This window comes from Aythya marila (genome assembly GCF_965140915.1).
Source record: "Aythya marila genome assembly, chromosome: 11".
In the NCBI taxonomy this organism is placed as follows: Eukaryota; Metazoa; Chordata; class Aves; order Anseriformes; family Anatidae; genus Aythya; species Aythya marila.
The window spans coordinates 16,429,378-16,501,466 of record NC_139052.1 but is presented as its reverse complement, the minus strand read 5'-3'; positions in this window follow the sequence as shown (position 1 = coordinate 16,501,466).

Here is a 72,089-nt window from a genome sequence, read left to right as displayed (position 1 = left end):
TAGTTCTGGAGACTGTGCGGCTTTGCAGAATACAGATAACTTGGAGGTGATGCCATTTGCTGTCTCCATTTAAATTCCTACCAATTACAGATAATTTCTATGAGGAAATAATTGTCTTTTGGGAAATGGTGTGAGTCCCCTAGATTATCTTCCTGGGCCTACAAAAAAGCCAGCAAGGAGTAAAGGAGTAAGCCCCTGCGTCCATTCCCCCCCCCCCCCTTTTTTTTTTTTTTTTCCTAAAAACAAACAAACAAAAACCAACAACAACAACAAAGAAAAAAAAAAGAAAAAAAAAAAACATATTGACTGATGTGGGAGCATACTTGAAGAAAACCATGACCACAGCTTAATAGACCGCTCAACAATTCCTGTTATTGTTGTGGTGGTGGTGGGTTTTAATTATTATTCAGATTCCTCCTATATCCATCCTATCATTCCATCTCTTTTAACTCCTCTTGTCATTCCACTGAGCTGTTCATTCCAAAGGTAAGCCACAAAAAAAAAAAAAAAAAAAAAAAAAAAAAAAGTAAACTCAGTTGGACAATTGTGTCACATTTGTGTCTCAGTGTCACATTTATCTCTAACTTGTCTTTCTTGGTCTTGTTCAAGTGGAAGTTGCTTTGGCAGAGTCTGTGTTGTGTATAGGTTTTACACACCTGGCTTTCTCAGTTTTCGTGTAGACACTACAAGGATAAATATGGCAAATAAATATTAGGTGACTGGATCACAAAACACTGCATAATACCTGACTTGGTTTACTTCCCTGCAATAAATTCTCAGGGTGTTTTTCCAGGGACACATGCTGAAAGAAGAGAAAACAAACAAACAAACAAACAAACAAAAAAACAACACACACAAAAAACATTTAATGAGCAGGTCATTGTGTTTTAATGGGCAAAGAACAAGTTCTTGGGACTTCATTCCTTCCGCAGCTGTTACTAACTCACTGTGTAACCTTCAGCAAATCCCTTTATTGCATCTCTGTAAAATATTGGTAATGAATTTACGTTTTGTAAAGTGCTGGGGGATCCACAGATGAAAAGCACTATATAAGCTAAGTGTTATTAATGTGATTCACTCAGTGAAATGAAATCTCTGTTGAGCAAAATACTGTTCTGTAAAATTTATATTTAAAGTTACATGTTTTACAGCACCAAGAGAATGAAGGTTGTGTCACTGTTTCCAACATATAAACTATATTTAGCAATTTATTCCTTGGCTTCTCTCTAAGTAAAAGAAAACAGCTTGATGTTTAAAAATAACATTTTGTAGGCTTGACGTCCATAATTTGGACTGGAATATTTTTTAAACAATTATTTAAAAAGAATGAAAAATCTCTTTCTGCTCATATAGAATAAATTTTAATTCTAGCAAGAGCCATATATATGAAGATTAGCCATTTATCTTGAATAGTTATTTCAATTTCATATGAACATTGCTATAGAAAAATGTTTCTGATGTCAACTATTTCTGTATTTTCTTTTAATGTATAGCTTGCCCTTTCTGTTGCATCCTGTGAAATAGTGGAGTAGAGTTTGAATACTGAGTAGTAATTCAGTTTTGTAGTAAACCTCTCTGCTGCTGAGATGAGCTAAGTTGCAAGAGGTTATACAAACTGCATAAATGTAGGGAAGTATATTCGACTGTTAATAATCTTTTGATTTTATTAATTAACAATACCTGTAACATCTTCAAGAAAATTGGTTCAACCATCTGAGTTTAAACTAAATTTTTTTATTATTTTTATTTATTTATTTATTAAAGAAAGAGAGCACTATCATCCCTGATGTTCTGTCATTTGCAAACATCTTTTTATATAGAAAGCTCCTGGTTCACAGTGGTTTCTGCCATGACTACAGCCCAGCTTTTTTTTTTTTTTTTTTGGTCTTGTCTTGAATCAATTAATCAATTATCACTATTACTTGAGTCTAGGGAAGGAAGAAAAAGCTTTTAGAGAACTTTACCAGCGGTTATAACTAGTCAATAAGAGAAGAATCTGGATTCTGTCTTAGGACAAATGTAGTTTTGTGATGATAACTGAAATGCTTGTCTAAGGACTAGATTTGTCTCTTTGTCTCCTACTTGATAACACCATTACCAAGAGACCCTAGAGTAACCTTAGCCATATAAGCCTAATGTGAGCCATTGCCTCATATAAGGAGGTCAGATTAAATCAACACTTTTTTTTTTTTTTTTTTTTTTTTCTAGTTTTGGCATCTGAATTGCAACTCTAAGCACCTACCACATGAGCTTTTTGTTTGTTTGTTTGTTTTTGTTTAAAGTTAAATATGAATTATTTAGATATTAGATATGAATTATTTTCTATAGAGATCTGTTTGACCCACTACAATATTCAAAACTCCTTTGAGGAACTTGAAGAAACACTGAAGCACTTACCCAGTTATTTTCCTTACTTATTATACAAGACCCAGGTCCTGATGGATGTGATGCCCTAACTTATTGTGAATGTCTGGCCACTAGACATTAGCTTCACAAAAAGTCTGGAGGCTATAGTTAACCTGGAAAAGCATAGCTCTGAACTGTAAATAGAGAGAACCTACAGCAGAATGTAAATGTGAACCCATCTGACTGAAGAGGTGAAGCAATGTTTTGTAAAGAAAAGCACACAACAGCCCCTGGAGGCATGGCCCCGTTTATTAAGGTACTAGCATGAACTTTTTTTGTGGAAAGGTCTGTAGCTGCTTTTGATTTCAATATAATATAATAAATATAACATCATATAATATAAGTAAATTAAGCAAGTATCAAGACTATTACTAATCTCCAACAACCACAAGAAAAGGCAAGCCATTTTGTTTGTACATTTCCTTGGAACTCTACATGGAGATATTAAGTAAATCTTGTGACCGATTTTCATATATAATATATATATATGTATATATATATATTGAATAGGCCCTTATTTTCCAGATTTTAGACTCAAAGAGATATTCTTTGTCCATTCTTCTAGATCAAGGCTAGGCTTCTTCCTACAGCAAGCAGTCATTCTTTGAAATTGTTTTCAAAGCCAAACGTTGGCTGAAACTATTTTAGGCCTTGCCTTTGCTACCTTGGCCCTATCTGAAAGGAAGAAGTTTGCCCTTGAAAGAGAGTTAAACTGCTATGATTCACTGACTTGGAAGAATTGCAGGATGCTGACTGCCTGAAGTGGTGCCTCCCACTGGACCAGTGCAAGTTTCCTTCCTTCTTGTCTGACCAGGCCATTCAGAAGTTAGTCAATTCCCTGGTGGTTATTTCCAAGGAATCTCCAAAAAGGAAATACCCAGCCCTGGAAAGGTAATTTACCTAGACAGGATTTAAAATGCAAGGTTCTCAGCTGAGAGAGAAAGCCCTATATCCCATCTGGCTGTGGGAATACATCTTTGCAAGCTTTTTATCCCTTGAGCTAACAACTGCAGACATTCTACTGGGAGGTGTCCTATAAAATCTGAAGTACTTGTAGATCCATATATTATTGCATCCGGCCTGTTCAAGCCAGAACTGTGGCATATCAGTGTTCTCGGAGAAACAGTCTTGGGCAGAGCAGCATCCTCAGTTTGAGAATGGTTTAAATCCTCATCTGTGTGCAAAGTCTCCTGAACAGAAGCTATTTTTGACTTGGTGGAAGCACAAGTGGGAGGAAATGCCAGCTATCTGCCTTTAGGGACTAGCTGTAATTTGTTTCCTTTGTTCTTAAGGAGCAGATCCCCAGCTGGTGTGAAATGGCATTTCAGAAGAGCTACTCTTGTGAGAAACCAGTCCTAAAGCCTGTTGCACTGGTGGAGCCTATTGCTCAGAAACCAGTCTCCAGGCCAAAGTATGTTTTACTTTACCCAGAAACAGTGATGCTGTTTGAAATCTAAGAGACTTTTAGGCTGACGAATCCCTTTGCACAATATGTAATTTTGGGAGTCTGAAATACACTTCTCAGGACCTCCAGCTAGATAAAATTACCACAGAATTTCATTTTCCTTCGTTCTACTTTTTAAAGCCCTGTTTACTCCTGAAGAAAATTCAGTGGAAAGAAACTTATAAGGGACTGGAGTGACTGCACACAAACTGTAAATTCTTACATCAACAGGTAGCAGTCTGTGTCAAGCTCTGGAAAAGCTCATGGTAAATGGGAAAATCCTCACCCTTGTGCTGGGCTGTCTGGGCATTTATTTTTTTTTATTTTTTTTTAAATATTGGCTACATTTTTGGCTGTGATTCTGTATTTTTCCTCCATTTTTCTATGAGGAAGATATCACACCTGGAGAAACAGACTGGTCTGAAAGTGCCGACCCTTTATATAAATTAAAAAAGCTTTTGGTAAATAACAAATGAACACAGTTTTCATCCTCCATCAAGCTGGCTTTGACCCATTTTAAACTGCAGTTTAAAATATGCCTCTTCCCACCACTTCTTTCTTCTTTCCCCCTTCAGCAACAAAGCAACACAGTGCAACAGCACAGGCAAAATGCTTAAGATATCTTCATAAAAGCTAACAAAATGAAACAGCTAAAATAAAAAAAAAAAAAAAAAAAAAATAATAAAAAAAAAAACACAGGAAAAGATGCCCCACTCCAAAAAGTGTCTCCAAAGTATCAGTATATTGAAAAACCGTGACAACTGTGTGAACATATTTTCAACACCTGTGCAATACTTAACCAGCTGCCTCTTCATTTCAGGGTTTGTGAATATTTACCTGCTCGTTCGATACACTGGGCTTAAAAATGATGCAACAGGAGGAGTTTGTGACACTTCCTTATCACAATTCCTATTGTGAATTCAGAAAGTGAAACTTTGTGGATCAGGTGGACAAATTGCTTTCCTTTTCTTTCTTGTGCATCTCTCTCCATCTCTGTGCCTTAGTTTTCCCTTCTATAGGTAGTGCTTGAGCTTCACTGTGATCTACTGATGAAATCTGGTTCTACAAATGATGGGTTTTCTCACTATGAGAAATAATATCCCTCTTTTTAATTTTTATTTTCATTTTATTTATTTATTTATTTATTCATAAATTACTCATAGTGCTGCATCAAGGGAACTCAAGGTCTTCATGTAAGCATCTGTGTTTTGGGAGATTTCTGGAAACTTCCAGACACTATAATGGATTCATTTATTACTTCTGGGGAAACATAAGATACAACACATATCGCGTGTTCTGAAAGGCAAAACCTGGAATATGTTTTTGTTCCAGCTCCAAGTAGAGAACTGCCCTTCTCCGTGATGGTCAAATTGGATGATAACTGTGGTGTAGATTTGACTGCTCAGCTGGGGAGAAAGGACAACTTCCTTGGTCTGGTCGTTGAGATATCCTTTGCACCATTGTTCCATTGTTATAGTTCAGGGCTATTTGCCACATAAGGGTTTAAAAGGGCTGTTCCTTCCTTGGATGCAACTCTGATATGGATACATAAATGCATCAGAATATTTTTTTATGCCAGAAACACACTTTTCTCACAACTTTAATTTTTGATGTTAAAGATAGAGCTGTCTCTCGCAACACAACAGGCCTCAGACTTTCACAGCTCCAAGACATAGATGTCTGATTACTTAAGCTCTATTTGAAATTAAATTCCAGCCTCAGGGGCATTTTGATAATAAATTCATTTAGGGAAGAAGTTTCTTTCATAGACACAAACGTACTCTGCAGCTATGCTCTGTGCCAGTATATCTGCACAGAAAATTTTAGGGTACTTTCCCCACATTTCTCCTTCCTGTATTCTTTTCTATGGTTTGCCTACCTGATTCATCGCTTCTTTTGGCAGGTGGTACCCTCCTGCACTTGACTTAGCTTTATTGCGCTTCCAAGTTTTCCTCAAGCTAAACATGTCTACATCATTACTTAGATTTCCCTTGGAGGATGCCGCCAGCCTGCCAATACATCTGAACTCCCTTTCCACCTCTTAATCCTGCCTTGTATTCATAGCGGAGTTGAGTGCTACCCATAAAATCACCTTCATGGCTATCTGTTTCTTCTCCCAGCATCCTTTTAATCTGGGGGATGTATATAGAAGAATTTGAAAGCAGGCTGGAAGTGAGGCACACAGACTTGTCTCTGGCTGAACCCAGGTGCTCAGAAGCCATCAGACAAGAGAGCACTGGGTATGCTGAGCACCCATGGATGGGGAACTGGTAGGGTGCAGGAGACTTCATGGGTGGGTGGTGAGTTTGGGCTGAACCCTGATCCCGAGCTGATACTGGCTATGTGTGCAAGGAGAGGGAATTACAAAAGAAATAGTGTTTTTGCCTTCTTCGCAGGGAAAGAGGAGAGGTAAATAGAATTTTAAAAATGAGGCTGAGAGAAGTGAATAGCTTTCTGCTGGCTTTTGTGTCCCCCAGGAATCATTTCTGATTCTGTATTTTTGTTTCTAACAAATTTAGACCATATTTTCCCATTGCTGTATTTCAGCCTTCTTTTGATACCAGACTACAGTGGCTTATAACAGTGATCAAAATGAATGTTGAATTCCCAAGGACTTTACTGAGGTTGCTGTATCCAACACTTAGAAAAGCATTTTGAAAGGGACTAAGGATTATTATTCCCATTTTATGGATACAGTGTCATATTATTGCAGACATCAAGAGGAAGGATTGCCTAGCATGTATTTCTTGTCCATAGGAAACCAAGCAGAGAAGTGGAAATCTCAAGATAAAGAATATTCCAGCAAATTTGTAGACCGCTTCCAGCAAAAAGATAAATGCTCCATCTTCTGTAGTTTGCCTCAACTTGATTTCTACTATTTTTTTTTTTTTTTTTTTTTTTCATACTTTAACCTCAGACAGGAAGAGGAGAAAGGGAGAGAACATTGATGAAGGACTTGCAGGAGTTTTCCTTGTAGCTAAATTCTGCTATCAACCACTTCTCGGGAAATCTTGCTTACAGGGACTGGAGTTTAGCACTGCATTTGCATTCAATGATAATGATTTTCTTTTAGTCCAGCTGGGATAACTGCAAAGATAGTGCCCAACTGCAACTCTGTTGAAGGGAGAGTGCAAAATAGATTACACTTCTATGACGACTGGAGCAGTGGGAAGGCAAAATGATCAAGAAAAATCCTCACTGTTAGAGCCATAACAAGGACTCTTGATTATGCAGGTTAAAATAACTTTGTGGCTGTGCCTTGTATCCATTTTTATTATCACTTCCAACTGAGGCACTTTTTTTTTTTTTTTTTTTTTTTTTTTTTTTTTTTTAAACAGGTAAAGCTTTAAAAAAATACCGTGGATCTTTAGATAGAATTGAATGTTCTGTGACTTTAAATGAAAGCTCCAGTGTTGTTGGGCAAATAAATTTAAACCACTTAACATGGCAGAGAAGGTCAGGCAAGCTTATTATAGTGATCATAGCGTTACAGCTATTGCGATTGACCGCTGCTCTTTGGAATCACCAATAATCAGAGGCCGCAAGCTGTGTTTGCAGAGAAAGGTCATCATTCATTTTTTTCGAAGCATTAATATCTTTTGTTTGTTTGGCTCAACATGAAACAGGAATCGATAGAGGTAATTCACAGAGCAATTAGCCCCTCATCTGTCAAACGGTGTCTGGGTGTATTTAACAAAAAGACCTTTGGAAAGGTTTAAAAAGGAGGAAAGTGCCTGTACAATCAACAATTTATATTTTCTACATGACACATTGTGTATGTATCTGTGAAGAGAAGGGACCTTGGGACTAAAAAAATATACATAAAACATGCTGTAAATCTGTACTTAGACTTTGAAAACCCACAGTGAGACAAACTGTTAACTGACTTGGAAAAGTTTTCCATGCTGTTCTTAGTAAAGATAAAAAATTTCTACCCGAGGCTCGGGGAACAAGTTAGACAGTTGTTCAAAAACTTGTTGGATTAACTACATGAAAGGGAATGAAGCTGCATATAAAACATAGGAAGGCAGAGACAGAGGCAATAGGTCCCTTGCAGCCTCAATCCTACAGTTTAAGTTTTTTGAGCCTCCCCCCCCCCCCCCCCCCCCCCCCCGTTTTTTTTTTTAGAAGAGTTTTTTTATTTTATTTCCCAGAGGTTTTTCTTTACCGGGACACTTAGGAGAATTAAGGAAAACTGAGAAAAAGTGCAGAAATCAGAACATAAGTTATTGCTCTGTTACACTTATGCAACTTTTATATAAGCACTGTTGAACTCTCAAATTTGAGACAGTAAACTGGCCTGGGAAGATAAAGCTACAGTAGATCAAGGGCACTTTATTTCTGAATATGAGTGTCTACCAGGGGATTTCATATACTTAAAGAACTGGCTGCATTGTATCTGTGTTTGGAGGACTGGCAAAGAGCATACAGACTGTTAAAAAGAACGGTGTATTTTAGAGGTATCATAAAAATTTTGGAGGTTGTCCCAGAAGTTCAGATGCTTACTCCAGATAGAATTTGACTATCTCAGCCTCTAAAGAATAAGTCTCTGGACTTTATTAGTTGAGTAATTGTAGGGAAAGCTTTCCTTATTTTTTGTCTAAATGCTGAAATTCTATACAGCATCAGAACATTTGGAGTTGTTGAAAACTAAAACCTATTCTAAAGTCCAGGACTTTGAGTGAAATTTTAAAGTCCCACCAGAATGTTTAGAATTTTTCCCCATTAGTATGTTCATGTTCTCACTGATTTGATGGATTTCCTGCATCACTAATGTTTTATTATTTATTTATTTATTTATTTATTTATTTATTTATTTTCTTCAAGATACAGAAGGTGCTGGGGAGTACACCCATTGATAATAGGGGAAATTTTGGTTAATCGAAGCCTTAAGTTGCCTTGGTGCTATAGACTTATGTCAATGCTCGTTGTAGTCAGTCAATATATTTAAATATGTTTCTAGCACTGGGGTCCACATCAAGGTCTTCAGATATGGAAAGAAGGTGTGTTAAGCCATACTTCCTTCTATGACATGCTCTCAGCATGTTCTTTAGGGCATTAACCCTGTCTCATTGTCAAAGGTACCAATGGCAAGTGATGGAAAGGCAAAAAAAATAAAAATAAAAAAAAATGCTACAGCATTGTCGATACTTTAAAGTAGATTTTAGATTCTAGATATTTTCCTAGATCTTCTTCCAACTCATTTTTAACCACAATTTCTGTGAGTTTGTTTTGGGCCTTTTTTAAATGGAAATGCTTACTGAAATTATTCAATACTTACTTTATAGGTGTTCATTTTAAATTCTAATAAAATAGGGAGATCTTTCTCATGACTAAAGTCCATCAGTGATTGGTGAAACTTCTGTCATGCATTGTGATAATAACACAAAAAAAAAAATAAAATGTTAATAATCTAGGAAAAAACAAAAAAAGTGCTATTTCATTCTGAAGAAAATATAGAGTAAAATATTCCAGCCATCTTTCCATTTGCAAGATCATAATTTCTTTATCTTCAAAATAAGTTTTTATAATGAATCATAAGTGAATTGAATTATCCTATCTCAATCAGATTCCTCATAGCCTGATCACCATATCACATCTCTATTATTGGAGCATCAGCTCCAGCAACTAACTGTTTCATTAGTTTCTCTGTTTCTTTGTTTTCTTTTCCTTTTATATACTGCCATAAGCTCCCAACACCACTTTTTGGATTCCACGAAGATCAAATGTAGGAAAAACTTTATCTTAGTCCATACATGCTTTTAAATTGAAGGCATCCAAAACATTACAAGCTAAATAGTTCATAAATTTTCAGTAATAGTTCACTAATTCTTTTTTTTTTTTTTTTTTAATTATTACTGTTATTATTATTTGCAGAGCTGCTCAGATAGTTTTAGAAACTTCAGAAAAAACATTTTCAAATTCTCATTTGCGGAAAATCAGTGGTCTGAGCAGGTGGCCTTCAAAGTCCTGTAATCTTTGTGGTTGAAGTTCTATTATTATTATTTTTTTTTTTTTCCCAATTAAAAGTTTGATTAAGTATGCTTGGTGGTTCTTGATGAATTTGGAGTGCTGACAATGCACTGCTTGCCCCCAAAGTGTGAGAACCCATGCTCTAGAAGAGGGTTATATTGCTTTCTCTTTTAATAATGGTGAGTTAAATTCCTGCAGGCTCTTCTGTGATTTTTCTCTGATTTTATGAATCTATTCTTAGATTTAGTAAGATGGATAGGCTGCTGGGGACTGTGCTACTCTGTTATTGTCACTGAGGTAGGATAGTCCATCAGCAAAACACCTCTTAAATATCAGTGCTGGCTACCATCCAGAGAAAACCAAGACATGCTATTGAACAACACTTAGGACCAAATCTTTCTTCCTCCTCTGCCACCACTAAGCAAATTCGTTAAAGGTCTTGGCCTGTATTTAAAATAACATGAGCTTAAAGAACTTGCTAGTGTTTCATCTTAGAAGACATTAAGTGTTAGAGGAAAGGCCAAAAAATTGTTGGCAGACTCTTCATCCAAGAAGTTCAAAGATGGTGTTGATACCTAAATGTCCAATCCATCCTTGCACATCTGTTTGCCAGGCAACTTGTCTAAAGAGTTGGGCAGGATTTTCAAAGAAGCAAATGACAGTGAGATGCCTGACTACCATTTATGCCTTTGAAAAATCTACCTTCTTGTCTACAGTGACTTTTCCCCCAAAATTTACCATCAGTGGTAAGAATAAATGGTTTTGACAGTCACTCAACAACTGCAAGCAATTAGAACCATCTAGATCTGCAACGACTCTACATGCCACAGCATTTAAAATACCAGCAGTCAGTTTGTTAGCACTCCAACTGGTGAGCACAATCTCTGTCTCTATCTGTGAAATGTTTCCAGGTAAGGCAGTTATGAATAATTGCCGTGGCAAACAAAGTTAAAAAAAGAGGTGGAGACCTTTGTGCCTCAGAAGATAAAGGGAAAACAGAGCGTTTAAAGTCAGTGAAAGCCAAAGAACTTCAAGAGAGAAAGACAAAGCTTATTTGGTGGATTTGCAGTAGTATTTTTACACATTGCAGCAAGTCAGAACTGGAAATGAATGAATTTAAGAAATGCTGTCATTCAAAAAAGAAACAAAGCACTAATTGCTATTTGGCATCACATATTTGTTTATATTTATGACTGGCTTTCTTAAAAGCCTGACTTCCTATTCATGTGCAGGTTTCCTTAAACAGTTTTAAACTAAACAATTAAACTTTCATTCATGGATATAATCTAATAGGAAGGAATTCTTCTGTCACATTGTTTAATGCTCTTGATGAAGAAAATATTTCAAATTAGCTTCATAAATGTTTTAGGAAAATAAAACCCTGTAGGACAGCAGCTCTCAAAAATAACTCACAATATATTCCTGCATGGTAGAAGATAGCAAATCCTTTTTTTTTTTTTTTTTTTTTTTTTTCTTGTGTCTGCATGTGTGGCAACTTCAGCAGCTGGATTTTCTTAGGTGAGAGCAACATTTTTTGTGAATTAGAGAGGGGATATTTATCTCTGTTTCACAAAGGCCCAGAGTACACCTGCTCTTTATCTCAAGGACCTGTCCAAGGGTAATTTCAAGACCAGCCTAGTTTTCTAGACTGTTGGCAAATCTTCAAGTTTACCCTCAGGAAGAGTCAAGGGTGTCCTCCAGAGGGTCTGTGCCCTGTTGTACTGAACAAGCACAGCAGCTGGAAGTGAGTTTTCAGCCATGTGCTGGACCATGGAGCATCCTGAGCTTACAAGTGCTTTCTTCAGTGACTCATAAAATAAAAGAAGCTTAAGAAATTTGAATGGTTCATCGCTGAGGACAGTAAATTTTAAAGGAAAGAGCAGACAAAGTGTAGAGACAGTAAAGAAGTTTGGCACAGATGACAGAGAAAACATATAGTCAGAAAGTGAACCAAATTCCAAGGCAAGGACAGTTGTTGAGTTGTTGTGGTCCACTTAGGGGTCCTGTAAACAAAGTCTTCATTGAAGCAACAGTATTTTCACAAATCATTTTGGCTTTAAAGTGTATTTTACTGTGAAGTTTTCAGTTAGTTTTGTTGTTAACATCAGGCCAAGTCCTGAAATCCTGTATTCAAGTAAAAATTGTGACAAAAGTATCAAATAGCTTCTATGGTGAATTCAATAGGTATGAGATGGAGAAATGCACCCAGAAGAAAGCTCAGGCCTAGATTAGGACAAAGCCACACTTGCTTTCTACTGGAGCCTTATCACATCCTTCTGTACAGCTGTAACTGTGGAAATACTTATGCAGATTGCTTTCAGAGCCTCCATAAAGCTTTATAGAGGTTAGGTCTGTTATTTATCAAGATCCCAGCAACTAGGGGTTTCATATTTCTAATTTTTTTAGGGCCTTTATGTAATGAGTTTTGGGCCACAGTCACATCTGTGCAATAGAAAGGGCACTTTTAGAAGGAGTTTGGTCTTTGGACTGGATTTTCAAAAGCACCTAAGTGGGCTATACTTTTTCAGAGACTTGCAAGTTCCTTTAAAAATTGCATCCCATGAAATCTGGATTTCAGAAAACATTCAGGCTGACATGAAGGATAAAGTGCTTCTAATAGTAATTGCAGCATGAAGGCTCTGCCCAGGCTTCTTTCCCTTTTACTGAATTGCCAGAATGTTCCCTCAAACCAGCATAGCACCCAGTGGGCCTGGCTTTTACTTTAACCATCTCTAGCTGACTGTAAGGATAACATGTTTTGTTTTGTTTTGATTTGGGTTTTGCTTTTGCTTTTTTAAATTTTATTTTTAAAATAAAGATCTATTAGGAGAAAACTGTTAATTCACCTACAGTTAGCAGTCTTGTGCTTGAGAATCTGTCACTCTGCTGTCGTGTCTCATCTATATTGTTAACCACTCGTAGCTGACATATAGTCCCTGTTAATGTTGTTTCAGTTCATAAGTCTTCTCATGTATCGGAGTGCTAGAATCGGAGTTCTAGCATTCTGATTTACTGAAGAATGGCCTGAATCTCCAATATGTAAGCAGAACTGGATTTTCAGTTCCTTTCTTCCAAAACTGTAATGAAATGTTTTTCTTTTGTGTTGGCTCCATCTCAATCTCTGTCAGACTACTGTTTTTTTATGTGGACTTGTTTACGACTGTTATGAAACCTTAATAGAGATGTCTTCTGACACCTATGTACAAGGTCTCGATACCTTCCTGAAGCCCCTTCCCTCTCCTGCAGATGTATCATAGCTAACTTAGATATTTGATCCCTGTGCTCCCAGTCAGAATTGTGTGACAAATTGCTCTTTTGCATCATTGCCAAACATACTGAAGTGAAAACATGCCTTGGGTAGGAAAGGAAACCTAGTTATATGTTAAACGAAAGCAAAATTAGGGACCTGCTAATAAAATTAGATTTTCCTGACACTTTTAGTCAATGCAAAAATAATTGTGGGAATATAAAAGGTTTTTTATGGTCAATTATTCTTGTCTTAGTAAGTATCTATAATCATAACCGCCTCTGAATAGGTAATAATCCTCAGTAGGGAGAAGAGAAACTTCCCTGCAGGACCATAAGGAAGGTAAAACGTTATCACATGCATGCATAAAATATATTAGTATTGAGATGGTGCCAGTGCTAAGGTCAGATGGTTAGACATCTTTTCTTCCCCAGAAAATATACTATTCCACCTTATTGGACTGCTGACATCCAATTGATCTGCATTATTGCTCTTTGGCAAGTATATGTGCACCTAAATGTTTCAGATAATAGGTATTACAGTATTAGGTAAAAGCTTCCTTGAAGTCTCAAGCAATATCAAAAAAAGTATAAATTGTAGAATAGGAAAGGTGAAGATGACACTGGAAAGCTTTGAATAAGATGTCATTTTGCATTTAGAAAGATAACTAGAAAAGTTAAGACAAAAAGAGGGGAAAAATGCTATCCCCTTATGTTTTCAGCAGATGCTCTTAAAGGCTTACAAATGACCTCTTAGCAGAAATGAGTTCCTCTTGGGTTTCAGGCACTGTTTATTATCTCAGAAAGAAACTAAGAGGAAAAACTGACATAAAAGTCTGACAAATTATGCTTATTTGAAGGTAAAATGCTTCCCATCAGCAGGGCAGTGAGAATGTACTGTACATGTCAGCTGGACGTTGAAATGTTAGTGTTCTTCACAAGGTCCTTCACCAACCGGGAAGTATAAGGAAACTTTCTGGGGAAAATCCTCCTGGAATCTGAATCAAGTGACATCATTATCCCACACATCATGACTGGGAAATCTGGATTACTCCTGGTAATGAAAGGGGAAAGGGAAGCATGTTCTGTAAATAGGGAGCTTGAACCCAGATTCTTTGGCTGCCACCCAGATGTCTCTCAGTACAAATGGGCTCATCTGATCTCTACAGTCAATTTTATTCTGGAAAGTAGCCAGTGGGCCTAGTTCATGACCCAGTGATGTCATAATAATTCATTTTCGCTCACCACCAAGCCTTCTGAACTTTCCATTTTACAATGGGTCTTTTTAATAAAGACGGCAGTCGTGAATAGAATTCATAAGCACTCCTAATGATTTATATTTTTTTTTTTATTATTATTATTTTTTTTATCTTTAAAATGGACAGTCCTGCCTTCACTATCAAAACTGCTTAGGGAGTTTTATTCCTTCTGTCATAAAACACAATATAGATTTTAGAGGTAAGACGAATGCCATCACCACCTATGTAAAAAGGGGAGCCCTTGTGCATGTAAAAAGCCCTCTTCTGGCTCAACAGGATAAATTTACTAAAGGAAAGAGAGGGTTACTCTATCAGTGGTCAAAGGTGTGGAGGCTTTTATTGGAATGACTGGAGCACTTTCCCGTCACTTCTGGTGAGGTACTGCAGCTCGCATGGGATGGTACAAGCATGCCAGAGGAGACTTGAACAGCTGTGGCATGTATAACCTGCAGCCTGTACCTGCACAAACACGACATTGCTGAACTTGGCTCCAGCGCCCTCCTGAAGCCTTGCCTCACTGAACTTGTTTAACCCCTCCCAGCTAAAATAAACTTTCCTGAGATTACTTCACTTATCCTCGGCATGGATCTTTTCACCCCTGGGTTGTAGGAGCTGAGTGGATGATCAATGCATTTGCAGCCTGCACTGTAATTTAACTTGCTGTGTCTGACAGGAGATGTGGAATTGCTAAAGAGAGGCTTTACTTGTAATCTTCTTATCATCTTATCCTGGAGTGTTTGTGAAGGGGGAGGCCTTTCCAGCAGGGACTCAGAGTTGAGGGTTAATGCTGAGAAAGAGAAATTGCCCTATAGTGCGCCTGACTCGGTGACCTGATAAAACATGCTCTGGACAGCTCATGAACTCTAGCCCCTAACTACACGCTGCGCTCAGGCTTCCTGCACTAACATCACTTGCCTTCCTTTCAGAAGCTCATTAAGAAAAGTCGCTGGCTGTAAATATGATGGGGGGAAAAAAGCAAATCTTTTCTCCCTTCCTCTTTTTTTTTTTTTTTTTTTTTTTTTTTTTTTTTTTTTCTTCCTCTCTTTCATTTCTGATGCTATTTCAGATCTTCCCGGCTGAACAATAATTAGCACAAGTCTTGTGTGATTAATGAACATGAGATGAATGGCCCAGTGGTACTAAAAGCTGGAAGGAGATGAGGGGGAAAAGGTGCAGGAAGTCAGGAACTAAAGGATTCTGTAAAGAGGACTTAAGTAATTGAAGGAATGGAAATAGGGACTGAAGAGAGTACAAGGACTGAAAAGAGAGGCTGGAACTGAGAGTTGTTGGGAGGTGAAGAAAGTGAAGAAATATCCATTGGAAACTGTAAAATGGGAGGAAACTCAAACCTCTGTGTTAGAACAAAGAATTTCTGGCTGCTAACTGGAGCTGTGCAAGAGGTTTGTTGTACAGCCTTAGCTAAATGGCTTCTCTGAGGAGTAAGCAGGAAGAAGAGCATGATCCTGCCAAGCTCCCAGAGCCATCTGTGGAAATCCTTCTACTTCCTTCACTAAGATCTGGAAAAAGCTCTAGGAGAAAAGGAAGAAGGGCCAATAGGAGAAACTTCGGAGACAGCTAGTTGAAGTGGAAAGGGAAGGAGAAGTGGGATTTTAGGATTAATCAAGAAGCTAATGGGGAGCGGTGACAAGCCATGAAAACCAGTTTTTGTAACAACATCCTGCAGACATAAGTGAAATGTCTTAAAGCTTTCACATGCAGTCGTACTGTAAAGTTGATAATCCTACAGAAGCACATGGAATTAATTAAAACTCCTTTAAAGGGCTATTAAGGGGAATTCCAACTTCTTTACTGTCTGAGTGCTGTTTCACACAGTTGTTATTGATTAGACTTGAGTTGTAAAGTGGTTTGTAAGAATTAGGGAAGGGCAAATGGTTTAGAAATAGACACGGTGGGTGTTCAGACTGGAGCAGACCAAACTCAAATAGTTATGGCTACTGTATTATTAAATATTCCTCTCATTTGAGAGGGGAAGAGGAAAAACAACTCCATTGGGTGAACCTCAGAGAAGTTTTCCAATAAGTCTTTTCCCACATCTGAGGTCATTATTTTTTTATTTTTTATTTTTTTTTTTTGTAGGAAGGGTAGTCAGATCTGAAGTCTGCTGAGCTTTGCTGGCTGTGAGCTACATGCAATGCATGTGGCCCATCAAACCATAGGTGCCTGTGATAGGAAATGTACTCCTAGGTGAGTCTGCTTCTGATCCTAGACTTAGTCCAGTTTTATTAATACCAGATTTGGTGCAGAATTCACTCACAGTCCTCAATGTGATGAGCTCTTCAAGAAGGCAGTGGAGAGGGAAGGATCCAAGACCAAGGCAAATTTTTAGCTGCTTTTACTTGCATGTTTATATATATATATATATATATATATTTAATAAAATGCTAGTAAGCATAAGACTTTTGAAGTATACAGTCCTCAACTTGCCTTGTACAGATTTAGACATTTTCTTCCTCATGCCTGTGACTTCAAGCAGAACTGCTGAAATGCCTTCCTCAACTCCAAAGAAACTAGTTGTAACAAGTGTCATCAGTTAAATCACCTCTCCTTTGCTAACCTAAGTAAAGTAACCTTTAGTACTAGATGCTTATATTCTCTCTTTTTTACCCAAGGAATATGTGTCTGTACCAGGGGTGCTTTGGGTCAAGTACATTTCACAACCACTGGAGATAACTTTGTTGTATAATAATAAAATTCATGGATTAATTAATTAATTTAATTTTTAGCTGTTTTGGTAGTTTTCTCCTCTACTCCCTAATTAGAAATTGATTCAAGAACCTGTCTTTTCTAATGACTAGAAACTTTCTTCTAATTTTCAGCCTAAGGGCACACCAGGACAGTCAAAAAGATTTTTTTTTTTTTTTATTAAACATATTATATGTTTGGACATAAAAGCCTTTGGTTTCTTTCTGATGTATTAATAGAGTGACTATATACATTCTCAGGCAGTGTTTTGCTATATGAAGGAAGCCAACTCCCCTTTGTCATCTTGTAAGACTGTTTCTCCAGCAGGATTAGAGGTAAATAGAAAGAGATGTCCTTAAGTCCCTAAGTCCTTTATTGTGAGTATAAATATGCAGTTGTGGGGAATCAACTTTCCTTCTTTCCAATCCATGAAAATACAGAATAGATGCACAAGTGGTCTTCTGGGAATAGATTTTGTGTCCAAGCTTAGGTGCAACCCATCTTTGAACTTTGACTCTAGTACAGCAAGTTGTACACAAATGCACAATCTAAGGCAGAGGAATGGAGGAGTTGACCTGTTTATGACTTCAAGGAAAAAATAAATTGGGAATAGTGGGAAATACTGTGATCTGTCAGTCTGATTACCAGCTCACACTTCTCTATACGTTTCAGCCATCACTACTAGCAGCAATCAATCTTGTACCATGACCCTAACCCTGTTATCTTTCAAGGTCTTGAGACTTGGGGTACTCAGAGAACTTTTCTCTTTCTGTCTTCCCATGACTAGAGCTGTTCTTTTCATCCTTCTCATCCATCATATTTCACAGGAGATCCTTAAATACATCTAGAGTTTGCAAAGTTACCAGTTTTTTGCTTTACAAGTATTTATGTTGCAAACAAAAAAACCTGATGCTAAAATCTCACCATTCCTGTTGGCGAAAACTGAAATAATTGCTCAGTGGAAGAAACTGTGAATTTTCACAGTTTTATTCTGGGACTGAATTTTGGCCATTTTTGCAGTGTATGTGTTTTTTATGTGTATGCCTGCTTTCAAAAGGCCTGGAGGAAACACACCTCTTATTTAGCTGAAAGTCATGAAAAAGTTTTGGGCAAAATGACCAAAACCACTTTCATTTTCATAAATCTGATTGCTTTGACCTTTGCTGTCAGGGATGGAAAAGGAAGAAACTCAAATTAGAGGCTAGGCTTTATGAACTCTGGTTGTCAGAGTTGTTGGTGTCTGACCACTGCCTTTGATATCACCAGCAACAAAGATCACGCACTTCCAATTCTCTGTCAAAGCAAATCATCACTATATACTTCCTTGTAAGAGTTATCTGTTACTAAAGCCACCTGCCTGCTTTATGGTGGTCTCATGCCAGCCAGATGAGAGGGTTTTATCGTGTGCTTCAGTAGGAAAATAAAGTGGATCCTAAAGTGGACCATGCAGTTCCAACTTCTTCATGAGAAATGTTCTAATCTTCTGTTTTAAAACGCAGATAAACAGGCTTTTAAAAAGTTGTTATTATTATTATTATCGTTATTATTTTTAACTTTAGAGCTGGGACTATGAAAGCAAATTATTTTAAAGAAAAGTTAGAGTTAAAAAAGTCACCTTCATTTTCCACAGCAATTTTAGTTTCTCCTCAATTAAGAGGAAAACAGAATCTCCTTCCAGAAAAGCAGTCTGGTGGCATTGTCAGAGCACAGTAGCATTCTGAAGACAAAATCAACCCAAGAAGGGACCACAAAATTAATCTAAGCTGGTGCATTAGAGAGCACTTGCTTGACATTTGCTGCTCCTGTCAGGCCTAATAGAGAGATTTTTACCTGTATTTGCCTATTCAACATATCAGCCCCTCAGCCAATTTTGGAAATTATTTCTGATTTATGGCTCTCATTCTGGCGAGTGTCACCTCAACCTGTCAATTATCCCTCAAAGCAAATGCTAAGTGAATGCTAGCTGGGTAAAATTAATAAAGGAAACCTTTACCTTAAAAAAACGAAGACACAGGCTTATGAAAGGGATAATTCAGCCAAGCTTTAACTCAATTGCTGCTGATATTTTCTGGTGGCATAGAGAAGATGCTAGAAAAAAAAAAATACAAAGGGCAAATAGTCTGCCGGGGGGAACATAGTTTTTTAGCTCCTCCTCTGCAGAGCTCCTCAAGGTACCTTCTGACCCCTTGAGTTTTCATTAGCTCTATGTAACACCTTTATGTCACCTCGAAAGGCATAAAAGCTTTTCTTTGCCATCTGCCCCATCCAAAACACACTCAGTGCAGAGCAAAGAGCTGAGATGGGTTTTCATTCTGTGCTTCATGTTGCACTTCCACCCCACAGAAATACGTGCAATCGAGCCAGACAGGAACATTATCGGTTCCTTTTGTGTCTGTTTATGTTGGGAAGATGATAATGATTTGTGGGAAACCATAAAGATCAGCCAGTGCATCATGTGTCAGGAGAAGCTGTGGCAAATTCCTGAATCTATATCATTAATACATGGTTGCACCTAGTACAAAAAAGTGCAAAACCTTTTGTAATATCTACTGTACTGCATATGGGAAGTAGTATGGATCCTTCACTTGATGTCCATCTCCTGCCTGCATAATGCTTAGCTTACCAGCTGAATTCTAGATGTTCTCAGTCTTGACTTTCATTTGGGTTAAAGATCCTTTCAGATAATTTTGCCCGATATGGTATACAATATTTATATTGTATAACAATATTTATAAAATATTACCACACTTAATATTTATAAAAATTACCACATACGCATACTGAAGCAATCTATAGCTGACTCTTTCTTCATCTTTCTGTAAGGGTGGCATGGCACAATTTTTGTGAAAATTGTGTCTGAGAAGGTTGATGTTCTACTGCATATAATTTTATAAACCTAATTGCAAATGTAAAGTCAGTGAAATGACATTTTTTATCATGGAGTAGTACTGACTTTGGAAGGCATTTTATTTCTGCATTTCTCTCAAAAACAGGTCTCTTGCAGAAAAATAAATAAATAAAAAGATAGAACAGATATATACATATAAGTGTATAAGTATGTGTTCCCTACATTTTCACTTCAGAGTTACATGAAGTTCTTGATTATAAAGTTTGTTTCTTAATCGCTATGTGAAAGAGATTTCTGAAGGCATCAGTCTCTGGATCAGGCAGACTCCAGTGATCTTCCTCATTTTTCAAGGCTGGGCCTGACTTCATGACATCAAGACTTGCATGTTAGATTTACACCATCAGTTTTCTTTTGACCTTTGGGAAGCCTGGATCACAGATGTGAAAGGACCCAGATGGCCTGAGCTCCAGAGGTGTTGAACACCAGAAACACAAATTGAATTTTAATAGGACTTGGGACAGTTTAACACTTCTCATTATCACACTGAAGATTTCCTTGATCTATGTAAAGCTGGATTGTATTTCTCTTTTTTATTTGAACTCTTCATCAGGTCAAATTACCTTTGCATAATCAAGGAGATTTTAGTTCCTTCACTTTAGTATAAGAAATACATCACTTTCAAATATGACTGGGTAAGAATTCACAGGAACAGGGGAAAAAGAAAAAAAAAATAAAAAAAAAAAAAAAAAGAAAAGAAAAACCTGCTCTAGTTTCATTTCTCACCAGGGAAAGCACTGACTATTCAACTGGTCCATCTGCCTGAGAGAAGCCTCCACGTGGTTCTTCCTGCATGACAGAATCCTTATGTTACTCCATTTGGATCAATGATTTCTCATTTGGGGGCCAGCAAAGCCCTGTGAAAAGTGTGGTTCAAATCAACTGGGTCCTGCCGCAATCCTAAACCAAGGCTCTCTGCATCTGAGTGTTTATACTGTGTCCATCTGGGTTAGGAATTTCTTATTTGGGGCCTGGCTATGTCACAATTGCGTCATCTCCCTTAAAGGGAGGAGGAAAAAAAGAGAAGTCTGGTTGGGTGTCAGAAACCTATATAATTAAAAGGCAAGAGTTCAGTGTTCAATGACACAATGGTGAAATGCCCTGTTTTTCTGCAGCCTCAGGCTATTGAACCACAAATAAATCCCATTTTAATGAAAGAAATCTTATTTTGTCTACAAAAATCTGAAAGTCCAGGAACATAATGAGTGTATAGAGAAACCTCACATCATCCTGGCTGTGCAGGGGTTTGCCTGCATACCCCCATATAATTATATACAGACCGCATATGTACCTTTATCACAGGCAGCTGGAGAGAAACGAGCAACAGTTCTACAGTCAAAGAGAGTCAAGAACCACAGGCTGTACATTTTTATGTGACTGTTACTCTGAACAACCTCCTTTAATTTTCCATTCTTTCATTTTAACAAAAGCTTGAACACTTCTCCATTGATTTGCCTATTCCACAGAGAGACAAGCAGAGAGAGGGAGGGAGTAAGTGAGGGGTGGGGGTTGATTTCCAATATTATGTAAAACATTTGGTTTCATGAAGCAAGCTGGAAAAGGGGATGAAAAAAAAAAAAAAAAACTTTAGGAAAATAGTTTTCCATTGAAATCAGTGTATAAAGTAGGTCCCACTGGGAATATGTTTTCTCAAAGCTAAATTTTTAAACTCTTTCTACACTTCCCATGCCACTTGTCAGCAGAGAAATGAAAGGGAAAAAGATAACCCTTGGGGTTTCACAGCTTTGCACATTGAAGAAATGAGGGATCACTCAATGGTTATCAGAATTCAACATTTCTTGTAGAGGAAGAATCTGCCATCCCTCAGACTGTATCACACTTGTGGACATAAAATTAATTTATTATGGCATTTGTTCTTTATTTTTGGAGGACTTTTGTTTTGTTTCCTACATGTATTTCATTATTAGACACCACTAAAGAGTTTCCTCTACATACCATCTTGTGTGTGCATATTTTGCACATATCACAATCATAGAGTTAATTGTCCTCAGTGTAGTGGAATCCACCCAACCCACCCTCCTTTGGAGGACTCAGGCCACTAAGACAACTGTAACAATATGAAACCATTAATTCAGACTACTAGATTGGCACAGGCCAACCACTCCAAAAGTACTGAATTTGGGTCTGAGTTGCAGTAAAATAAAGAAACAGCTCTAGGGAAGATGTAAAACAATGCAAGCAATTCTGCTAGAACATCCCACATCTCCTCAGAAGGATAAGTTTACAGTTCTCATTGTTAAACTTGACAGGCTTCTTCCCTAAAGCCAATGATTTAATATGATGCTAATAGTTCCTAACCAGAAAGCTTCTCCCTGGCATAGGAATACCCTGGCGTTATTACTGTCATCTTTGCAAATATGTGCAAGAATGGTTGCACAAAATCATAGTCATCCTGTGCAGAAATAGTTCTTCCTGTTAGGAAATCTTGATATCTCAAAGAGAGAGCAGGTGAGTGCTCACAGCACCTCTGAGAACATTTTGCTTTGTATGAAGCTATGAGGCACAATTTTGAATCAGGGTTTTCAGTTTTGATCAAATCTTCTAGCTCTTAGGCAAAATGATGTTTTGCACAATTTCCCCTCAAAGCTATAAATTAGGCAAAGCTCTCTCACAACACAGCCCAGATTTGTGGACAAGCTTGCACAATATGTTTTGTGAATTCGTCTCCCAAATATGTGTGTACTTGGAATGAACTGCATACCTGATAAATGTGACCAGATACATCTATTGATATATCATTAATAGTTATAAAAAGAAATTGGTATTATTTGAATTCTAAGAATATTGTGTTGAAACCAGTGCTTCCTTCCAGGTTATTTCTTTTCTGGTATCTATCTATCTATCTATCTATCTATTTATTCTTTCAAAGGTGTTTGCTTATATATATTTGAGTGTATGGATAGAAAAATCAAAATGTTAGAATATTTAAAACAATAGCACTTACCATCTTTATTATTATTATTATTATTAATATATATATTATTATATATATATTATATATATATATAAGCAAAAGAACCCTAAACAAGAACCCTAAACAACAACTGCCAATTATCAATCATTATGTTCGCACCCATTTTATCTCTCTTCTTTTTTTTTTTTTTTTTTTTTTAGGACTTTCCCGTTTCTGGATAATTCTAGGGTCTACTTCAGGAGACATGCTAGATAATTAGATTTTAGTGACACATCATCATATCATAGAAATACATTTGCCAGGAGTGAAAGAAAAACTGACAGTATTGTTGATTAATCTTAATTATTGCCCCAGAAGTGTGGCAGCCATGTGGCTGAAACATAGCGAAAAGAATCCATCCCGTTCCCCATTACAGACCTCCTCAGATAGGCAGTCAGTAAAGCAATATTTTATGTTTCCTTATTTCACAGGAAGTTTAAGAGATGGTGGTGGGGAAAACCAGTATATTCACGGCCACAGCATGTTTACTGGCACCTGATACTTCTCTGCTGATCTGCGTCACGTTATTTTAGCATCATGGTAGTGACTGGCAGTGCCTCACTGTCTGCCTTTGGAAATGCTGCTTTATAAATTAATGGGTAGGTCAGACTGGATACATATTTTATATGTCTAGATGTCTAGTCATACATATTCCTTGGGTCTCTTGCCTGTGTAGCTGGGGCAAATCTCAAAACACAACCTTGCAATTCTTGCATGCAATTCCTAAGAGGCTAGGCAGAACTGTGTCCCTGAAAAATTTTGGTTTATAATATGCATCATTGAATTCTGTAAGCTCCACTTAGAGTGAAAGAACACGAGCAGACCGTGTTTCAACTTGAAACAGTGTGAAAACAGTGATTTCTTTTACGTGGGATGCCTGCCTTGAGTGACACTCATTGGTTATGGGCCATACTGTACAGAAAATTTGCTCTCCAACACCAAAGTTAGTTGAAGAATATTTTCTTGCTTTTCCCTCCAAAATGTATGCAAAAGAATTGGAGGTTTCCTGCTCGCTATAAGCCAGAAGGAATTGAGAGCAGGTATTTATTCACATGTTACTCAGCTGCTCATTTGCGAATAGGGGGGCCATGTTTTCATAGACCATGTTTCATAGGCAGCATGTGTTCAATAAAACGTTTGTACACTTGCCAAAAATCAGGCTGCCAGAGTGATTTTCATGGATTGTGTCAGCAAATGTTATTAGCAAATTGTGTAGTTAACCTGGTGTAAGACTTTTATTACTGCTGGGTATACTTACATATCAAAAAGCTTCTGATCCCCGCCCACTCAAAGCCTTCGGCAAAGAGAATCTGTAGTTGTTTTTTTTTAAGAGACCGTGTTTACAGCTAACTAGTATTGTTCCTAATCCTGTAAAGTCTATGTGGGAGAGAACCCCATCAGTTTCAGTCTTAATTAGTTTTGGCAATTAGTTCTCCTGGAAAGGACCATGAACAAGGTCCAGGAGGCTTCTCAGCACATTATTCCTCTTCAGAAATGAGCCTTCTTGTGGCTGTGTGAACCTTTGCAGGCATGAGGAGAAAAAAAAAAAAAAAAAAAAAAAAAAAAAAAAGCAGTGGAAGTCACTACAGATATTGCCAGTCTGACAGAAGAAGAAGTTGGGCTGTTGGGCTTCAGGACAGCATAGTGGGAAAGCTGTTAGGGTACAAAGGGGCAATCTGTGGCTATACAAAATTAGAACAAAAAAGCTGTGTGCTACATCAGAGGGTCCACAAGAGGAGACTAAATCCTTTCTTATTTAGAATTATGTTAGTAATTACTGATTTGGGGGAAAAGAGAAGGGAAAATGTATAGAATTTTGTCTCAGGAGATATCATTACACCATCATTTGTACTTCAGATTCTGTTAAATGATCAGATTTTATATAATTTGATTAATTAAAAAGAAAGGTTTGTACTACTGCATTGTAAATTATTTAAATCCCAAAGTAGCTTAAATTTCCCAGTTATCTATTAGACAGTCATCTTGGCCAGGGAAGACAAGAGGACAGATGAATTTCCTGAATTAGAAATGTAGGTACTGAACTCAGGACCTCAGTTTGTAGCGCATCCTTTGCAGAAACTGCTTGGCTTTTGCTCTGCTGTCTCTCCTTCTCTGGTAAATGAAGTTAGTCATGGGGCTTTCCTGTCTTCCCTTCATTAGCTGACAAATAACTATGTGAAGAGGCATATCCTAATATGATGGCAATCACAGTATATCTCCTCATATGGCTAAGATCTCTTAGAAATACACAAAATAAATGGTGAAGTCTGCCCTGGATTCATAATAAGTGCAAAAGCATGATGTGGGGGCTGTTAAAAGGAGCTGAAATTATTATTTCCTTTTGTCTTTGTGCCGAGCACTGAGTTCAACAGCATTATTAATGCCATTATGTACCTTGAAATATTTTGTTCTGAAGCACTGGATATATTTTATTCCAGCTTGTCCAGTATAAATACATAGACAAATCCTCCTGGGATTTTATTTTTATTTTTTATTTTATTTTATTTGTGTGTGTGTGTGTTTGTTTTAACCAACCTACAGAATTTAGAGGGAAATCAAGCAGTATGACTCTGTTCAGATATTTTGCCTCTTGAGCTTGGTTGGTTTTCTTCCTTGGTATCCTGATTTGAAGGCACTTTAGTATAGAAGAAAGAATCTGTTATAGTATCTGATATGCACATGATGAAGGATGTGTCTTTCTAAACTGCTGTCTTCATAAAAGTCCTGTTGCTGGGAGGTTTGTATAATTTATTTGTGGTAATATTGGGAAGCTATGCTATTAAATTCTCACCAAATTCCCTGGAAATCAAGCTGGACTGCAGTGGATCTCTGTGCAGAAGTCACTGGCTCCATTACATCATGCACCTATGCAAATTCTTAAGCTCAAGTGTACAAGCAAACAGCCTATAGTCTGCCTGATTTCCATAGGATTCCTTCAGAGTTTTTCACAGTATAAACAATCCTTAAAGTTTTCAGGTGTTTTTAGCACTTCAGAAGGGATTCACATTTAAGTCACTCATAAACCATGTCATGACATAAAAATCTTAGTTTAGGGGTTAAAATTAATTCAATCATTTTAGCCCTGAAACAGGTCAGAGAGGAATTATTGCAGGGCCTAGCTATGGTAGACACGATAACTTTCTGAATGTGGAAGGAATACTTCAATCCCGTGGAGCAAGGGGAGAGGAGCCCCTGAAATTTGGTGCTGGTTGGACCGAGGCTTGTGTCAAGATCCTTACTTTTGAAGGACCGGCTGCCCTTCAAAATATATAGTAGGAAAAAAAAAATAGAATCATAGAATATCTGAGTTGGAAGGGACCCACAAGGATCATTGAGTCCAAGTCCTGGACCCCGAAAGGACCACTCAAAAAAAAATATCAGATCAGATCCATCATGATTTCCATGCACAGGTCAAGCAATGACCAAGAAGCTGCATGCAAAATAGAAAGGAGAGGTGAGAAGGGGATATTCCAGTGGAGGGCAACAAAGATGATATGGGGCCTGGAGCATCTTCCCTATGAAGAAAGACTGAGAGACCTCGGTCTGTTCAGCCTGGAGAAGAGAAGACTGAGAGGGGATCTCCTCAGTGTATATAAATATCTGAGGGGTGGGGGACAGAAGGATGTAGCCAACCTCTTTTCAGTGGTTTGTGGGGATAGAACAAGGGGCAATGGCTGCAAGTTAGAGCACAGGAAGTTCCGTACTGACATGCAAAAGAACTTCTTCACAGTGAGGGTGACGGAGCATTGGAAGAGGCTGCCTAGGGAGGTTGTGGAGTCTCTTTCTCTGAAGATATTCAAGGCCTGTCTGGTCGCCTACCTGGGCAGCTTGCTCTGTGGAACCTGCTTTGGCAGGGGGGTTGGACCCGATGATCTTTCAAGGTCCCTTCCAACCCCTACATTTCTGTGATTCTGTGATATTTAGAAATTATTCCCAGTTTTTCTCTCCATGGTGTTGCCCCAGGGTGTTTCCCAGTGGGAGAACACTTTGGATTTTCCAGAAGGCTTGAATAGGAAATGGTTAATGTCATCATCACCAAGAACTGCAGTGTGTGTGGAATAAAAGCTAGGCATTCTGCTGATCAGCCACCAAGAACATGCTCTGTGTTAGACATTTAATCATATTACTGCTCCCAAAGCCATCGGAGCCAATTTAATCAAATTGTATCATGGACGTGGTGTTATTGTTTTTAATGCCTATTAGGAAAATAAAAGTTAGCACTTATTAAATGAGGATCCTCTTGCACTTTGATTGCTTTGCTAATTTCTTGCTGATAATCCCTTGTTTTGTCTTCAGATAGAAGGGTGGATTTTTGTCAAGTTTCTCAGCAAAGGTCGGCATGCTGCAGGGTCTCTGACATCAGCTGCACGTAGGAAATGAAAAATAAAAATAGAACCTTGTTCTTCTCTTGCTTGTACCAATACCAAGTCAGAACAAGTACAATAAAGTCAATGGAGTTATTTCAGTGTAAAATGAATGGATGTCAGTGTGACTGAGAGAAGAAGAGGGATGTCCATCCATTTTTTTCTGGCAATAACTATATTATCACCCTGTTGCAAGAAGGTGTGCAGAGCATAACAGAGAGACAGACAAACAAACAAAATATGATGGAGTTGAATTTCAAAGGTGGAACATTTATCTGCTAAAAATCACCCAGTAGCTTTCAGGAGAAAAAATGGGTTTTGACAGGATGGTGAAGGCAGGGAGTGGTACTATATATCTCAAGAAATTGGGGACTAAGCTTATCCGAGGAAAAAAAGAAAAAAAAAGTTTTGCATTTTGTTTGAGGCATAGGTGACTGGAACCAATTCCTGTTATTCATCTGCATCAAGGTGTGATGGATCTCTGAAGGTTTGTTAAGTATATGAGCTGAAATCATGAAGTTTATATGTTGGGCATCCTAAGGCACTCATGGGAAAATTATCATACTTCTTCAGTCATGCTTAACGACAAAGGAAAGAAAGATGATCCAAATATTAATTAATCATCACAGGAGATCAAGATGAAGTACTTTCCTTCCCAGTATCAATTGGCTAAATGAATGAGGCAGATCCTCTGCTTTTCTGGATGCATCAGTTAAAGGCCACTACTGAGACAGGGAACCTGTTCTGATGAGCCATTGCTTTCCTTCATTAAGGCAGATTCTCTGTTGTTAAATAAAATGCTTTGGAAACAGCATGAACAAGATATACTGCACTTTCAGTGTTTACCATTACAGGAGTAGCAACAGCAGTGATATTTGAAGGCATAGTATTTTTCCTCCTTTCTTCCTGAATCTAATTTAAAGTTGAAAGAAGGTTTCTGGAATAGTAACAGAGCAACAGTAACTGCTGGTTCTATTCAGCTTACACCCAAATAAAATGGTTCATTTCAGCTAAGTACAATATCATGCAATGCTGGTTAGTTTAAATGCTTTGTTTAGAGGGTTGTTTTTTGCTTAAAAAAAATTATACAGATACTGCTGAATGAGCAGTTAGGAAACACATGTTTCCGAACTGCAGTTACAAGTATTATAAAATATGATTGATACCATATGCTTTCATTCTTTTCTTTTCTGTTTTTTTTTTTTTTTTTTTTTTTTTTTTTTTTAATGCAAATTAAATTTTGAAAAAGCTTTTATGCCATTTTTATATTTTAAAATTAGTAATAATAAATTAAAAATGGTCTGAGCCATGTGGTACCAGAGGTTATGGCTCTGCTCTGCCACTAAATAGACCCAGGTTGTATTTGGGGTGGAACATTTGACTCCCTGGGGCTGGAGGCTGCTGTATCAGCCAGCTGGTGGCCAAGTATTTGAGCCAACTCAACCAATTAGTTGAGTCCTCCCATCCGGTGGCTGGACTTGTTCAGTGTATGTCTTGCACATTTATTTATTTATTTATTTATTTATTTATTTATTTATTTATTTATTTATTTATTTTGTAGCTGAGATGTGAATCAGGACAATTCTAATTTATATGTGGCAGTTCTGCCAGGATAGCCAGAGGACCTATGCAAGGCATGGTTTACTAGGAAAACACTCTGCAAACATACCATGGAGCCACAAAATAGTTGTGTGGTTGGTCCCCTTGATAAGCGGGAGTAGCGGAGATGATCAGGTTACTTTGGGGCAACCCTTGGAAGGAAAAATCCGTGGCAGTCCAAAAAAAAAAAAAAAAAAGGTCAAATGGAGTTTTAAAGGGGTTATAAACTAGAGATAGGCAGACAAATGAAAGTTGGTTTTTGAAGAAGAAGAAGACAACTGATAGAACTAGTGAGAACACTGAATCCAGGACAGATATGGTCAATATTTTTAATGCTTTGCTATTCAAGCTCTTTGGGTATGTCTTCAGAGACAGCTTCATCTAATTGTAAGAAATTCTTGCATTCACCTCCATGAGCTCCAAGTCTCATCTAAGAGCTCTGCTGACACTGAACCAAACACAAGAGAGATGTGGAACTCACAGCACCACTGTAAACAAAGGGTACAGCTTCATCTCAGTTATACAGAAAATCCTTCACTGGGGTCCCCAGTTCCAAGTGAAAAACTCGGCAGCTACGTAATACAAAATACTGCTTGTATATACTTTTTTTTTTCCCGCTAACTTGAATTTGTTAAAAAAAGATGTCACAGCTTAACTCTGTCCTGCCAGGCTTTTTGCCAATGCAGATATTGTCTATTCGTGCCACTCTTTCTTTAAGCCAGATCAGATATTGTCTGTCTAGACACAGCCAGTGTAAATCTGGCATAAACTCCATGTTGCGTGTCCTGGGTAGCTTGACAGAGATTGGGCTGTGTGTATCTGCCCAATCTGAATTAAGCTGTTACTGCTGAATGATCAGTTAACTCAGAAACATGCTACTAATGACAGGAGGATGATGGTCAGCCTTTGAAATGAGCAGAAACTTGGCCTCCCTTTCCCCTGTCAAAATCTAATATTAATAGGGGAAACTCTCTTAAAAGCCAATGGTATAAGTACAAATGCAAATCTTATCTTTGCCTTGTTATTTTAATATTTCATTTCCTTCTTTCCATATGAATTCAGCAACTCTATTATTGCCAACTGTCAGAGGCATGTGGGAAAGAGGAGGTGGTGGGAATAAAATAGTTATATTTATTAGATCAGCGGGAACCAGCATGGAAATGGACCCCTTTCTTCAGCATCGCCAGAATAACACTGCATCCTGCTGTGTTACCTTTGGTCCATTCATGTCAGGCAGGCAATCCCAGGTTAAGGAACACACACACACAGAAAAAGGTGATATACAGAGGGTTGGGAATTAAAAGCATTTCACATCTATTTTACTTGACCTATAATTCCCTATCATTATTACCATTATTTTCTGATTCATAAGAAATGCTGTGAAAAAACATAATCCTTTTGAAAAGTTTCTATCTCTTAAATGTTTTTATACCACAGCATTGAAATAAGCTACATTATGCTAAATGTTACTTATATGCTATTTAGTTTGAATATCATTGTTTCTGGCTATGGGCTGCTCTCACTGTTAGCCCATGGTCTTTTCTCCATGTGATGTTGCAGTGTCATCTTGTTCTGAGAGTGTCTAATATTGCTAGAGCAATAAAACACAAAGCAAATGTATGATGTTGGGAAAAATACCCAGGAGCATCCCAGGGATGCTGTCTTCCAGAAGCATTATTCTGTTACAGAGGGGGAGATGTGGAGGGGGTCCACACAAGAGGCTGTGCAAGAGGAACGTTCCTGTTCTTGTGGGCAGCGAAAGGAAGAGCTGTGTCTCACTGGAAACCTTGCCTCATCCTCCCTCCACCCCATTCCTCCACCCCCTCATTTCTCTTCATAAGCTCCTCGCCTCTGTTTATGTTTTAGGTGACAAGACACAAACCAGAAATGGGAACGGGAGTGAACGAGGCTGTGTGCGGGGTTGTGCTGGAAGCGGCAGGCTGTGATTCCAGCACATGCATTTGGCATTTGGCAATATACCGCCTCTTCAGCCTATGCTCCGTGCAGATTCCAAGGGGATGATTCATCCTGACAAGGGAGCCCATGGCTCCTTTAATGCCAAGCATTTACTCTGCAAAACGTGAGAGACAAGAGGAAAGGTCTATTTCTTTCTGATTTTTGTGAAGAACTCCCTCCTCCTTCCCACCCCCCACCCCATCCTGCATAGTTTAGACAGAGACTTTCCTATGAGAAACTTTGTGTTCATGACATAATTCCATGGTTTTCAACCCAACTTCTTCTGCATTTTCCCCTCTCCCTCTCTTCTCACAATTCACAAGCTGTGTGAGATTACCAGTACAATTAAAGCCATGGGAAGAGGAAAAAACTGGGTATTAGGCCTTGATAACCCTGTCAGGGTCATTTGCCAATAGGGAATGGGGGTCAGTCACAAATTCCAATTTTAGTGTCCGTGACAAGCAGTAATAATCAAAGGAACACAGGAAAGCAGATATGTGATCTGAAATCATCTATAACCAGAAGTGTTTATCTAGAAATGCTACTCTCTGGCCAGATGTCTATCTCCTCCTTTTTGCATATATTTCTCTTTTGGAGAATGGTCCTTATCTAACATCTAACTTCTTTTACAGTCCTAGTTTGGAAAGGTCTCACTGGTCACACGTACCTTTGGGTAGAAAGGAAGGCTGCTGATTACATATTTTTCTTAACTGGCGAGCGGCTCTTGGAGAACAATGCACGATATAATTATAGAGTTGCTTTCAAAGATGAAGATAAATTAAGCTGTTGCAGCCATGGGGGTAAATATTGAAAGGTTCATTGCCCACTGAGTGGAGAAAGATATCATTTTGTGATCAAAAGGAAAACCAACAGAAAGATGATAGGGATGAGTCTTGTGCATACTTGTTCATTGGGTTTTAGAAAGGTTGGATGAAATACACTTCTGCTTTTGATAAAACCCTACCTTGAAAGTGGAGATGAGGATATAAAATCAGATTCTGGGAGATATGGAAGCTAGCATGAATATGTGATTCAGGTCTACCTTTTTTTTTTTTTTTTTTTTTTTTTTTTTTTAATGCAGTTTTATTTTTAGAAGCAATCAAAACTCTTCTGAGAAATCCTTCACATTCGAGAATTCAGGCCAGAACTGCAAGTTGATTCAAGCTCCCTATAGGTAACAGGGATTTCTCTGCTGATGACACCTCAACACATAAAATTTCTGGATCTCTTTTCTGGCCAGAAGTAACACCAGACTGAGACAGCAGCTGAGAAAAAAATCTCTGAGGTTTGGCTCATAGGAACATATGGGGATGGTTAACTTTTAGCAAAGGCTTCTGTGGATTTACCCTAAGTGGGGTTAGTCCTGAGCTTTGTAGCTCTACAGTACAGATCTACAGCTCCAAGGTTGTTTTATAACCTGGGGTTTACATTCTGGTCTATGTCTGTATATGATAAGGAGCTGAAAACCTGAAGACAGAGGTCTGAATGAACTCTAGGTCTTTCTTTTGAATAATTTGTGCTGCAAATATATTGAAATTAATTGTATTTTCTTCTTCTGCCTGTATGGAATTTCCCCTTACTCTCACTGGCCATTATTAGGAAGTGCACATTCAAGCAATAATTTATAGTCAACAGCTAAACAAAAATAGGCTTAGGAAAAAAGAAAACAACACTTTTTATTTTTTATTTTTATTTTTTTCCTGGATATTTGGTCTTTCCCTCTAACCCATCCACCGTGCTTAACTTAGAACAGTTTTCAACATAGGGTAAGTCCTAAGTTTAGGGCTAGCCATTTACTACTATTTACTTACTTGTCCTTAGTCTCCCCATCGTTAAAAAAAAACAGTGATAAATGCTGATGGGCGAGGTGCAGTGATATACCAAATAAAGATCTGGTGCTGCACACAGAGAAGAATCCTTTAGCTAAAAACAAGAAGGAGAAAAATTTCTTTTTAAGGTTTTGTTTACTTCTGGTCAGATGAGTGGAAAGAAATTAGGACATACACACTCATCTCATCATTGACTTGAGAATATGTGGCAGCACTGGGCAAAGGTGCTGGGCTGCAGCAAAATAAATAATCAGAATTACAAAGTCTTGGGCCCGAGCAGCCTGCTTGGATGAATCAACTGTGTCTGTCTATAGGTGGAGAGCAGTGCCACTTGGGCTTTTATTATATTCTGTATTTCCAGTGATGGGTAAGCTCATCCTTTCCCTACAGGTTAATGACACTGTAAGCAAGAATAGCAGAGGAGTGGCCAACATAGCAAAAGTCAAAATGCTGGTCCAAGTGAACTGCTCTTAAAAAGACTGAAACTCTGAGTTAAATCACAGGCCCACCACAGCACTCTGTGAAGGGGATTTACATACAAAAGTAATGCATACAGCTCATGGGGAGGAAGAGAGAAACTTTGGTCAGGTGGGCCAAACACAGAATCCAGCCTCCTCCTCCTGGTGTGTGACTACAGGTAAAATTCAGGCATCTGAGGGAAGACTAGTAGATGTTTGGGCAACAAAGGAAAAACAGTAAGTCAAAGTCCTTGCCATAGGACATTCGGGCCATTCTGATAGCTATAACGTTGGATTCATAAAAAATACCATGGGACTTTCCAAAGTTACTAAGAACTTAGTAAAACCCAGATGGCAAGATTTTTTTTTTTTTTTTTTTTTTTTGACCTCTGTTTGCCAGCACTCTGTGGGAGCGTGCAAAGTTATATGACCCTTAGCTTTACCTCACACCGTCCCACCATAACTCATTTTTGTGGGGCTCTGACCTATGATGGCATGCTGGCCTTGAAGCCACAGTGTGAAGAAGTGTGCCCAGGCTTGGAAGTCTATCAAAGTATATCCAGCCCTCTATTGTCTGGGCACAGGTCTGCAGTTCTCACAGATGGCAGTGTTTATCACTCTGCCTTTGGCACCTGAAAAAGCAGCACAGCAGGTACCATCACAGTTTGCTTGTAAGCTGATAGTTCTACCAAGTATTTTAAACAGCAACCATATTTTTGTTAAATCTAAGGTCCGTCAATAGCAACATACTTTATGAAACCATTTCCATCATAATATAACATTTGTGTTTTCTGTTTCATGGAAAGCAATATATTTATTGCATGCATTTGTGGTTTTTCACAGTGTTTTGGCCAGGGTCTCAGCTGGAAATGATTGGCATTGTTTCATGGACTTCATCAGAGCTTTGATGACTTACAGAAATTCTGGCCTCTTATATGTTGATTCAACACTAGTCTGTTTAATAAATGCCCACTCACATACTTATTTATCCCCAGAACAAGAAAGACAACAGTCAGCAGATGAGCAAGTTTCTTTATCATCAGTATTTTTCAGGAGACTTCTGTATTTCTGGATACAAATATGTCCCACCATGACTGAATGTAGCTGGATGGGAACCTTTCTGGTCAGAAAAACAGACACAGATCCCAAGTGATCAACCGAAAGGCCCAGGGCATAAGCTGAAGCATGGCACCACGTGTGCCATTTTGAAAAGCCATGACAGATTCATGCTGAGGTTAATGTGCCATTCATTATAATTAAAGAATTCCTATTTATGTGTCTTACTTTGATGCTGGCTTTTAGTCATTAACGCTGTGGGTGACAGAAGTTTGCTGCAGTCTCAGTGCCTTCAGCTGGTAAATCTCCATTGAAAGAGAAGCTGAAAAGCTGTTTGGATGGGGCCAAGTATGATTCAGTAATGCTGAGGACGATCTGACATTGCTTTTGTAGGATATGTTGAAACACTCCAGAACAGCAAAGCTCAGGACCAAGCCTGGTTAGGTAAATCCATATAAACTTTCTCTATATTTACAGGCTCTGGAAAATGCCCAGACAGCTTGAACTATAGGCAAAAAAGAAAAAACAAAACAAAAAAAACCAATTCATATTTGTCTGTGTGCCCTCAGTTATAAATGATGAATGAAGGAAATTCAGCCACACACTTCTTTCGTATTCTTGCCTTTCCAGCAAAGAATAAAAAAAATAAAAATATATTGCTATACTGTAAAAGATGCACCTTAGGCTGACACTGTGCCCAGACAGAAAAGGCCTGTTTTTAGAGCTGCTGAGCACCTACCAGCGATACCTGTAGCTTGAGATGCTTGGGTTGATCTTTATCCAAGAAATGAGAGCTGCTTTTTTATCTGGATCCTTGGGACATTCTGTCCATGTTTCATCTGCAACCTACTGATGAAGTGGGAGAAAAAAGGAGTTGCAAGGCTATGTCCTGCTGAGTCAGTAAGAAAATCATTACAACAGGTAAATCATCACCTGTAAGCTCATACACAGAGTCTGTCTGAGTATAGGATTTGAACATGTAGACTAGGCCCTAACAAATCATATATGTTTTTTTCTTTGAAGTGTGCTTCCATCCCAATTTCTAACTGCTGCTTTTTTTTTCAACTGTTGCCCAGCAAGTCCCTGCCCAGCTACTGTCTGGTTTTATTTGAGGAGTTAATGTCTGTGTTGAGGGATCTCCTTGGAAATCACCAGGATGCTAAAGATAGCCAATAGCATGTAAATCAAGCCTAAAGAAAATGTACTTCTTCTCGCTAGTAAGGAGATGACCCAGTGAGAAGACGGATCACCCAGCCCTGTATTTGTCTCTGAATTCAGAGACTACAAAAGCCATTTGTCCACCAGAAGGATGAAGATGGCAGTCTGCAGACCGATAGTGCTTAAAGACAGCAGTTTCACTGTTTGACATGTTTGGCCAAGGTAAGATTTATATCCTCAGTCAGTGGGAATCTGAATCAAGTGCAGCTGCATCTTTCTTGCTGGTTTTCTTTTCCAGCAAAGCATGAGGGCTGGGAGGAGTGAGAGGGAGCAAATGGACACAGGTTTCCGTGAAAATTAGGACAGTGCTAGTAAAAAATTCCTCAGAAGCAAGACCAGTACAACTGAAAAGCTGTTGCTGTGTTGAAGAAGGCCTAGTTTCACTAAGCAGCTGGGGAGCAGAGAAAGATATGAAGTCTCAGAGGAATACACTAAAACACATAAGTAATTCTGGTTACCTTTCAACCTCAGGGCAGCTGCTGCCCTGACCTGACTCTCGTGCTGGGACTGTGACTGAATTGCCTGACACAAACATGCATGCAGTAAGTGATATTTATGTGAATGTGAAGGTCCCCTCATGTGCATGCCTGTTCTCACTTTTAAACAGCCACTTGATCAGATCATTAAGGAAGGACAGAGCTGAAAAACAGAGGCCTTATCAGCTTCAGTTTGGTCTGTGTGCAAGTGGATTTGCTTCTTTATCCAGGGCCAAACTAAAGCAACACAGAATACAAAGTACAGGGCTTATGTGGATGCTATTTTTCCCCAGCATAACATGAAATGGGAACACTGCCATTATAAAGACCAATGGACTGCTTGGAGTCTGAAGCCTTACTGCTAAGTAACTCACATTTGTGGTGTGGTGTGCTTATGTACAGATGGTGAGAGAGAACTCAGACTTGATCTACCACAGCTTCTCCTTACATAGACACTAGAGAGTAAACATTTTCTACCTTCTTTTGCTGCTTTGAGACCTCTCGACAAAAAGGAATAAACTAAAATGAACAGCTTTTGGTAATAAACACATAGCTGAGATGAGGGTTTTCTTACTAGCAGATGTGGAAGTTTTCACAGGTCCAAGGAAGACTGATCAAAGGAATGGAAGAACTCTACTAAATATTTACAAATCATGAAGTGTAGTGGACAGCAAGATATGCTTGACCTAGTTTTATACTTTTGCCTAAGCAACTGTTCTTGCTACAATTCAAGGCAGGATCCTCGTCTAGACTGACGTTTGGTTTGCTTCAGTGTGGCCATCCTTATAATAATGCTGTTCCTGTCTGTCATTAAAAAACATGCACATATGCTCTTTGCTAAGTGCTACTCAGGGACAAGTGATTCCTTTCTATTCATGCAAGGCGGTGAGCTTGTTCTTGTTCCAGCTCCCAGCACATAAGGAAGGGCAAGCCCTTCCCTACCCATCCCTTGCTCCCACAGCTGCTTCTGTGGGTGGGAGAGGCAAACCACAGCTCCCTCTGGAAAACAGCCCTGGAAACTCCCTGAACTGAAACTTTGCTTCCCTTCCCTGGCAACAAATTACTCATGTACAGCCAAATCCCACACTTACCATTATAGGGATTCGGTATTTCATAAAGGAAAAAAAAAAAAAAAGAGAGAGAGAGAGAGAGACGGATTTCAAAAACTGCATCAGGACGACCTCTAGGCGTGATTTTGATAGTTTTGGTAATGTTTATAAAATGGTAACAATACAAGGATAAGAAGAGGAATTTCCTAATTTTCTCTTGTTTTTAATCCTAAACACAGCTCCAAACAATCTACACTGTGATGTCATTGTGGTACCCCAGCAAATGTCTGTGATGTCTCATGGCATGAAGGTTTCAGGCTTCAAGTAAGGGAATTTGTAAGCAAGATCACTCATGCCATCAGGGTGCAGAATCCTATTTTCCCTTAAAGAATCCTTATTGTGACACCAAAGCAAAGAGAGACATAGCAAAGGTAGGTGTGCAAATTAATTATTTCTCTAGGGGTTTTTCTTTTTAAAGACTTTTTGTCACCAGATATTAAAAGTTCTTTCAGAGGTGTTCAGGAGAGAACACTTGAAGCTCCAAGAGCTTCAAGGGGCTCTGAGGTATTTGTTTATAGAACGATTTGGAGCAATGCACAGGCATGTAAAATCAGTGAAATATTGGATGTTGCACCATTATTTCATTCACTTTTGGGTGCAGAGTAATAAGGACTTCAGACACAAATACAGTGATATCAATGAAAATTGAAAGAATGAGAAATCAAAGAGGATTTTAAAGTGCAAATCTGCAGCCATTGAATCATTAAAGGGATAAAAATGTGGAAAAAAAGAGAGAAGTTTATGAACTCCTTGTTTAACGGAAGCAGGCTGGGAAAGAGTTTAGCTGTCCTTCTAGAAAACAAAAATTAATTTGCTTTGGCCAAATTAAAATTAATTAAAATTATGCAATGTTGCCCTTGTGTTAATTTTAACGGTGAGGTTGTTGTGATTTAAGGCTACAATTAGTTCTAGTGTTTGAAAGAGAAGCACTGTAATCGAGACAGGACATTTTAATAATCCTGGTTATAAACATTTAATACATCATCTTTAGGGACTCACAAACACATTGTAATTAACTTTTACAACTGAAATAAATCAGATTGCATTAGCATATTGCAAAGGAAAAAATCATTTGCATGATTGAAAACAGCTTCGGAAAATTATGTATAACAGGCTTCATGTAAACATCAATGCAGGCTAGTCTCAAACTTTTGCAAAGATTTTTTTTAAGGTTATTTTTAGAACAGTTACAAAAGCACTCCCATTTCTTTTCCCCCTGTTAAACCTCTCCCTGTATCAGGAATGTCACTCATTCTACCTTGTATGTACTTTTTCATACCAGTAATAAATGTGTACATGACCAAGGTCAACGAATAGCATAAAACACAAGATTAAGGTCCTGATCCTGCAAGTACTTAAGATATGTGAGTAACTTTGCTCATGTAAAAGCTCCATTGACTGCACCATGTCTGCTGATATGAATAAAGTTCTGCCTAAGTGTCTTCAGGGTTATGGTACTAATCATTCATCTTCACTCTCAACCAAAGAAGTCACAAACAAAATATACTGAAAAACTCTAAACAGGATCTGAACTGCAAAATCACCAAAAGAAACTGAGAAAATATGAAAACAACCAAAGGCCAAGTAGGAAACTTGTTTTAGTTTATTTCATTTATTGCAGTCAAAAAGGAAATGGCTGACCTTCTGACCAGACATCTAGATCCACCTGCTTCCAGGGAGCTTTGATTCAGATTTGGGCTGTGATCATGTGAAAGTTTGTTCTTATAGTCATTATTCTAACCCTGAGAGTTAATGTGGACAAAACCTGCATTCCTATTAGCTTAGAAATTCCAACACCACCATTAAAAATTTGGGGAAGTTCTGTATGGGATTTCCTGGACTGAGATCTCTGTTGATAATATAAAATCAAAGTACCTTATTAATACACACACACACACACACACAAATATTAGAAAAAAAAAAAAAAAGAAAAAAAAAAAAACAACACGTATTTTACATAGGTCTATAAAGTTGAACCCCCATTGGATGAATTTTAATCTTCTTTAAGAGTAGTCTGATATTTGATCTAAGCCTGTGATGAGTAGTTAAGATACACAAGTGACAATCACCTCTGAGCTATCCAACTCAAGTGATATTGGTGTAAAAATGGGTGTTGGTCATTCTAACACAAACCCACAAAGGAAGACTAGAGGAAGAGAAGAGATGGGGAATGGACAAATTCAGTGGAAAAAGAAGATTCCAACTAGATTGAAAAAGAAGAGGCCATAGATGAAGGAAGTTTCAGATGAGACAGTATGGTAAAGAGGAACCTGCGAGAAAAGTTGCTGATTAAGTACTAAAAAAATAAAGGAGAGTTTAAAAAATTGGACAAGGAAACAGAGGGGTCTCAGGTTCTGAAGTATATAGAAAGGTTTGCACAGACAACTTCTGAGGGATTGTCTGCTGATAATCCCCGCACCATTTGTAGTTCTGTACAGGATAAAAATTAGGTTTGCCTTTCATCAAGCGAGGTCTGAATTTCATTCCCATTGGCTGAAGTGCTTTGTCATCTAACACTTTGCTCACTCTGCTTTTTCTGCTTTTCAGTTTTTTATTTTTTTTTCTTTTTTTTTTTCTTTTTTTTCTTTTTTTTTTTTTTTTTTCTGAAAAGAATGAAGACAGGAAAAGAGATGAACCAAATTCTTTTTTTTTTTTTTTTTTTTTTTTTTTTTTTTATTTTTAATTTTATTTTACTTTATTTTTGCCCCAAAGATGAAGGGGAGAAAGCTTTTTCTCCTGAGGCCACAGTGTATTGATTCAAAGGAACAGTAAGTTAATTAACAGGAGTAGTGAAGCCTCCTGCATAATTAACAAGACATTTACCTAAAATCAATAATCTAATTGCCACACCTACCATACATGGGGGACAGTGTTTATCCTATTGAGAAAGACTCATTTATATCTGTGTGTTAACATGGTGATTCGTGGTTTGTTTAAGAGCCTAACCTGATCTGTAAAGTGATAATTTATTGAACGATCAATTAAACTTTTTAACCTTGCAAATATAAACAGGTAATGAATAGCCAAAAACCTATTTCCATATGAAAGTTCATACATTGCAGAGATTTTCATGTAGTTCAGATTATTTTTCATCAGTCCATTCTGGGACTTAGCAGAGAAAAATGAGGAAATATTTCTCTTTGAGAGGCATTCAGCAGCCTTCCTGGATTTTGGTCCTGCATTTATATTCTTTAATTTCAGGCTAGCATTGAAGTGCTCTGCCAGCCCACTTCTCCATGATAGTTGAAAAGCAGGGCCTTTTTTTTTTCCATTTTTTGTTTTCTGGGCAAAACAAATTGTGTCAGGAAGGAAACATGACCTCCAAACCACCTGGAGACCTGAAGCTGGCCAGAAATATGATGAACCAAAACAACCACAGTATTGCTCTAATTTCACTGAAGGAAGAGTCCACCAGACCAGAACACTGTATCTGCACCATCGTGGTTAGTTTTTTTCTTTTTTCTTTTTTCTTTTTTCTTTTTTCTTTTTTCTTTTTTCTTTTTTCTTTTTTCTTTTTTCTTTTTTCTTTTTTCTTTTTTCTTTTTGTCTCTGTGATAAGGAGAAGGAAGAGAGGAAAGTGAGAGTAAGAGGATGAGAGGTTTATGCTATCAGAACATTGCTTTGCTTTGAGAATGACAGCTGGCATCCCTATCAGAAAGGTTGGGTCCACTGAAAGCTGCTAAAATCTGGAGCCTGAAATTGTTTAGACTCCTTTAAAAAGCCCTGTCTTTCATCTTGCAAGTGTAAAATTGGACTTGAAGATATCCCAAGAACTAATTTTCTCCTGAGTTTTCAAGTATATGTCCCAGCTTGTGTTAAAATGGCATGGGGCCCAGCACGGAGGTGTCAGATTGTTTTAAATGATATCTTTCATTTTGGCATGTTGATGTTTTCTAGTCTCACCCAGAATTTTGATGGTGTGGAGAAACAGAAGACAAAATAAAAAATTAATGCAATGGTTTTCAAACCTTGTCTCCAGAAAGCTGGGCCACACAGCAATCCTTTTTTTTTTTTTTTTTTTTTTTTTCCAGAGAGGGATTCTGGATTTGGTTTGAGGCAATGGGATTTTGACACTGTCTTACTGTCTTGCAAGAGACAAAAGAGCTCTTTTGTCTATGCTAGGAAGTCACTGGGATAATTCAAGCCACTAGGAAAATAAGTGATTGAAAATCCATAGCACCTAATAACATTTGCTAAAGAGTGTCTGAGAGAATATAAATTGAATAAATATATCTTTGAGTTCTTGGAACCTTTTGGCTTTAATAGGCACTGTGGTGGAAGAGAGATTTGAAGCTGTCAGTCACCCTGAGCTTTCTGATCTTTAGGTGCACCTTAAAGCCATAGACCATGGCTTAGGAGAAGTCTTGGAGGAACAACATTCAAAATCCAAGGTCATGTGTGAAAGAAAGAATGAATAGATCTAACTAAACTAAAATGCCTTAACTTCCCTACTGGTAGCCAGGGTTTGGTAGTGAATTTTTTATTATTATTATTTAATGCATTTCAATAAAATTAGGGCTATCAGGGTCAATGAAATTTGTCACAGGAGTGAGGAGGGCAACTTACCTATACATACAGCAGACAGGGACAAAACTACTGTGTGCACTGTATTCAGCATCCCATTCTATCTTTTCACGTTTTATTAAATATTCAGACTTTCTCAAGGAACATTAAAAAAATGACTATAGCCCCTATAATTCCTATGGCAGCGTTTGGAGTATTATGCAAGCTGATGTCCTGCTATCTCCGGAGAAAAAGTTCTATGCACTTCTTTACCTCCCCATCACAGTTTTATAGATCTTCCTCTGTAAAAGAAGTGCAGGGAGAGAAATTTGCTTCCCTTCTGGTCCTGTCACCATTGGTATGTGCTAGTTAAGCAAATGAGGAAAAACTTGACCCACCCCAAATTCTTCCCAGCTGCCTGCAGACTGTCCCAGGCACTGCTGTGCCGTGCAAACTGATCCTGCCTCAGATTTCATCCTTCATATATGGATGGCACTTAAAGCTGGGACTATAAAACAAGCTTTTACACATCTGCTCCAATATCTAGCTTTTAACCCTTCACCCAATCCTCTCCATCATCTTCTTCCAACCCTCATTCAATTTTGCTGGCAGTTTTGACTTTTCAGTCTGGCAATGCCCCACCACTAACGTCTTACCTGACTTTAATGCCTTGTTTGTTAAAAAAAATAATTTTGGGATTAGGTGAGAAAAAAAAATGAGGGTTGGATGACTTATATACACATAAAAATCATTTTCTGTATTATTAGGCTTGATATCTAAACTTCAATTACAATGAAATGTGAAATATAATGTTCTTAAAATTGATTTTCTTTTTTTTTTTTTCCAGTTAGATGGTGTCTGTCTCAAAAAGTCCCCACATAGTTTGGATAAATTTTTCAGTACTTTTTACACCTTTAATTCCTTCTGCGTTACTTTCAAATCCATGTAACTTCAGTTGTATGAGTTTAGGTATTTAAACATTTGGGAAATCTTTTTATTTATTTATTTATTTATTTTTAAAGGACATTAACTTTTTGTTTCTTTTTCATTGACTTTTCTAGTGTGGCTACTTTAATTCACTGCTGCCAGTGGGTTTGTTTTTTGCCTGTTTTTTATGCTGTACACTAAACAGAAAGTTCCTATGATCTGTGGCCCATCTGTTCACTCAGTTGGCTTGCAGCTGAGTGAGTGTCTTTGGTAAAAAGTGACACCTTGGAATATCAGTAGAAATAAATGATATGGGTAGCAATGATACAGCAATAGAAGAATATGGTCATGGTGAATGGCAAAAGCATAAGACCACAGTTCAGGGTATTTTTTATGATAGCTCAGCCTCAGAGGCTGTGTGATTCCAGACTTTTTTTCAACCACATTTTCTGCAGTATTTAAGGATTTTTAATCCTTCAGTTTGATGTAGTCCCAAAAAAGTATTTGGTGGAAACAAGCAACTGAACAAGCAAACATCTGAATACATTATAAAGCTTGTTATTATTTTCCTTAATCTTGAATTACCTCAATGTCCTCATACATATGTTTGGAGATAGCAGTACTATTTATGTTTTGGGGTTGTATTTGGTGTCATCAAGAAGTAGTGAATTTTTAGTGGTATAGTGATTAATCATCTTATCCAGCCTTTAGTCTGTGATTTGCATCAGGGCTGAGATTCACCCTTGTTTTCAGTGTGAGGTTTACCCAAGTTTGGTAAATTCACATCATAAAGGATGTGGCACTGAAAAGCCCTGAAAAGGGCTTGATATTGATATGCCATGATTTCAATGTTCCTGCATGAACCCTGCAAGAGAACCCTGCACGGAAAATCTCTGGATTTTCTTATCTGGGGGCTCAGAGGGGCTCCTGCATAAGTGTCATGTAATTATGTGTAATTATATCCCCCCTCATATTATCAGTGATATATGCTCTTAATGATCTACACATTAGTGTTTCCTCTTAGCCCCTTCATATGTTTATGCCATGTTTTATCTTTAGCCCCTTATGGATTCCTTTCCCCCTCCCACCCTGCTGCCTTTGCCCCACTGACCCCATGACAAGAACGGTACTGGGTTAGTTGGACTTTGTACATACACCAAAAAAAAAAAAAAAAAAAAAAATCCCAGCTAATGTTTTCAAATTAGCACAGCTCCAACTCTGGAGATTCTCATTAGTTGTTGGCTGAGATTTATCAGCTCTCATTTGCCTAATATGGAGCCTAACTTTAGGCGCCTGGCCCTTTCGGTGGGGGGTAAGAGAGAATAGGAAGGGGTCTTTTGTCATTGCCATGTGGGCTCACTAATTTGCTCTGCCTAATAAAATTACAAATGAACACAGCTTTGCTCATGTTGCCTTTATAGGTTATAATAACCTTGGTACCCCATAACCTCCCGCTAGCTGAATTAATCAGATCATATTAATATTTCTTCTTACTTTCTTTTAACTGGTTCTTCTCTTAATTAAAGGGGCCAAAGATGTAAACAGGGTAGGTGACTAGAAACATGGCGTCAGGTTATAAACAAGGCTCATTAAAAAGATGGATGTGCCAGCAGACTGCGAAAATTGCTTACTCCGCAAGTGTACATTTTGTAATTTCCTGACGACTAAAAGGACTAATACCAGATCCTGCTTTGCTTCCCTAGCCCCCACCCTTTTCTTTTTAAAGCATGTATAAAAGATGATAATTTTTGTAAGCTGGGGGAACACAGAGAAGTTCATTCATCAGCTGGGATAAAGACCATTTGTATTATAAGTCTTTTTGCCCTTTCGAAAGATCAGGATGCAAAATGGGATGTTATTACAACAACAATAAGTGAAAGAAATCAATCAGAAAACTGAAGATTTTGGAAGGGATGGGTAAAAATAGCAACAAAACAGGTTTATTATTAATATTGTCTACTTTTTATTATAATTGATATTAAAACTTTATTCAGTAGTAGCGAATTTCCAGAGCTGAAATCAAAAGTGTTTCTGTGCACAGCTTGGAGTCAGCAGGATCTGCGCTAATAGAGACAAGTGGTGTGTGCTGTCCATGCTTTCGGCACCCTCCCCAAACACACACATGCTTCTGCTGTCATCCAGACAAAACTTATCTCTCGTACCTGTTAGGTTTGGTGGGAGAGTCTACCAACTGATTTTTGTAAAGTTATGTCTGAACTTCATATGAAAAGAATAGCTAGTTATCTTACATAAATAATTTATGTTTTCACTCATTAGTAACTTCAGTCCCTTTAATATTGAAACTTGGCCTTGTGATATTAAATTCAGCTGCAGTACAATAGCCACTAAATAAAACAGTGCACAATTTTCTTTCTTCCAGTGATTATTAGTAGGAAAGCCCAAACCCCTGATTTTTCTATCTCCCTTTATCCCTTCTTGAGAAGAAGGAAAGTCATTCTGACAGGATGATGCACAGCATGACCAGGAAAGACCTCTCTCCTTCATGAATAAATTAGAGATGAAAGTTTCACTGATCCCCTTGCATTTTTATGGAGGGACCTCATCCTAATTTACCTAAATGCTTTGAACAAAACGAAAGAAAAATGTAAGCGGCGAAGGTGAAAAGGTTAAAATCTGTGTTTAAATGGAACAGCATTTTAACAAGAGGCTATGTGGGCTACCTGCATGTGGTTGGGGTATCTTATCTTATTTTTAAGTTTAAGCATTTAAGTGAATAAATCACAACACTGTGATTTTTTTTTAACCCAGTAGTAATCAGTTTTTGCATTATAAAGCCTTTGTAAGTGTGTTCAATCTGCACCTATGAGTGTGTAATCTGAATTTTATTGATATCAGTGAATTTTTATAGCATTAAGTATAATATAAAAAAAATAATAGATAATAAAACCTGAAAGTTTTGTAATTCATTAAGTTTATTTGAAATATAGAACAATAGATTTTAGCCTTTAGGGTTTTTTCTGGGTTGTTTAAAATTCCTATAGATCTTAGAGAGGGGAATTACCTTTTCTGCAGGTAATTTTGAACAGTACAAAGTAACATACTTTATTTTATTGAAAGTGGAGAATTTTACAAGTTACTTAAGCCATATCTTTAGCAAAACATTCATTCCCTAAAGTTGTTCAGGTGTATTTCTAGAGATTTTAAAATCCTGTGAAAGTTAACAGTTTAATCCCTGTTATATTCTCCAGCAATTTCCTTATAAGCTAATATATTTTTAAGAATATCACTTAGGAACAATTAAAAAAAAAAAAAAAAAAGAGAAAGAGATTTTCACATCAGTTATTATAGTCTCACTCAGAAGTTTAATAGCTTTGGAAGATGTTCTTCCAAGCCCAGGTGTACTTTTCTCAGTTTACTGTCTTCTTTGCCAGCAGAGTTTTAAAGCTGTGTCCAAATTCCACAGGGAACAGCAAGTTGGGCATTTGTCTGGGAATGACAGGTTTTGTTTGCTCTGTTGTTCAAAGTCTCCTGGATGCTTATAAAAAAAAAATATAAAATAATCACTTTGTATTTTGTAAGGACTCCAAACCTATTTTATCTGTTCTGAGTGTGAGAAAACCACATGCATGCACATAGATATAGGGCACTAGTCAAGAATAGGATCTCCAAAATTCTCCAGGATTCAAGAAAGAGGACTGACATTGACTTACTTGTTGAGAACATCAAATCTGTCTATTTGATATTTGATATGTTCTATAGAACATCTATATCTGTCTATCATTGCACTGACTGCAATGATAGCTCCTGGTATGGTGGAAAAGGTCATGGTCACATCCAGGCAGATGTGGGGAGTTTGGAGTGTTTGTGGCCATTGAGGAGTATAAGATGGAAAAAGTATCTTCCAGGGATGATCATGAGGGCTGCAACTTGGGCAAGGCTTTGCTTGCATGTTTTGCATGCAAGGCCACTCTCCTCCCTATCAATGCTTTTGGCGATGGTCTTATGTCGTGGTTCCCCTCACTCCCAGGATCCTGGTGCAAAGGCCTCTGACTACACAGGGGCTGGATTCTGCTACAGACAAAATGGGAAGGGCAGAGAACTGAAGGTATCTTGCAAACAAGTAGGAGGCCTCTGGCTAAAGTGAATCTCAGATTTGCTGCAATGTAATGCTTCAATTTCGGACTGAGCATAAATTAGGTGACTGGGGCTTCGTTTTGTCCAACTGAAGCTACCTTTAGTCATCTAACCTAGCAAGCCGTCTGGCTCATGTGCCCAGCATAGGTTTTATCTGAGAAAGATCTTGTCTTTCTTCACTGGCATGACTAAATGAGTTATCCAGTTGTCCTGGTTGTCCCAAACTAAACTCATAGCATTTAGACAGCTACAGCTGGGTCACAGGAGTTCTGATCTATGAGCCAGATGCTGTAATTTATCCTGCCATAAAATCCAGCCCAGGATAAAGCCTGATGTTTTCAAGGTCCATGTGTGAAGCTAAATCATAATTTCAAAAACACCTTAATGGGCTGAGTAGGCTCAGCTGCAGATTTCTAAGCTACTCTGTGTTTTCAGAAAAGGGATGCTGCTTTTCAGATCATCTAAAAACACTGTTAAGTTCCCTCAAAATCTATGGAAGGTTTAAGCCCAATCAAAACTTCACAGATTGAACCAAACTGATGGGCATTAGAACAAAAAAAAAAAAAAAAAAAAGATAAGATTTGATGCAGAGTCACAGTTACATCTGCATATGTGACAATGCACTGTGAATTGGGATGCAATCTCCCTCTCCTTTTCCCCTTTTGACACCAAATGTGACACCAAATGTATCCAAGACCACAGAAACTCCATTAACTTTCTGTGTGCCTTAGTTTCCCCTACATGCAGAGTCATGAAAAGACTTATTATTTGTCTTGTATTACATTTGGGCATCTATTTGTGGGGGGAAAAATGAACAAACAAAGAACCCCACACACTTATTTATATGTTGTGAGGAACACTTGCCTATTCTTTGCTTCCTCAGGTTTCCTCAGATAAATGCAACTGTTTTCATGCTAACTGCTTCATACAAAAATATTTTAAAAGTAATAGGGAGAGAAGAGAGTAGGAAAAGCTTTTTTTTTTTTTTTCTTTTTTTTTTTTTTTAAATGAATTTATTTATTTATTTATTTATTTATTAAATAAGAAAGATTGAATAATCCCAAATGCTTCAGCCCTTCAATTGTCTTTTCTCACTGGGGATCACTATTGATACAATGAGGCAGAAGACACATTTTGGCATGACAGACATTAGCTATAGTTGCATCAAATAGACATCTATAATTGACATGTGCATTTTCCCAGTTTTTGGCAAAATCTTGCTGGGCATAGAGGTGAAGGTTACGAATGACTGTGTTCACATTTCTGTGAAAGATGAATGCCCCCTTCCCAAGGACAGTGGCCTGCCCACGTGCATGTGCGTGTGTGTATGTTTTTGAAGGCTGACAAGGTACCTCCACCATTTCCTCATTTTGAGGCCTACCCGCAGACCACCGCACAGGCCCCCCTCTCAGAAATGTTATTATTCTGTCATGAGCCCTTCTTCGGTCAGGATGTTACTTCATTTCCACCTTTTGTCTCAGGTTGAATGTGCATGATGCTCTTTCAGCAATATACGGTCGCTCGAGCTCCCTGCTGCAGCCTTACATAAATATACAACACCCGTCTCGGCCTATAACTCACTTCAGGCCTGGAAAAATAGTGACTTCCTTTATTGGCCAGATTCTTTCGCAATTCCCAACAGCTGTATGTTTTCACCTCCGAGGATCCTTATCTTCAAGTTTCCATTTGTCTCAGCACTATTCCAGTGGATTGCCAATAAAAATGATTCCCATTTTTATAACCCCTGAGAATGCAGGGAACAGGCTTTCCAAAAAAAACCTTATTTTTTAGCACACACACACACACACACACACACACACACACAAAAAGGCTCCCCACAACTTACCAGAAGGCAAGATTTAGCCTTCACAGAAATATTTGAAAGTGTGAAACTTCCCGAGCAATCATAGCGACTCTGAGATGGGAACGGAGACTTCCAGCAATCTCTAACGCCGTTCAATCAAGGACTCTTAATTTTCCATTTGAGCAAGAGGAACGGCTGCAAATGGAACATTTATTAACACATGCGCCTCACATGCACAAAGAGAGCTATATTTACAAAGAATTAAACTTGAGAGCATGAAATAGCCTTGTAACCATATGACAAAGATACACTTAAAGAGATGTAAACACTAGGTGCAGGGAAATTTGCCAGGTTAGAGTCAGCTGTATCACTCTGTTTTATTACTATACAACTGTTTACTGAGAAAAGACAGATGATTGCTGATATACTCTGTGTGTTATCATAAGGGCTTGCTTGGGAGCTTTTTGTGACTGACAATTGCTACAGCCCTATGCAAAAACCTGGCCTGGGGAGTTGTTTTTCTTTTAATTCTTCTCTGTCCATCATTCCAAAGCATTAACAATTCTTTTAGAAAAGTAAACTGGCAAAGCATCCTGAGTGGTTTGTATCACTCCCGTGAGACAGTCACTAAAGAAGTTTAAATCATTCTTTCTTTTTGTTACAGGGTTATTGGTTTTGTTTTTTTCCAAGGATAAATTTTTTAAAGCCTCTCCCCTGTCTGGGCAATGTAAGTCCCAGGCTGAGGCATCCCTTCCCTGCTCAACTGTTGGAGAAAACACTGTGAGATATCTTTATAGTGATTTCTAGCTCCAATTCTGCTTCCAGCAGGTCCTGGCAGTGGCTCCTGAGGGAAGGTGTTGTTCCTGTGTCTCCCTGGAGATGTGAAAAGTGGCCATCAGGTTGCTCTAAAATGGGTCTGAAGGGACCCAAAAGAGGAGTCATAGCACCATGTGTGCCCCTCTCATCTGCTTCATGTCCAAGATAGCCCATGGGTTGCAAAGACTAAGAAATGGATTGCCAGATGTCTGAAAGAGCAGGTTTAAAGTGTGTTATGCTTTATTTATCCCTAGTGGGGTCTGAGGACCAGGGCTGTATTTTGAGACAGCCTTCAGCAGTGCTCTTTGCTCTTTCCAGGAGCAGGTTCCTGCAAAGGGGCAAGAGGTGGGGAGGGAAGGGCAGCCCAGGCAGGTGGAACCATCCCTCCATCTCCACCACTGCAGATATCTGCACAACAGGGAATTCAAGCCCCAGTTCATCCCACTTCACTGCAGATACCCAAAGCACTTAAGTTATGAACCAAATCACTCCATGCTTCCTTTGTGGTCAATGGAAAGAATGAGAGAGATGGTCAGAAAGACCAAAATATCCCTCAGGATTTCATCTGGCTGGGATGAACCCAGGTCCTGCTGTCTGCTACCACTGAATCAGAAACTCGCCATCACCTCCCCATCTTTACCATCTATTTTCACTGGCTTGTGGAAAAAAAATTGGCCCGTACTTAGGTTCAAGTATCTCACCCAGCGAAAGGAGGGGAATGGTTCTTTCCTTATGGGTTCCTGATCTAAATGAATTATTGTGAAGCATTTTTTTTTAAAGCCTCGGAAAGGGGATTTGAAGCTATTGTATTTATCTGACCGTTATGAGCACTGTAAAACATGCTGTTTCACATTGTAACATAAGCTCTTTTTTAAAGTATGCCCAGAGTATTTGTAATTGTTATCAGGCCCAGATGTATCCGAGTGTCAGCATGAAGCACTGAGAGTTGGCTCAGATGTACAGAATGTAATTAGCTCAAAGCCCTGTGCGCTTGGTTTGTAGTGGAAGCACAGACTGATAATAAAACCAAAAAAAATGAAAGTGGCAAAGGTTAAAATCTATTGTTCACAGTGCTAAAGCTGTTCTGGGGGAAGCCGGTGCCGGCTGCTGCAGTGCTGGAGTGCTCAGACTCCAAACAAGATCAGAAGTGAGCCAGTGACAAAGGTTAGTTCAAAATAGGTGATGATAGACTAACATTAAATTGACATTATTCTCACAATAGCGGCCCAGACATTTGGTCTATCTAGTCTGGTATCCTGCCTCTGACTTGCGCCAATCCCTCATGTGTCTGGAGAAAGAATAGCATATGATCCACACACCCACTTCCCACTGAGCTTCCAGTGACTTGTGAAATCCCAGATGTGGTGGGAGAGCCGTGATGGTACAACTGGTTCCTGTAGTTGCATGGGAACCATCTCTTCACTCATGTACTCATCCAGCTTTTTTTTTTTTTTTTTTTTTTTTTTTTTTTTTTTTTTCCCCCCCATATCCCGGAAAAATCAGATTTTTTGATAGACATTTATTGAGAGCACACGAACATCCCTCATCTCCACCTACTGCTGCCCTCTACTGAGTGGGAGCAGAAACACGTGTCTGGGTTTCTGGAGCCCTTTGCTGCCTAAATTAACAGAGTTGCCTCTTGCCTAAGTGACTTTGCAGCAGGTGAATTTGATCTCTATCCCTACAGCCACTATGACTTTTCCAAAGGCTGTTGTGCACACTATGGTGACAAGCATGACTTTCTGAGGTGGCTACCACCTTGTTAAAATACAGATGCTTTCTGGGCTGATTGTTGTTAAGGAGACAAATTTTAACAGTTGCAAAAAAACTCAGACAGTTACTGTGTTCTCCACCAATATAATACTTAGAAATGTGGGTGTACTTAAATGTAGATGAGTGCACTCACATCACATTCACAAATGCAATAAACAATATCTAATAACGTTAATAAGGCACAGGCACATACCAGTGCACAACAGGAAATTCAAATCCGAGGGTGACACGCTGATCTCAACCCCCTCTGTTTAGGAAAAATAAGTCAGAACAGCTTGAGTGAAGGACAGAGTGTCACAGCCTTAACTTGAACATTTCCTGGCTTTTGTTGGTTTGTTTCACAGCCTTCACATTCCTTAAACATAGGTTTGTTTGATTTTAATTTCCTTTTCTTGGTTAAAAGAATGAAGAAACATGTTTGAGGGGAGCCTTGAGCATGCTTTCTTTTCATAGCCACAGCTGAAATTTCCTATGTTTGTTTTTTCTTTTACAGTGTTTAGTGGTAAAGACAAACTTCTGGCGAGGTGATGCAGCTAGCGATAGAGAATTTGTTTTGAGGTGAGAAGTATTGTCCCAGGGCTATGATGGTCATCTAGCACATGGTGAACTTCACTTCTAACTCTACGTCCTCCATGGACCTTACCAAGGGGTCTTAGTCAACACATTCTGTGTCAGACATCACATTGGGATTGTGGTTTTCAGTGTCTAATTTTGAAGTATTTATTCTGCAGGTGGTTAAAAAAACAAACAAATAAAAATAATGGATAAAATCCATCTGCTTGGGACACATGAAAAAAGGATTATCTTGACTTGGTCAACCTGAAAACAAGTCCAGTTACCTGAATTTCTGGTGTGCACAAGAGCTACTGTCTTAAATCCTATCCTGTTCAGAACCTGACAACCTTATTCCCTGCTTCTTAGTGCAGGTCTACCATCCACATCCCTTTCCCAGTTTCATATCATATAATGTCATATGAGCAGAAAGTTCTGTTAAGTGAGATCCTTTTCATTTTCAAATTGTTGTTATCACTCCACTGTATCCCTCCAACTCACTCATATTCTCTACAAGGATTCTTATAGAGGTACAAGAGGCTTGGCCATTGCCTTCTTCTCATTTTTCCCACAGAAAACTACTTCTTGCAACTGTATTTCAAGAATTCACCTTACCTCCATGATAGCTATTTTGTTGTGACTCTTCTAATCCAATTACAGAAGAATCATTCATGTCCTTTCTATTTCTCTGGATTATAAAAAGAGACCTGGAAAGCTATGAAAGGATTTCAGGGTCATCAAGAAATGGGCATTATATAAAGGAGGAAGAGAAGTGAAGGGAGATTTCCAGTGGCATTCACTCCTTTCATTGGTGCTCGTGAGGGGAATAGTTTTTGAAAGACTCAGTCCAGGGTCTGGATGCAAAGCCCAGTGAAGGTTATAAAATCACATTAGTGGGTGCAGTAAAATAGGTCTACAGGATGCTCCAAATGGGTTATATATAACAGTGAAATAGCACAAGGGCAGAGATGAGGGGGAAATGGCAGCTTTGAAATGACTTCAAGAGCTTCTTAGAAAGGGAGTTCTCCCCACCCAATCTGTTCCCTCTCTCCTGGGATTTTGCAAGCTCTCACACCTCCAATTACTCGTTAATTTTTTTTCCTTCTAGTCTCAGTTCTGCAAAGTCAACATGGCTTATGAAAATCAAGTTGTATTCTGTATACTTAATACATCATCTCTAAGAATAATCATTCGGGAATCTGAACTTGTTTCTGTTATCTGGCTCAGCTTGACAATGATTTATGAAGCAGAAAACAAGACAGCTTCATTTTCATAAGGCAGCCTGAACCTTCTGGACAAGGAAGAGCTCTGAAAGTTGTTTTGACTAGTAAACTGAAACAAACATGACACAAAAGTCAATACAACTGCAACATCAGCCTCTCATTTTACAGAGTAACTTTCCTCTGCTAGAGCAATCTGACAGTCAAAATGTTGTGATATTCGATAACATTCTGCATCTTCACTAATTACAACTGCAGGGTACTTGCTGTGATGGACATTTTAGATGCAAACGAAATACATGGCAGCCATTCACAAAGCATGTCTGGTTAGTAGTTAAAAGGACAATGTCATCGCGTTTGGCTTACATTTCTTTCCTGTAGATAGAGATATTACACATTACATTTGAACATTAATCTAGATTTATATTAGCTCTCTGAAAATATAAACTGAGTTATGTGAATCTGTACTTGTTTACTTGGTGATGTGCATGTTGAAATACATGTGATTGATTCTCTGGAATTTCATTCTATATTCACTGCCATTATGCAACACTGAGAAAATCCAAGATGAAATTCCCATGAAGACTTTAGAAAAACCCTTACAATTTTAGTTCAAGTAGACTCTCCACCCATCACTAATACTGTAAAACATATGGCATATGCCAGAGACAATACAGATATATAGATATCCTCTGCTCCACTAATTGCATCTTCTTTTAATATGTAATAAGCAATATAGATAGCACAAGTTTTTCCATATATTAATTTGTTTTGAGCTTTTCCTTAATGATTTATAATGCAAGCCAACAATGTGAGAATGATAGAAAAAATTACAATTTGAGGGAAAAAAAAAGTAAATTTCTGAGTTATTTAAAGTGTCAATAGAAAAGACTTATTTCATATTATATCTAAATGAACTCTCAGAAAATGAAGTTGGTTTATTCATTAATGTTATGCAGACTTCCTTGAAATATTTTGAAGGATATTTTGGGGTGCCTTTTTTTTTTTTTTCTTTTTAAAAGCTAAAGCTAACAGTCTAGATTGCTATTATTGCTACAGGTAATGTCTAGATTGTTATTATTGCTACAGGTAATGCCTTAGATAAATACATTATTGTTTTTATTTGACAGTATCCTTCAAAGCTTGCCTTCCAGCTAGGCTAAATTGACACTAAATTAATCCCCATTTTGAAATGCTACATTTATAAAACAAAACTACAATTTCTGAGGAAAATCTTTTAAAGAATAAGATCAGTCAACTCTACGCAAAAAGTGTCTGTTCCAACATTATTTGAAATCAAATGTCAGTGGACTCCTAAACAGAGCCTAGAAGATACTGTGGCATATTGCAGCCCTTGAGAAAGAAAGCAACAGCAAGTAGTTTCTTATTTATTCATTTACCTGCTTCATCAAGAGAAAGGCTTCCAAGGAAGCAGGGCTGGGCTGTGCAAGGCCTTTTCTCTGTTCTCACTGGAGCAATCAGGAATAGCTCCACGTTAAATCCATATGCCTGCACGGTCAGAAACACGTACAGAATTGTTCTCTTTGCCCTACCCATCTGCCTCCCTAGAGCACATCTTATTCATATTCTCTGGCTGTGAGATCACATGTAGCTCTGCTATCTGATTTTTACAATTTGTGGTTCATGGTATAATCTCACTTAGGGGAGCCAGTGTACCCACGACTGTTGCGGGCTGGCCGAGGACTTGTGCATATCTCCAGCAAGCTAGCGGGGAGTTGTCTATGTGGTGTTCTTGGGGTATAATATGTCCTCCCTTCCTCCCATCCAAATGCGATTTTTCCTGCCCCTTATTTCTTCAGATTGCTAAAACCGAAAGCACAAGACACTTGGAGAATATTTGGTTTTTGATGCTTTACAGCTTAATCAGTCAAATGTGGGCTAAAAAGCACTGATGTTTTAGTCCCAGCATCAGTACGGAAGTGGATTGTGTACTTGACTTGAACAATCTTCCAAGATATAAAGCCATTTGACTGAGGTCATACTTAAGATAATAAAACTCTCTTTGATGAGGTTCATTTACATATTTGTTTTCCTTGCCTGAGCCTTTTTTTTTTTTTTTTTTTTTGTATAGATTTAGTGCAGTTGTTTACAATGCTGGAATTTTTATGATTAAGGTCATACATGAGAATATTTACAGCGTCAGGAATAAACACGACTCCTATTTAAGAAGCATATCCTGTTCCCAAATGAGATCCAAGCCCTGCTTATAATGTCATGCATTTGCAGAGCACTTAATAAATGTTTATTTTCAAATACAATTATAAACAATTCTTGCATTGTTGCTGTAGGATGTGGGCTTTACATCTCCCATTGACATTAGCACGGTAGTTATCCATTAGGCAATATATGCCTCTTTTAGAGGTAGTTTGACCTCCAACCTTGTCTGAAGAGGGCAACCCCTTATTTTGTGACACCCTGGCTTGCAAATGATTCTTTAACTGATTCCTCAAAAGGTCCAAGGAAATGCTTTAAATAAATAAACACATGCTTACACCTCTTGGGCATTTGAAAGAAATAAAATTAGCACCCCAGCTTCAGGACACCACTACCTGCACAGAGTGACATGAATTTGGTCAGTCTGAACAGCAGTGGTATCATGAATATTTTCAGAAAGGTGACCAAGGGATTGGATTTTTTGTTTGTTTGTTTGTTTTGCTTTGCTTTCTGGTCCATGGCCCCTTCCCCTTTGTATGAAATGCACAGACATTCTGGCAACAGACCTCTCTTGTTGGAGGGGCAGAGAAGGAAAAAAAAAAAAAAGAAGAATCACCAGAAAAACAATGGGGAGATATAACACGTGCACTGTAATTAGATGAGGAAGCCATTAATTATGTTGTTTCCAATATCCTCTAAAAGGGTTGCCCACCCCTAACTACGTATTTATACATATTTACTTGTTAATCAATAAAGGAAAATGGCTACATTATTTTGATTAAAATATCAACCAAATGTGTGGCAATAAAATCAAATTTCAGGGGGAAGGTAAAAAAAGAAAGAGAGAGAGAGAGAATGAGAGAGATAGCTATGTATGCCTTCCTCCAGACCATGATATATGATATTTTCAGGCTGCTAGGAGAGCAGACACATTAAGAAAATAGTGCTAATGATATTAAAGTACTTTACAAGGCTTGTTACTAAGCGCTGACAAACCTGTCAAGTGTATAATGTAGGAGGCTATTGTAGCGTTCTCAGAAAACCATACCTCTGCCCCATTTCAGTGCAATCTCCTAATAATGGAGCTGCTATAAATTCTAGCCTGCAATGGGACAGACTCCTGGCTTCTCACCCCAATGTGAAGACATGATAAATATAAAAGAAAATGGCTGTCAGTTTTGGCGCCCGAACCTTATTACAAAGTCTTAATCTTACTGGCCTCAGCACCTTTTATCACCGCCTTGTTATGAGCTGATGGCTTTTTTATTTGCTGGGAGATGGAGGATGTGTCATTTGATGTCCTTTTATGTAGCCACTGCTCTGTCCTCTCATGGAAAAAAATCTTTTTTTATATGTTTATTACAGTAACCGATTAAATGCAAGGCTCATGCTGTGTTTGGTGCAAGCATCTTCCCGGTTGATTTTTGCAGAGGCTCGGATTAGATAGCCATATGCAGCTATTAAGAATGTGGGCACAATGGAGTGTTATGTTTATTTTCCAGCTCCTGGAGCATTGGCATTGCTGTTGGTGTTATTATTTATTATTATTTATTGTTTTGTTTTCCGTATGGATTTTTCCCTCTTGCCAAGGTCAGAAAGAAACCGTAAGTCCTGGCTCATTCACTTTCGCTCTTTCTCCCTCCCCTCTCCCCCCCCCCCCCCCACTCCCTCACCCCGCCTTTACAAGTGTCAGCCACAGAGATGATGGGCCTGTAAACAAAGTTTGACTCAAAACTCAGCTCAGGTTCAATCAGTTTGAACTTTAAGATGAGATATCTCACAATTATCTAAATATTATTCCTAAACCTCACAGCTGACTTCCTGTCTTCTTCGTTTATGGCAAACAAAAGACTGAACTCCACTTGAAACAATGACCCTGTCAGAGCCCTTATCCCCCCAAGAACTGCAGCAAAGTGCCAGCATCAGGTACTTAACTCAAGATGACATTGATGGGTTGCTTTCAAGCTGTGGCCGGAGACTCCATCACTTGTTCTTACCCTCAATTTGAAGATGGGGCGGCCTACTTTGTTGCTGCATAGGAGTCCCCTCCTCTGATTTTGTCTGCCAGATGGTGACCAGGCTCTGTGTGGGGCTGGACCCATTAGCCGAGCTCCCCATCTAGTGGCTGCCAGCATGAGGGGCTGGGGGGCTGGCAAGAGGGAATCGAAGCAGGACCTGTCACCCTCCAAAGGCCAAAGCTAAACCAAGGAAGAGGGCAAAAAGAAGAAAAAAATATTTTTTTCTAACCAAGTATGAATGAAAAGTTTTTCTCCTCTAAGAGCCAGTCAGGTATTCTCTGTATATTGGCTTTCCCAATATCCCAACATCTGCTGTAGGTACTCACAGAGCATGACGATAGAGGGTGTATGTATGACATCCCCTGTTTTGTGACCCTTTTTTGTGACACACACATGTTCACATGTTCAATAGAAATGTTCACTGTCTCTTGTGCCTGCTTCTGTTTCCTAGATACTCTGTGGCCAGATTTGACTAAACATGCAGGTGCCTTGTCAAGGAAGTTCCTTGCAAAATGTAATTTGGAGTCCAAACATATTTAGGAGACAATGCAGTGAGAACAATAAATATAAAGATGTTTACAGATGTTTCTAACTTACCTCAGCAGAATAGTGGCAGAGCTAGGAATGAAACAGTTTTGACTCTGAGGTTTGCCTGAGACAAACTGGCTGTTCTCCTTTTACATATATTGGAAGAATAATGATGCAGATACTGGTATGTATGATGTAAGGTTTACTTTTAGCCTAAAATTCACAAGCAATTAGGTTCCTATAAGTTGCATGGAGCTAGGCAGTTGGTAATGGATGGAGACCGTAAGGAACATGATTATGAGAAAAGTCCAAGCCTGAGCTCTCACATTATTAGACATCAGAAAATACACAGGGCATCAAGTGCCTCTCACCCTCCCTTTTGCTCAGTACTGCCTGGTCTCTGTGAGGACTTTGAATATGAACTTTCACCATCCTTGAGATCCAGCTCAATTGGCCATCAGGAATTTGGTTAGTTTTGCTGCATGATGAGCTGGTGGTGTATAGGCCAGGGCTGAGAACAGCTGGGAGGTTGAGGGGCAGAACCTCCAGTGAAATGATCATTCTCTCCCTTACCAGTTGTTGGACATGTGCTGTATCGGTGTTGCTAATGGGGAACAATAGGAGAACAACAATTTCTTAAGTTTGTTTCCATAAAGATGTATATGGTGATGGACATATTAGACTAAGGACTGAGGAAAAGGAATTAATGGGTCGACCAGAGAACAGGGTTATGCACAAAGTTTCCTACAATTACAACTACCACACACAATGCCATTCTATATCTCCTCATATGTCAGGGAAAATATGTTTCAATATCCTTTATTCTGGGTTATCATCCTGTTGCTTATAAGCAGCTAAAGTAAAATAAAATGGTCCTTAATACATCCTGGGGTATTAGCTTGTTACATATCTTTGGAAGTGTGTTTGCACTTTAAAAGCAACCTTCAGAGTGGGAGAGCTCAGAACAGTGTCATAGTTACTGTAATAAGGCACTTGTGGTTTGCTAGAGCACAAGGGGAAAAAAAAAAAAAAAAAAAAAAAAAAACAATTGATGAAAAACTCAATAGGATGGGAAAGGCAAATTGCTTGGCTGGAGATTTAATTAAAAAGGAAACAGCCCTCCCCATTTAAAGGTCGGTTTGCACCCCTTAAATTACAAAAAGAACTCGGGGCTGAAATCAACACACAATGCATGTTAATAAAAGAGAGCAGCAGGCTGCAGGACTGATCCAGCTCTTCTCAAGCAGGTCTAGCAGGCTCCAAGACATGAGCAGTGCATGCCAAATATCACAGGGACCTAACTCCTTGTGAAGGTTATAACCTGGCTGCAACAGAAACTGCCTATAAAAGACATGATGCTAGCCTGGGTCATGCAAAATATGCAGAATAAAATATAATGTATCTCAAGTATGTTTACCATTTTTCTCTTCCTATCTCCCACACTTCTCCACAGCCCTTTATATATTACTACTGGCTTTGTACAGCACTTTCAGTTCCATGAATGCCCCTCTCCCATGGGGGAACTTGGTGAAGGTTATCCATTGTCACCCAGTGTTATACTGGGATGTCAGGACATCTTGAATAAACGGTTTACATGAGATGCTGCCTCTAAGTGCATCCTCAGAAAAACTGCCATTGCCCTTTGCTGAGAAAGTTAACATCATAAAGTGAAGGCTGCCTCTGACCAAATGGGAATGACATTGCAGATTAAGGGCTCTTTAAATTATGCATTTAGTTCAGACTCCCGGGGAGACAGTATATGAGATAAAGCTAGCGGACTTACTCTGCAGTGTGGCTCTGGAACCAAAGACATTTTTAAAACATTTTTCCTCTGGAGAAACTTCTGTAGAGGTAAAAATAAAACAAACAAACAAACAAAAAATCAACAACAACAAAAGCCACCTGACAACAACAAACCCAAACCCACAATAATTTTGATGATATATTTAAGTGTACTTATTCAAATAAGGAAAAAAGATGAGAAGAAAAAGGGGAAGAAAATTTCTCAAGACTATTGCAGGATGGTGACTATCTCTGTTTTAAAGACAGGAATTTGATTTATGTTGAAATCCATGCTATCTGAACCAAAATTACATTTTCCAAACATTTATTAGATTGAAAACGGTCTTATTTGTTTTCCAGACTGATCAACCCAATGTCCCTAGCAACACTGAAGTATTCAGGGCAAGCTCGTGGTTTGTACCTGCTGAGACAGATTTGAGTGAAAAACTCTTGGTTCCCCTGTTTGCATGCAGCTCTGTAACCTGTAACTTCCTGCCTTCATTTAGCAGAGTTTAAATTGCAAATTCATGTTTCTTAAAAATGCTGTAACATCATAAGTGGGACAGTTTTATGACAGCTCTGAATTACCAGACAATACTGACACATGCCGCATGCACTTACTTTGCCTACCAGTTATGGCTGTATTTATCTGCCCATATGTCACTCTGTGTCTAACGCATCTATTTACCACTTTGAGATGGATATTCCACAATTGAGGGCTCTTAGTGCATCCTTTAGAATTTAAAAAAAAAAATCTCGTTCCTCAGATAATTTATTTTATAGGTAGTGGTTCTGCCTTTTTTAGGGATTTTAATTTATATCTTTCTGCAATTCCTTTATTTGTAGAAAACTGGTTTGGATCTCTTCTCTGCCAGGCAAAATGGGCCAGGCCTTCATTTTATTGATGGTAAAGCACAACGACAGCACTCGTAGGCATCTGTAGGTGAATCTGGGTTGGCTTATGTAGAAGTTATGCTCCCTTAGCTGGTGAATCGACCTAAGAATTCAAAATGAGCCTTCTCTGAAGATTTGTCACTCTTCCTCACCCTCTTTCCTCCCTCCACAGCCTCACATGCACAACCTGGAATGTTATGAGCCTCCCGTACCCTGCTTTCTTGCAGCCTGCTGGCAGCAACCAGCCACATTTCTGGGGAGCCAGGGGAGAAGTCCCCAGTACAAGGTCTCTGGTGGCCCAGAGGGACAGGAGCTGGGAAGGCGAAGACTTGCAAAAAGCAGTTCCACATGTCCAGATTTGCTAAGTGCTGAAGTTTCTCCTGGGTATTTTGACCAAACTGGAAAAGTGGCAGTTGGTCAGTAGCTCTCCTCTTCTTAAGATGAAAAAAACTGGGTGCAATGAGCACTTTTGTCTTTCATTTTATGCTAGGAATTCAATATGGTTTTCTAGATCTAGCTGTATTTCTAAAGAGTAGACAGTAAGAGATCCAAAAAACTTATAAGATTGTCAAATTTGCAAAAGATAAATATATATATATGCATACATGGAGAAAGATAAAGAAAAAAATAAGAGAAGCAGAGAGAGATGTGTATATTTAGATACATGTATATGATGCATGCATATAAATATTATTTATTTTGCAGGACCTTTGCCCAGATGCATGATTTGCTTTGACCAATACTTACCCCATATTTCCCATTTTACTCTTAATTGTTTTAAGTCAGAATTAAGGTGATCTTTATTCACCCTAAAGAAAGCAAAATGTTCTATCCAAATGCACTAACAGATGCAATGCCTTGTGATTCAAATCCTGCATGAGTTTTGCCTGATCTCAAGTTGTTATGCTTCAAAAGAATAATTTCTGCCATCACAAATGTGTTGCCATTTCATGGTTAAACGCAGCACCTGGGTGATGGAACACAGCAACACTTCACAGTGTATCAGCTCCATGTCTGAAATGTGGTATGTCCTACAGAGATCACCAGGGAGAATTTTGGTCAGTGGACTATTTAGACTTAATCTGAAGTTTATCCTCCAAATCTTTATCTTGCAAAAAGTTCCACAGGTCATTAGAACCCACAAGCTGTTTTACCTCCTGGTCAAAAGTTATCTTCTTCTGCCACACAAAGCTATTAAAATTGTTCTTTGGGTGCAATTGAGAGATGCCAAGGGCTGTCACTCTTTCAATCTGCTACCTTTTGCTTGCAGCATTTGAGACTTGAACATCTGCATCATACTGGAAGCCAGGTATTGACCAGATTTGACTGCTCATGAAAGTTCAAAGAAAGATGAGACAACCTCCTTCTTCCACAGATAAGGAGAAGTCTGGCTTTTTTCCCTCCACTTACTAGACAGACAGGAAAATTACTCCTTCAAGGTAGAGCAAGAGCAATTGCACTATCCCCTTAATCAGTACTTGCAGCATATCAAGCTCATCATCTTGATGGTAATAGCTGTTTGACAAGTCAGGATAAAAGTGATAGTCTTCTGAAAATGAGATAACAATCCGATTTAAAAAGGAACCAAAAGAAAATAAAAAAAAAAAGAGAGAGAGAAAGAGAGAGAGAGAGAGAGAGATGACCCTGTGTAAGGTGTCTTTTAATTTAATTTCATCCAAGGATAACAGTTTGCCCAAAAATGTCTTCTGCGAGTCACGTATGGTATTTCAATCTGTCATCTTGTATTGACCTGGCTAACATGGAAATATACTGTGCTAAGCTTTTGTCAAGCTTACCAGCTTGGTCTAAAATTTGCTGATTTCTTTTTTAGACCATAACTTTGCTGAGCTATCTGCTTCCACTTTCTTCTCTCACACACAGGGAGCTCAAAATGGTAAATTCATCCAAATGTAAAAAGAAACAGCATGATCTGGCTCACAGCTCCTCAGAAGTACAGGAAAAATTGAATTTTAGTGTTTTACTAAAAGTGAAGGCCTGGAGTCAGTCAATGATATTAGGAAAAAGGGAAAGGGAAACTGCTGGAGTAGAAGAGGAATGAAAAAAGTCAGGCAGAGTAGTGACAGGGAAACATGCCATTCCTACTGTTACAACAATTATAACAGTTTTATTTTGACAACAATTATTTTTAAAAAGTTATTTACAAACTTTCACAGGAATCAACTGCAATAAACAATTTGTTGCATGTGCTAATGGATTGCAATGTAATTATTTCACATTATTTTGTAATTATTTTGCAGTAGTAGAAGTCAATTAAGTCTTGACTTGGTTAATTCTGAGAAAAGGTACCAGTTGGGCACATCACAGGTCTTTAACTGCAGAAATATCTCTTCCAATTCAAATATTTATAACATCAGAATTAGTTTTCCAGGAATCTTCTCTCCTGTTTTCTTTAAGGTAACTAAAATAAATAAATAAAAATACCCACAGTGGTCTATGAACATTCCTGCCAGTGAACTTGTTTCCTGGAAGAAGAAGGGGAGAAAATACAATCAAAGCAAATGCATTTAAAACAAAATAAATCTTCATACAGGTTCATTTGAAGATTTTTCTCTCTTCTGGCATTTGCTGTGCTTTTGTTGTTGCTTTCCATGCTTCAATGATCAATCTCTCTCTGTTGTTAAAACCGTGCCACCACAACGCCTTCCTAAAATTCAGCAAATTCTGAGAAATTGAGTGTTGGTGTATTCTAGCAGTAGGATCAGTGATTTCTTATTTGGAGCAAAACAAAACAAAACAAAACTACAAACAGACAACAAAAAGCAACCCAGAACAATGTTCTGTTTTTAAGCTGGAAAAGGGCTATTTCACGGAAGCTGTGCAATCTGCAGTTGTAGATGTGCCAATGGAATGGAACCTGGCGTATAAGTAGCCATGTGTTCTTACAGCATGTCCAGCACATTAAAACCTTACCTGAGATTTATCAGACGAGCAATCCTAAAGAAGTGGAAGCTGTGATTTTCACAATCATGACTTTCCATGAAGGATTTCCTGCATTTTCAAAATCTATAAGAAATTTAACGCTTTAAGCCTCTTCTTGTAATTTGCGGTGTCACAAAGGTGGTTTATATCTTTTACTTTTCCCACACACCACCTAGGTCTAGGAATCCCTTTATTTTTATCTCTTTGCACTAGTAGGACCTGCAGACCTAGCCAAAGTCCTACAGACACATAGGACTACATTTACTGTTGAGAAGACTTTACAATCTAAACAGATCAGACAAAATAGGAAGAGGAATGGAATCACATTAGGGGATAATGATTTGTCCATGCTCTTAAAGAACTCCTTGGCATCAAAGTAAGCTCAGATCTTTGCCTACGGCCTTACTGTCAGCTAGCCAAACAGATATGGAAAGTCTAATAAAAATCAGTCAATATTTAGATGGTGCCACAGCATCTTATTATTTAATGAAACTGAGTAGGAAAGTAGAAAAGTGGATGCAGTGCATCTAAAGATCTGTATTTCAGCAGAATCCTTCTTCACAAAGATAAAGAGAGAGGCTCCAGAGCAAGGAATATTTTTTTCACCGTCTGACAACACTTAAGTCTAAGTGTTTTGAACAACACTAATTGCCCCTCAGATTTCTACACTGCTTTATGACAGAGCAAATATTGCCACAGATATTTCATTTCTTCCTGGAAGAACATTTTACAACAACCACCTGTTGATCCCCCCTATTTCATTTTTCTGTCCTCTGGTTCATTTCTGTTCTCAGCAGCGTGTTGCAAGTTCTGATCAATAGTCCTGGGGTAGTGAAGTGGGACTTTTTGCCAGCATGCAAGCCTGTCTCTCCAATACCCGAGCAGACACTTAGCAGGATCTCTGCTCAGAATAGAAGGGTTATCTCTGAATACAGGTAACAGGCTGCTGAAAGCCATTTAGCAGTTTTTTGGAGAAGAGGTGGTCACAGGCAGGTGAGGTCTCTAACCCATGTTCCACCCTGCTAACATGAGCAACTCTGTAACTTATATCATTCTGAGTAATGTTCTCCATCACATGCAATTCACCTTCCTTTTTTTTTTTTTTTCTTTTTTTTTTTTTTTTTCAGCTGGCTTTGTTGTTTGTGCGGTGTCAGTAGCAATGTGCTTGGAGCAGAGTTATATGGCATCATTTGGAGAAACATTGCGTTAATAACCAGAGTTCAAGGGCAAAGGATATAAACGGAGCAAATTACAAGTCTGAATAGATATATGGCTTTTGCTAAAAGGGACACAAGCTGCTACTTTTATTTACTGGGTGCTGGAGCACTTGTAAAAAGGTGCAAGAAAACATGAATTCATTTTTAAAATGTTACATCGTAGTTTAGAAAAGCAATGCAAATTTTCAAACCAGAAAGAAGGACTGTTTGAGAGGAAAAAGAAAAAAAAAAAAAAAAAAGCCCACCCTTGCAGTGACTTTGTATTTTTTTTTAAGTCAACAATACTCAAGCACTAGCATCATTCAGATGTTAGTGACCCAACTCTGCCCTGACTGAAATTTGGAGGTATTAAAACAGACATTAACAATAAAACAACAGTGGGTTCAGGACAACCATTCATCTAACCTCAGCTGTAATTAAGTTCCTGCCTCCGATGGCTCAATCCACACCCTTGATCCTCTGGGTTCAGCCACCACCTCTCCGTTATCTCCGGATTAGGTGGCGACCCTCTTGCCTCCATGACTCAGCATAAGCCACAACCCTATTCCCTGGAAGGAACAAAGTCTGCTGAAAGGCCAGGGAGTTTCAGGCAAATTCTGCCAGCTTGTCAAAGAGTGGGATTATTTCATTTCACAGCCTGTAATACAATTCCATGTACCGCTATTGAGTGTGGCAATAACTAACTAGAACATTTTGTTTATCTGATTTTCTGAGGCTGCAGATTCATCACTAGTTTTATTTCATTTTTCTTAACTGTTTAATAATTTATTATTTTTTCTAAAATGTAAGATACTACTGAAATTCATTTTTCTACTCTTCCTGGACATACATTACTGCTGATTACCAGGCAAGATATATAATGAAACCAATAAATAATAATCTCCTTTTGTGAAAGGATATCCAAACTAAAATCTTTCCTATTTCAAATTCTTTGAATCTCTGTTTTTTTAAAAGCAGCTCATTCTTTAAGCATTGTTTTTACAGCTTGTTCTACAAGTGTGCAAAGAGAAAAAAAAAAAAAAAAAAAAAAAAAAAAACAGTTTAAAAAATGAATTTTCTGAAAACATGAAAACATCTGGTCTCCCTGCTTTGTCACTGTGCCACTGAAAACATTTCATCTAGGAAATTGCAGGTGATTTTTAAACACACAGAAGTTGGAGAAATATTAAGGAAGGTTTATTCCCATCTAATACTTTTTTATGATGCAAAAATGGAGCAAAAATACACATGTATAGCATACAAAAAAAAAAAAAAAAAAAGGAAAACCTTAATCTTTGTGGGGAAAAAGAATGCAAAAGGACTGTTTCCTTTCATAATATTCACATATTCACTAAAAATACCAAACTTTTCCTTTGTGCTGCTTGCAGTTTACAGGATGCTTCCTAGCTTGTTGGGTTCTGAAGTTACATTTTTACACAAAACGAAGCATTACAATTTTAACGCAATACAGTATAACAGCAGATGCACACATTTGAATCAGATACAAGTGAGAAAATCAGAAAATGACTATTTAAGTGCGCAACTGAATTCCGAAGGGTTTTTATTTTGTATGCTGTGTATTGATCGCAGCATAGACCACACAATTTAGCTCAGGGATCTGCAGACTTATATTTTATAATGGGTATGAGCACCTGGGTTTTTGAGAGTCTATGGGCTGATTCCAGTAGCAGTACAAGCCGAGCAGTGCAGGGGACATGGACTCTTGCACTTGTGTGCCACATGAAGCCTATCCAGTTTCCCATACGACATATTTCTTTCTCCCACTGGGACATAATAGAAACTAATCTTCACCATCTAAACATTCAGCACCGAGTCCTTTTGTTAAGCCGTTTTATTCATTTCATTCGGTGCCAGCGCAGCGCTGAGCCCACGTGTATTTACATACACAGAGAACCCCGCTGCTCCGAACTCTCTGCTCGGAAGACAGGGCAATTAATCATCCCCAAATCCTCCCGCCGCGCGCGCTGCGGCTCCGACAGCAAGCATAACCAATCAGCCAGGGCAGGTGGGACATGGACCGGCAGGAAAGCCTTGCACCCTGACCCAGCACCGGTGTGCCCTCTTCCTTTCCCCTCTCGTTATTGAGTAAGAATAACACCATTAACGGCGTCCTTGTAATCAGCTAAACATACTGAAGTCGGGAGTGGGCAGGTATTGTTTTTGTGGTTTTGGGGAGGTGGTGGGTTCTCTTTCTGTCAGTTGTGGGATAGGAGTGTGGGGCACAGACTGAAATTCAGCCCATGATGTAGAAAAACTAGGGGGGGTTGTGTTTTTTTCTACTCGGTGGCCATGTGCTTGCATTACATTTTGTACACCAAACCCCTAGAGAGGCAGCAAGATGATTTGGTGACAGAATATTTCCCTAGGAATGCCTTGGTTAACTGTACACACCAGATAAAATTGGAAGATCGGGGTGACTATGGCAGCCACAGCAAGAGGTGTAGTACACCATAGGCAGTACTCACACAGACATCAAACCTTTCCTTCTGTTCCCTTGCTTTTCTTGCTGCTACTTTATATTTCCCTCCTTACTGATCTTCCTTGCTGTATGTTCCTATTTTTACCATCCATTTTCCTCAATCTCTGGACTTAAATTCCTGTCTCATTTAAAAGTTACCATTTAGTTTTACTGTCTTGCCATCCATTTAGCACACATATGGCAGGACACCATCGTTGACAGTGTTTCCCTGTAACAGACACACTTGTAGTCAGTGAGAACGAAAAGGCAGTGGAAAGACACCCATCGACACAACTGAGCTCAGGGTTAAGCCCATAAATTCGCTACCGAAGTTGTCTCACTCCTCTTTGTAAATTATAGGGACCATTGAAAATAGCTCAATAAAAGAAGCAAAAGTCAATTGTTAATGATATCCAGAATATTAATTCTCCTTAAGTGGAACTTGATGGTGATGCTTGCCTGGATAGTCTTATCTTTTCCTTCTAGACCCGTCAGATATTCCTTTTTAATTTTTATGAGATTTTTTAAAGTTTCTGTTTACAGCTCCTGATGACCTTGCCTTTCAGCTGCATTGTACTAAAAACATCTGTGGTTTTACCATAAAATGTTCTGCAGATTGTGATGTGCCAGGACAGGACGTAGTTGAATTTGGAGCTGAATTAAACTTCTGAACAGTCTCAGTTGCTTTTAATTAATACAATGGAAAATGAGCCATTTTGTGCATATGCAAATTGAAAATGACTTCTTCATTTTTAAAAATTAATTATGTTACTAGAGGTCTATTTGGTACAAGGAATATTGCAATTCTTTATGGCATTTTGAGGGAAAAAAAAAAATAGATTGAGATATATGCTGTCAATTGACTCGTAATTAGTTTCCCAATGAAACCTCAGAAATATGTACCTTTACTATTCATCTGCTGAAGAACTCTCCAAGTCTTTGAGAGAAAGAACACACACACCATGAGGTTTGTGTGTACTATGAGGTTACTGAGATTTCTAGTTCCACTGCTATTGTATTCCATGGGACAAAAATACTCTGAAACCAAGAAAACATCCCAGAGATAGGAGAGAAGTACGTCTTGTGTACAGATAAACCACATTGTTCTGCACCTTCCTTTCCAGCAAAGACAGCTAAATATCTTCCTTATCTCTAATCATACCCAAGACATAGCTGTTCTCTTAGGCACAAATTAGGCAGTGTACAGAAAACCTGACAAAAACATGTTTGAAAAAGGATGAGGAGAGGGAAAAGGGGAAAAGCTCAGAGAGTTCACTGTCTCCATGAAATGAAACTTGTGTCTGTGCAGGGAACCTGCTTGTTTTGGTGAGTGCCATCTTACCTAAGCCATCCTATTGATTTTAAATCAGTCCTGGTTTCAAGGGCAAAGAAGGTTTGGACTGCTCTGCAGGACAGGAATACAAGATTGTTCTGGACCTAAATAATTATGGATGTAAATCCAGAGTGTTAGGCCCATTGGCCCTCCTGCACCCATGCAAATGCAAGAGGAAAACAGTACCAATAAGTGACAGAGGTCTCGCTAATGATTATTGTCACTCCTTATAGCAATGACAGTCTGCTTCTGAAAAAAAAAAAAAAAAAAAAAAAAAAAAAGCCCTTTTTTGGCATGGAAATTGCTTATCTCTAGAGTGCAAATCATAAATCATTCACAAAGATAGTAGTGACTCCAGCTTTTGAGTGTTACTTTGTTAACAGCACAAACTGGTACAAACCAAAAGGAAGAGAAATTAACATTTGAACCATATTGTTTCTGAAGGGCTGGGAGAGCCCTTGCAAGTCTTGGCTCTGCCTTCGTGATGTAACTCCTGGCTCGGGATGAGCTCTGCGTGAACTCTGGTCCCCCTGGTTCGCTCTCAGAGCCGTGCTTGGAAGATGATACTATGCAATCTGTCTGCTTGTAAACCAAAATCAGGAACGAAAAACATTCCTCTGTCTCTCTCTCAGCACTTCTTTCAATTAGCATTTTTTCCCCTTCTTTAGTATAGATCCCTTGAGTATAGCATCCTTACATTCTACATTTTTGATTGCATGTGCATTTCTTTATTAAATAGGGGAATGGGCTTTCAATGCTAGCTTTCCACTAATTATTACTCACTTCCAAGATAAATAAATAATTGATCAATTTCTTTGGTGTTCTGATTATAAATTGTCTTTCAGGCATTACCTTATAATACTATAATATTATTTAATACTTATTTTTAAGGGACACTTCTAGCTTGAAATCTAGTAATTTTTAACAAATTAATACTGTACGTAAAACAACAAATTACAAAGCCTCCACCATTATTCAAAAATCTACATTTTCATTATCCTATTAAGACAAAAGTTTTGTTTTATAATTTTAATTTCCCTGTGATGTGAAATGAGACCCAGAGAAGTCAGGGAAAGTGATGAATAAAGTTGCTTTAAAAGAAACAGTAGAATGAGCTATACAAAGCACAAGGGAACCAGACTTGAGAAAAAAACACTTCATCCTAATTCCTTTGAGTTGCAATAACTTTACTTACATTTTAATAAGATTTATATAAAATCAAGCTCATTTTTTATTTGTCATGCCTTAAAAATAATACATATGGTAAAAGAAAGAGAAAATCTTAAGTTTTCCACAAGGCACAGAGACAGCATTTAGGTTTTGATCCTTCTGCCAATGAAATCCACTACAAAACCACCACCAGATCCCACACATGGGGATCGCCTCCTTTGGAATTAACAGTAGCAACAAACCTCATGGCAATCTGTATCCATCACAGCACTTCCTCCTCCAGACCCCCAAACCTTTGCAAAGGTACAGTCACTACATGGGGTTTTGGAGAAGGGGCAAGGGTTTCCGACACTTTGAGATAGATGGTCCTTTTATTTATTTTTCCTGAGACAACCTGTTTTTTTTACAGACATTGATCACCCATCTCCAGCCCCACATAGGTGGACACCTTTGCTTCTGAAATGATGACCTGCCTCAGGCTTCAAAGAAAAATTCAATTTTCCACTCCAAGTATATAAGATGGCAGAACTCCTCCACAATTAGGATGACTGTTGTTATTATTTTACTTTTATTAAGCAAGCCCCAGCTTCTGCTTTCCAGTCTTAGCTTTTACTTACAGTAATCAATTTTTCAGCATAACTGGCTGTAATTGTTAGCCAGATATTGAGCCTTCATGGTGCTTAGACATAGTGTGTTACTGCAAAGTGTCTTCCCTATACTTCTCAGACAGATGGGTAATAATACTATACATTAATACCTCCACATTGGTTTATGTGTGTTTGACCACAGCGCTAGCATAATTATTTTTCCTCAGTAAAAGCTATTAGAGATCTATTTGGTAGGTTTTACGATCAATAGCTCCTGTGATATTTGTGTAGCAGGCCCAGAATAATCAATTGAAGGTCATATAAAGTAAATTACCATCCTCCTATAATGATTCTTTTTTCTAGATGAGAATGGGTTTTATTATTTCATCAGGAGAGCCCTCACAATGTGTGCTTCTATTTTTTTTTTCTATCCTGAGAGAAAGAAACAAATGTTGTGGCTGTCTTTTGAAACACAGTATTAATGTTTATTATCTAAATTTATATTACTAGATTATTGAATTAGAAGATGCCAACATGTGGAATAATTTTATGTACTTGGTGGCATGACAAATGGCCAGTTGCAAGGATATCCTGGCCAGTTTGTTTTTGCAGGTGACTTAACTAAAGTCATTTCCCAGTAGATCTAACACTAGCTAAGGTACTGATCTGGATGTAGAGGCTCACTTCTTGGTCACTGATCTATGGTGCCGAGCCCTGGAGGGACAATTTCTCCCATGTCATGCTGCCAAAGTGTCTCCTCCATCCCCCAAAGCAGCCATCCCTGCATATAACAAACACAACCCAGTTTCCACGCTCCTCTCAGACTAGTATTAGGGTTGCGACATGCTGGAGGTAGGGAGGAAACATCAGCGCTGTGAGGAATCCCTGTGAGCCACCACATCCTTCCCCATCAGCCAGAAGGAGACTTCTGTAGATGCTCCTGCCCTTGGCCACCCTGTCAGGCAGGGGCTGTGGCTGTTTTGGAGATGGAAGCACAATTGTAAAAACATACTTTGTCTTTCAGATGGACTATGTGTGTGGTCACAGTCAGTAAGGTGGATTTTAATTTCCAACCAACTCCCATCACATGTGAGATAAGATGAAGCTCATAAATGTAGCTTTCATACAGTTTATCCTCCTCTTCTGCACCAGAAGGTAGCTATGGGACTCTGTCTTTTCTTTTCCAAAAGGCTTTGTATTCTTAAACTTAGTCCCTGGGAGGCTACTGCCATCCTTGTGAACAAAATTGGTTCTACTATTTTTAGGAAGGCAACAGCTTCATTGAAAAAGATCTACCTACCCTCATGTGACCCTCATCACTGTGATATTTGAGAGAGTCATTGTGATTAATTGAATGACTTCTCCTAAAAACCACATGAAATAGAGAAGCATTGTGTAAGTACTGGGAAGAGGTGGGAGAAGAATGTTTAAATGAACTATCTCCACTGAGAAATGTTGATTCATCAAAACTATTTATTTAAAAAAAAAAAAATAGAATTGGGGAAACTGAGGCACGAGGGAGTTAAAATAAATTTCTTGATTTTATACAGAATATTTGTGGTTGAAACAGTCACTGAACAAAACCTTTACAGTTTCCAGCTGGGTATATCATTCACTGGACCAGCCCTTTTTTCCAGGAAAAGGAAGTCACATTTCAAAGTAATTATAGTGAAAAGACCCCAAGTCCCTCAGTATTGCAAAAGGCTGGCCAGAAGCTATTTAACATGAATCATTTTAATCTTTTTTGGCTAGAAGTCATTGGTAAATGTTAACACACAAACAACTGCAACTGGGCAAATGGAGAGAAGATAGAATGAAATAATTAGTAAAAGGACAGAGCTCACAGAGTAGGTGTCAGTGCTCAGGCTGAACAGGACAGGTTTGAATACCCACTCGTCTGTCTTGCCTGCCATCATTTACATTGACTTTACATTGAAACCCATTGACTTGCAAGTTTATGTAGTCCTCACAAAGTGTGTCCTCTGCCCTTGCACTCCAGCAAGGGTTTCCTCAGCCCCTGTTCTTAGATAGTGAACTCTTCTGCTGTGTCCGCTTCAGCAGGGCTTCACAAAGTAACAATAGTAGGAAAAAAAAAAGGACATTTATTTTTTGTTACAGAAATTAACAGTGTTTTTTTTTGTTTGTTTGTTTGTTTGTTTTTGGCTGAAGCATACAGACCTCTCAAAGGTGTTATTATTATTATTATCATTATTATTAATATTATTATTATCATTATTATTATTGTTATTTCGGTTTGGCTGCAGTGAACTGTCAGCTTGTGGGTGCTGCGGGTGCTGGTGTGGGTGACAATTGGCCAGAAAA